We start from the raw sequence: 72,089 nt of genomic DNA, 5'->3' as shown, positions 1-72,089 counted from the left end.
TCTTTTATTTCCTAGCCCACTCGAGCAATTCTGAATGGTAACAGTGGCAGCAGCTATGAAAACCCCAAAAGCCAAAACTCTGAGGAAGAGGACCACTCCTTTCCATTTGGTGGAGCTGTTGTTCCAAGACAGTGGGACAAACCCCTGTTGATTCCCTGCCTCTGTTCTTCTGCTTTGGCCAGGACACAGGTTTAGTCATGAAAGTGTGTGACACAGAGTGTGACACAGCAGGGTAACTAGAACTCCAAGTGTTTGTCTAGTGGACCATGTAGGGGAGGCCCAGGGAATGGGAAAGTACTGGAGAGATCTTGGGAAGGGAGGGGCTTGTGAAATCAACCCTATAAAGTTGTTCATGAGCACCAAGCTCACCTTTAAGCTGCACAAATATAGGTCTGATCCTCATTTGCATACCAAAGACTTTGAGAACTGAACTAATAGACTGTCCAGGTCTCAGACTGACCATTTGGCAGTACACACTTAGGAAAAATCCAAAAAGCATGACAGAAGCTTTGAAAATTGAACTGACTTTGGCATCACAGTCTATAGAGAGTGTACTGAAACTTGTAGCTTGTACATACTCAGTCAATTGCCTGCCAAAACCAAATATCAATATTCTCCACAGAACTTAAACAAGACCCAGAGTGCCATGATATAATATTCAAAGTGTCTAGAATGTAACCCAAAATTACTTAGTGTAGAAAGAACCACAAAAGTCTTGACTCACATGGAAAAAGACAACCAATATATGTTAATACCAAAAGTATACAGACATTAGAGTTGTCTGACAAAGACTCTAAAGCAGTTATTTCAAAAATTTTTGAAGGAACAGTCATGCTCTTGCAACAACAGTTAAATTAGAAAGCCTCAGCAAAGAAATTGATAATATAAACAAAAACAAAATGGAAATTTTAGAATTAAAAAATACAATTACCAAAAAAATTAAAAGGCTTTCTGGATAGACTTAATAACAAAATGGAGATGAAAGAAGAATCAGTGAACTTGAAGATAGATCAATAGAGATTACTGGATCTGAAAAAGATTTTTGAACAACTGGAAAAAGAATTAGTAGAGCTTCAGGGACCTGTGGAGCAATAAAAAAAATCGAATTTTCTGATCTTCAGAGTCTCATAAAGAAAGGGAAAAATGCAATGCTGAAAAACATTTGAAAAAATAATGCCCCAAATCTTGCAAGTTTGTTAAAAGACAAAAACTTACTTAAGTTTATACTTATTAAGAAGTTGGGCAAACCTCATACAGTATAAACTCAAAGAAATCCATGTGTAGAGACATTGTAATCAGACTGCTACAGTCTTAAAACAGCCAGATTAAAATAATGCATTAACATGTAGGGGAATGATGATTTGAATGACTGGATTTGTCATCAGAAAGCAAGGAGGCAGGGAGGAGGGGGCACAATATTTTTAAAGTACTGAAAGAAAAGAAGCGTCAACCTAGAATTTTGTTTCTAGCTAAAATATTCTTCAGGATTAATGGTGAAACGAAAATTTCTCAGATGAAGAAAAAAAGAGTTTATAGGGAGAAGACCTATTCTAAAAGGATTGCTAAAGGGAGCTTTTCAAACAAAAGTGAAAGGATACTGAAAGTAAATGTGGAACATTAGGAATTAAAAAGACATGGAAAACATCTTGGTAAATATAATAATAGAATATTCTTATCCTGTTGAGTTCTTAAAAATATGTTTGGCTGTTAAAAGCAAAAATTGGAATTTGCGTGATGAGGTTCTCAATGAATGTAGTTGTAATTCAAGACAACTGTAGCGTAAGTGGACAGGCTAAAGAAATATACAAAGCGGTAGGGTTTCTATGTTCCAATTGAAATGGTGATATATGGATTCTAAAAAACCTGCAAAAAATTAAATGTGTATCTCAAGTGAAATGACTACGAATACCATACAAAATAAGAATAGATACACTAAAATGAAATATTTTAAAAAGCCTTAAATAACCAAAAGAAGGCAGAAAAAACACAGGAATCAAAAAAAAAAAAAGACAAAATAAATTGAAGAATGGGAACCTAAATCCAAACATATAAATAGTTACATTAAATGTAAACGATCTAATTGCACCAATTAAAAGACAGATATAATCAGAATAGATTTAAAAACATGACCTAACTTACATATTGTGTACAAGAAACTCACTTCAGTTTGATACATAAGTAGGTTAAAAGTAAAAGAATGGAAAAATATGTACCATGCAAACACTACTATAAAGAAAGCTGGGGTAGCTATGTTAATTTCAAATAAAGAAGACTTTAGAGCAAAGAAAATTACTAGAAATAAAAAGTGCTATTACATACTGCTAAAAGGATTAACTCAAGAAGAATATACAAATACTAGATGTATATGCCACTAATAATAGAGCTTTAAGATATATAAAGTAAAAACAGGGATGAAAGGAGAAGTAGACACATCTATAATTATAATTAGAAGCTTCAACATTCCTCTCTCAGCAATAGATATAATGAGTAGATGGGGAATGAGCAGGAATATAGAAGAACTGCAGAATGCTTCAACCAACTGGATCTGTCACAAAACACTCTACCCAAGAGCAGCAGAATAGACATTCTTTTCAAGTGTATGGAACATTCACCAAGACAGACCATCACCTAGATCATAAAATAAGCCTTAAAAATTGAACCTCATTGAAATAGTACAAAGTATCTTCCGAGGCTACAAGAAAATTAAACCAGAAGTAATGGCAGAAAGATAATATCTCTAAATACTTGGCAATTAATCATCAAATTTTAAAATAATGGGCAAAAGAGAAAGTCTCAAAGGAATTAGAAAATAGTTTGAAGTAAATGAAAATCAAAATACAAATTGTAGGATGAAGTTAAATGTTTAGAGGGACATTTATATCACTAAATATGCATATTTTAAAGAGAAAAATGGTCTTAAAGAACTTAAGCTTCTACCATGATACACTTGAGAAAGAACAAATTAAACTCAAATCAATAAGAATGAAGGAAATTATAAAGACAAAAGCAGAAATCAATGAACTTGAAAACAAAAAATAGAGAAAAATCAAAGAAACTAAAAATTGGTTCTTTGAAAAGATCAATGCAATTTGTGAAGCTCTAGCAAGAAAACAGAGAATGCAAATGATTGATATCAGGAATGAAAGAAGGGACATTACTATCAACTCTAACATTAGAAGGAAAATAAGAAATACGACAAACAATTCTACTCACATAAATTCAACAAATTAGATGAAATGAATTAGTCCTTTTAAAACCACAAACTCCCAAAACTCACCTCAGATGAATAGGTAGCCTCAATAGTTCTATAACCATTGAAGTAATTGAATTTGTAGTTAAAAACATTCTGAAAGAGAAATCTCTAAGCCCTGTTGGTTTCACTGGCAGTAAGAGGATTTTGAACGTTCACAACACAAAGAAATCATGTGTTTGAGGTGATAGATATGCTAATTACCTGATTTTATCATTACATGTTGTATACATGTATTGAAATATCACTTTTTCCCATAAATATGCACAATTATTACATCAACTAAAAGGGAAAATATCTTTACATGAATCCCAGGTGCTCTTAAAAATACTTATTTGAGCATTAGGAGATATACCTAATGTGAATGACGAGTTAATGGGTGCAGCACACCAACATGGCACATGTATACATACGTAACAAACCTGCATGTTGTGCACAAGTACCCTAGAACTTGAAGTATAATACAAAAAAAGAAAACTTAAAAACATCTTATTTGATAAACCATAAAATGCTCAAACATTACAATGGGCTTTAAAATAAATTCAAAGGAAAATACAAAAAGAAAATTAGGGATGATGAAAACAGGTGAATATAATTATTTTGAGAAGTTTTTTTTGTTTTTGAGACAAGGTCTCGCTGTGTTGCCCAAGCTGGAGTGCAGTGATGTGATTATGGCTCGCTGCAGCCTTGATCAACCCGAGCTCAAGCAGTCCTCCCACCTCAGCCTCTTGAGTAGCCCTGACTACAGGCGTGTGCCACCACGCCTGGCTAATTATTTGTATTTCTTGTAGAGAAGGGGGTTTTGCCATGTTGTCCAGGTTGGTCTCTAACTGCTGGTCTCAAAGTGATCCACCCATCTCGACCTCCCAAAGTGCTGGGATTACAGATGTGAGCCACCGTGCCCGGCCAAGAACACTTTAAAAACGATAGTCATTGTAACAAACAGAACTCAACAGATGGGATACATTTTTTACTAAACCCAAAGAAAGTAAATTGAAAAGTGATGCTGAGAAACTAGTCCCAAACATAAGACAGATAAGGGGATAAAAAATATGAAATAAAAATGAAGAAACATAGTATATAGGTTGAGGGACTCCAGTACATGTCTAGTGAGAAGCCCAGACATAAAGAATGGAGTGAAAGGTGGAGAGGCCATAGCTAAAGAGAAAATAGCTGATAATTTTCAGAATTGAAGAAGGACATTAGTATTCACAATGAAAGTACACATTGAGTGCTGAGCAAAGTAAATATATGTTGAAGGGTGACAACAAGAAAAACTACCTCATAATTAGATACAAATGTACATAAGAATTTATACCAACCAATCTCTGACACTTGCACATATTACATTTTATTAGAGTAAGTTTTGTAAATGGAATTAGAATTGTTATTATTTTCATTTATGTAGCCTCCAAAGCCCCTAGAAAAGGGCTTTGCTTATTGTAGATACGCAGTATATTTGTTGAATAAATGAAAGAAAACTTAGGGAAGAAAAATAACTTCCCTCTATCTTGCTTTCCCGTATCTGTGGTAATTAACCAGGGTATAACTGCCTCATACTGACTTTTTCAAGTGTGAATGGGAAGGAGTGGGTGTCTGAACTTGTATCTTTCTAAATCATTTTTCATGGCTTTTGTACTCCTAAGGGAGGAATTTTTTTAGGGATCTGAGGTTAGGATGCTTTCTCTGGCTTTGTTTTGAATTCAGATCATAGCAGGTAAGAGTCTATAACTTAGTCTCACCTTCCTGAAATGACAGGCTTGGCTTTAGTGCAACTTTGTTTTTAACTGCCTGTGTCCATCCATCCAACTACTGAAGTCAAGGCACTAGGGTAGTTTGGTCTGAGGAAGATCTGAATGGAAAAACCATTTGCATTCTAAGCTTTCATCAGTGAAAAGCAATGTGGTTTCCTCATGTGTTGTGAAATAAAAATATGCTTTTAAGGGGACATAGTTTGTCTGCCATGACTGAGTTCCTGGACCTGCCACCCTCATGCTATTTCAAGGCCTCTCCAATCCTGTCTTCTGTCTTGGGCTCAGCTCCCAGTGAAAACCTTTTCCATATTATTTTTTATGCTGCATTTTTGCTTAAAATGCAATATTCACATAATTTAGGTGATAACGTAGGCATAGTTTTCCCAATATTTCCCTCATCTTTCTTCCTGATAATGAATATTTAGACTAAATCCTAATCATCTACTTTTTAAAAAATCCACTGGAATCACGATTAAAAAACTAAATTGCAGATTTCCATGAATTTCCATCTCCCACTCTCTTCCCGTGAATTTCCCACCTGTGGATTCCAAGGTCATTGACAGAATATTGAGCTAATCAAAAGCAAAATGTTTCAGTAGCTTTCAAACACTGATTTCAAGGGGTTGTTTGGATTTTCTCTATATGAGTATTATGATATTTCAGGATTTCCAGTTAGATGTATGGGAAAAAATAATTTTAAATTAGTGTCTAATTAGAAACAATTAGAAACTCATTCCAATCTGTAAAATTCAACAGGGATCTTTATTCAAAAAGCCATTAAAATCAATGTGTTATTGACAAAAAGACTTTATATTTCTTGTCACTTACACAAAACTTTGGAATTTTCTTTCTTTGATCTTGACAGTCAGTAGCTTTATCTTGTTAATCATAAAACATTTTCTTAATAGAAAGATTTATCTAAATTATGGGAAAATCAATAGTTACCTGAGTATGAATCTTTTTTTTCTCTCACTGAGGAAAAAATATGAGAAATAGAAGTGTTAGTGGCATATAGTTTACACATTTTTCTTAATAACTTGAAATAAATGTCACATTATTTTTGTCTATGTAGAATGCTAAATACTGTGATGTCATGGAGTGTTTTGTAGGCATAGCCCTTGATCAACAAGGTAATTTGTATGTTTGTGTGCGAGCTATACCCAGATATGATATTACACCTTAGTCCCTATCTTTGTGGTTGCTAAAGTTATGGGTTCAAATTAGAAAAAGATGGTGGTTGGGAAGAGAGGTCTTTAAAGATTGCTCACTCCTGTAATGTGTAGATAAAGACTAAATATTTTAAATCATAATCCTAATTACAAGTATCATTAATAAAATGTAACCCTCAATCAGCAATATCATATTTTATTATAGCATTGAAATAAAAAAGAAACATGGGGAAGTTGTAGCATTTCCCACTATTAGTTTATAAATAACAATATTTAAGCATAAAATATTAAACCAACATAATTAAGGCTCTTATACCTCAAGAGTCAGTTAGCAATAATACTGAAAGTATCTAAATTACTAAATGGTAGAGGAACAGACTCCCATGTAGTCTGGCTGCACTAAAATAGAAATGTCTCACTTAAAGTCGGTGCCATGTTTTCTAAGGAACCAATCAGGCTTATGCAGTTAGTTAGAATAAGATGCCTGAAGTGTGAATGTATAAAGTTGACTGTCATACACCGTGACCTCTGCAGCTCTCCAGTGCTCAGTTCATGCTTCTCTTATAAATGTAGCTTCTTGAAGGCTTGTGTGAGAGCTGTTGAGAGTGAGGGTAAATTTCCTAATATTTCTCCTGCTTCAGGTAGAGAGTTTAAAAAAGGGGGGGGGGGTAGGTGGGGTGGGGAGGGGCTTAAAACATTTCTTTTTTTGCAGATATTTTTGGAAGGTTCAAAAGTGGAGAGGTGAAAGTCAAATATGTCACATTTCATAGTACTTGAGCAGCTGCAAATTTCCTACTGTAGAAAAAAATGATGGTCTTGTGGATGGTTCAGATGTACACCTCAAGATAATTGAAACTTTCACCAGGGGTTTTGGACTTTCTATAAGAAAAAAAAACAATAATTGGAAATTGTTCATTGTGAATACATTAGATTTCTACAGACAAAACATTCATGAAGTGCAATTATAGCTAGTATTGCTATATTAGTATGAATGTTAATAGCATGTTTGTTTTTGAAATGGGTTATGCATTCTGATAAATGTCTGCTTTAATCTAGTCATCTGTGTATCACTTGTCTAAGTACTCTCATTTAAGATGCCATATCCCTTCTTGTAGCAATAAAGGGGTAAAGCAACATTAATATTAAATAATTAGAAAAACAAAAGGGGAATGATTAAACATATTTACATAATTGAAATAACACTGTGTCACAGTGGGAAATCGGGACAATGTTGTCTCCTTTCAAAGTAATTCATAATTCAGATTTTTAATTATGGCATATTCATTCATTTAAAGATGATTCTGGATGAGAGGGCCACTAATGAAATACAATCATTAGCATCTAAACAAAGTAATTTACAAAGTCTCCTTTAGGGGAAAAGATTTCTAGAACATCATCAATCACACAAGATATGCAAAAACAAGCAATTAAACCACACACAAGAACTACAACAGCCTTATATATCAGTAATGTACACATGAAAACATAACTGATTACAATGATTAGACTAGGGTAGTGTGGTTAATTTGTATTTTATGTAGTGATTCCATGGAAGAATGCACCCGGACAGACACATTACACACAAGAGGAACTTCGTTTCATTCATACATACTTGAAACACATTACCAAAACTCCCCAAAAAATCCCACCTTGAAATTTGAGTCACTTCCTGGACATCCATGTGGGACCAAAATTCTGCCCAGTTTAATAAAACATCTTCCTTTCTCTTGCCCCTCTTTTTGCCTGCCGCCTGCTTTTATAAACTGGCAAAATGTGGAATTAGGAGAGTATTTTGTGAGAGGCAGGTGTTACATTGGTTTCTCATTATTTGCTCAAATCCTGCTTTAGGCTTCCAGTGACAAAGTGCTTCCTGCCCTCACGGGGTCAGTGATTTACTGGCTCTTCCTCCACATACACAAGTATGGATCATTAAGCATGCAGCAGGCCTAACTGGGTAGTATGATTCTCTGACTTTTAATGCCCGTATACAGTATCTTGTTAACTGTACCCACAAAGGGGCTGGTTTCAAACACTGCTCCTATGGGCCGAATTCTAATCTTGTTGAAAACCTACACTACTTCCTTCTGCCGGCTGTTTTTTCTTTGTGAAGGTAGAAGGAAGGCTTTGGTGTCAAAGGAGAAGAAATTAGAAGAGTGCCGTTGTGTGGGGAGGGGGTAATCTACTGAGGAGCTGGCACCCCGGTGTAGGCTGAGCTGCCTTTGATAACCACCAGCTACAGAAGCCAAAATATGCTCTATTTAGTACTCGAAAGATAAAAATGCTGGTTAATTTTCAACAGTGCTCCTTCATTTGACTTTACAATTCACAACAGTGAACATTAATGCAGGAATGGCTTGGTTGAGGAGGAGTTTAAAATTAGAGCCCCTCTTCTCATTAGCCCCAACAGCCTGACCCAGGGTGACTGAGAAGCAATTTGTCGCCAGATTCTCATTTTTCTCCTGTTATGGCTCCTTGTAAATGAAGCGCGGCAATTTATTGTAGCACCTCTAGGAGTCAAGAACATAATGTGTAAGACACATACAAAAAAATCTTTCTTCACATTCATTAACACCCAGCACATAGAGGCTGTTCACTTTTCCCTCTAATGAAGGAGGGGGATCTTAAATCTGAAGCTTTCCATCAAGTGAAGAAGTCCTCTTCAGGCCATTAGACAGAGGCTGAGTTGGATTGAAGAAAGGTCATTGACAAAAACCGAGAATGGCAATACGAGGAAAAATAGAAAATGGATAAAAGGAGAGACTTTACAAGCCTCAAAGAATGGAGAGTACATTTTTGGCATCAATGATCAACCCTTCTCGTTTCCCAGTGTGTTTTCTGTTGTCAGTGAAGAAAAGAATATCTGGCTTTTTATTTAGCTGGAAATTGCTCTAGTGTTTGGTCAATTCTCATTTCTTCACCCTTGATCTGACCTTGCAAGAGGCATTAAGTTCGGTTCATTTGAAGAGTGTATTGTCTGTGATCTTTAAAACATGTCTGCTTCTTGCCCCTACCCCCGGGCTTTAAAAAAATTGTAGTGTCCATGGTTTTAATGCATTCTGATCATGTAATAGGCTGCTCTCGCCCAGGGCTGGCCATGTGCTTTTATCTTACTTGCGTGATTAATTCTGATTAATGATTTTGTTGTGTGGGGGTTCCACAAATTGTGCCTCCAGATGAACCTAATAACAAATTACTATACTGAGAAAATTGCAACAGAGTCCGGGAGTCCTCATCTGGATAAGATGCTGAACGTTGGTGTCTAGTGTACTCAGATGCTCTTCCCTACTTTATAATGTACTGATAGGCACTCAATATTTCTGGTAATAATGGTGGTCTTTTAAAATTCATTTCAGAAAAGTAAAACTTTGAGTTTGTAGAACCAGATGAAAATGTCAGTAAAATCTGACAGATTTTCTTTTGAGAGTTTCTTGAGTGTCTATATTAAGTGCCAGCCAGGTACCGTGCCAGGCAGATAGCATGAACTAAGTTGCTCCTCACAACACCATATGAGCATATGAAAATAGAAAGAGGAGATTACATATAGTAATATGGAGTCCAGATATTATTATCTTCCTTCCTCCTCACTATGCAGATGAGGAAATTGAGGCACAGGGAGGTTAAATTACATGCTGAAACTAATAGTTAGAAAGGGGCTGAGCCAGGATTCCCGCCCAGGTTGTATTTTGCCAAAGCCTGCACACATCCTCTTGGCCTTAGGAGCTACCACTGAGGGCACTTTTTGTTCTAAACTCCAATAACACCTGCCTCTTCTTGTTTCAATTAAACTTAACAAACATCTTTTTTTTGTGCTACACATTAAAATTTTCTCTTTAAACTATTGAGGTTTACAGTACTAAGGTTCTTAAAATTCTATTTTACTGAATGTATCAAATTTATTTTAGGGAATTTAATAATACCGTCTCTTTTCTGCTTAACCCAAATAGTCAACTTTCATTTTTATGTTGCTTTATTCTTCTATTGTTTATCCTTCTTTTTTTTTTTTTTTTTTCTTTTTTTGAGACGGAGTCTCGCTCTGTCACCCAGGCTGGAGTGCAGTGGCGCGATCTCGGCTCAGTGCAAGCTCCGCCTCCCGGGTTCACGCCATTCTCCTGCTTCAGCCTCCCAAGTAGCTGGGACTACAGGCGCCCGCCACCACGCCTGGCTAATTTTTTGTATTTTTTAGTAGAGACGGGGTTTCACTGTGTTAGCCAGGATGGTCTCGATCTCCTGACCTCGTGATCCGCCCGCCTCGGCCTCCCAAAGTGCTGGGATTACAGGCGTGAGCCACCGCGCCCGGCTATTGTTTATCCTTCTTAATCTTACTCTTAGTATATCTGATACTTGGTTTGAACTTGCTATATAGTTGATTGATCTTCGGTTTTTAGTATTTTATTTGTCCTTATTTATAAAAGTAATGTCTACTGACCAAATATGGTTAATATTTGAAGGACAAAATTTGACAGTTAAAAAAGGTGAAATTAAAGAAAATTTGAGAAGAATTCAACCATATTGTTCTGGCTTTTGGGTCTTCAGTCAGCACCCAAGTAGAACAGGCTGGTGGCACTGTCTGGTATTCATAGCTCATTCCTAGATGGGATCTCAGATTTTACCTGGGCATCTACTGCCACCTGAAAACTCCATGAGATACAGACCTCAGCAACTTAACAGTGAAAGAACATTAGATGGTTCAAATGGCACAGCTGAATGTCAGTGCCACCTCGTGATTGTGATTGCACGCATCTTTCAAAGTTCAGCTGGACTGTAAGTTCCACATGGAAGGGAGGGTGTCAGTCTTACTGTGTTCCTAAGGGCAGAGCATAGTACCTACCAACCAGTAGACACATAAGTTATTATCGACGGCAAAATTCTTCTTTAACTAAAGGAGGCCTGGAGTGTCTGCTCTCTATAGGCTTTAGATAAACTTGAGCACATGTGCATTAGCCAGAAACTGATGGTCAACATTTTCTGATTGTTTATTATTTTACTTAGAACCATTCAATTACTTTTGAATTACTGTCACGTGCTCCCATAATTCTTATTTTCTTCAATGGCATGTGATTCCTTGGGGGACAAGAAGTTTTTCCGTATAATGCTTTGTGTATAGTAAGCACTAAATAAAAATTATGGATTGATACTCTAAACATTTATTCATCCTTTGATTGACTCAGAAAACATATATTTGGAACTACTGTATGCTGCCAGGCTCTGAGCTAGGTGTTGGAGATAAAAAGGTGAAAAACTCATCTTCTTAATAAGCTCAAGAATAGTGGGGAGAGACAAATACATAAACAGATGCAAAAATGGAGTTTCTTCACTGATGGTATTCCATGCTGAGGAGCCACAAGCTCTGTTTACACATCCAGTATTCAGGACTGTGGAGTTGCTATAGTCAATTGAGCTTTGGTTTTTGGATAATTGACTGGATTTATTTCTCACCTTCCAAAAATCTGCTTTAGTGTGAAGACCCCAGGATACAGATTATGAAGTCAATCATGCTGAGAGTTTGAAACAAATACATTCAATATCTTCAGAATTGTTCCACTCAGTTAAATCTTTATTCAATTTCTATATGATGTCACTTGGGTATTTGAAGGCTGTTTTCAGGTCCCCATAAGGTCTTCTCTCTTCTAGTTCATTCGGCTTTATTTCATATTTCCCACTACTGTAAAACATGAAGACCATAAGAGGCAAATTTATAGTGAAGCTAAATTTTAAGGTACCTCACTCACATAGGGCCCTAGAGATGTGCTCACATGGACATATATCTTTGTAAAAGTGCTTTCCCTTTCCACTTGGAGTTCTCATTGGTCACACTTCCCCTCAGGTAGAGTATTGTCATGATGGCCTTGAACATTTCTGGGGTGCGACTAAGGGAAAATGGATTTGGACATGCATATTGTCTGGATTCAGTGGGATCCGTTTATGTGGCTTGAAGTCACTTCTGCTTATACTTAAGTTATTCCAGCTACTGTAATCCTGATTTGAAATTTGAAATGAAACATGAAATTCCAAGGAATCCTTAGCCAAAACAGTCTTGATAAAGAAGAAAGTTGGAAGACTTACATTTCTTGATTTCAAAACTTATTACAAAGCTACAGTAGTCAAACAGTGTAGCAATGGCGTAAGGAGAGACATAAACCAATGAAATAGAATTGAGAACTCAGAAACAAACCCTCATATATGTGGTAATTGGTTTCCAACAGGAGCAACAAGACCATTCAATGGTTTCTTCAACAGATAGTTCTAGGAAAACTGAGCACCCATATGCCAAAGTGCCACTAAAGTATTCTTCAGGCAGTAAATAGGTGGAAAAGTATTGTAGAGATGTATTGAGCCCTTATGTAATATAAATATTATGTTATTATAATGGATTTTGTGGTACCTTGGTAACTTTTCCAAATTTAATATTTCTTATTCTAAATAAACATCTACTTTCATATCTAATTTTCTCCTTATAAGTATTTTTCTTAAAGAAATCCCTTTTCTCTACACCAATTGTATAAGCTCCCTAAAATCTGGATTTGCATCTAGAGATCAGGCAGGATCTCCACTAATCCACATAGCACATGGCATGACACATGAACTAGTTGAATTTCAGCTGCACTCCCTCCCTGGGCTGGGTGACCTCACGCAAAGTCCATATTATAAATTCTACACAGCAGCCCTGTCACCTGCTATATATGATGTTTTGAGTGGGTTTGATCTCAGTAAAAAGTAAAACTATCTTCCTCTAGACACCACAGTTCTAATATGAATCTTCAAAAGAGTTAATGACTGTCGTTTGGGCATTGAGGCAATTAAGCACTCTGTGATTTCATAAATTTAAAAAAATGTATTGAGTACCTGCTCTGTTCAATGTCCTGTGAGGACCAAAAAGATGAGTGAGACCAAATTTCTCCCTCAAGTCATAGTTTAGCAGGGCAGCTAAGACATATTTATAACTTAGTACTATATCATAAACAGTGACACATCCCAGAGAGGCTCCGAGGAAGCATGATGGGTAGAGTGATACTATCAAGTATTGTCTAAACTGGCACACTTAGAGAGTGAAAGAAGATGCTTTTAATAATTATGCTAAGACCACAGACATAAAGTGGGGCAGCCCTGGGCACACCAGGACCAAGCAGTCGTCTGGTTATGGAGAATAGTAGTTGAGGAAAAATCACAGTGGAAAGAGGAATCCATGTTAGATATAGAAACTGAGGCCAGAGAACCAGCGAGTTACAGACATGTGGAGTAACAGATCATAGACTTCTGATCATGACTTGTCTCAAGGTTGACAAGACCATGGTGCTCCCGATGCCTCAGAGAAATGTTCATTGTACGTTATGACAGTGAAAAAACTCAGACAGACACTAATAAGATTACATATCTCTGAGTAGTCTCTATTCTGAAGTCACACATCAAAAAATATTTTTCAGCAGTGGTCAAAAGCATTTTCTTAAGAGAGAATGTTTTCTGATCAAATTCGGTTTTAAAATTGTAACATTATACTGTCTGTCCTACCTTTATCAGGTTGTCTGCAACCTGATTAGTTGCTTAAAATATTATTATTTCCCTGTGTTCAACCCACATGTCTCAAAGGACAGGGCTGAGAGCAACCAATCAAAACCCAGGGTTTGGAAATGGCCAAGTATCATGAGGAATAATCCATGGACTATTTTAGATACGAAAATTCTGACAGCTTGTTCTTGTGACAAAGATGTTAACAAGGAAAGAAAATGGCACTAATTTAATCTATTCTTATAGTTCATTCTAAAATGAGACTAGCATGACACCAAGTTATAATAATAAATACTATAGTAATTTCACAATTCTTCCTACGTGCTGTTCACAGTCCTTTCACATGCAAATATGCCATCCATTGCCTCATGACAGCAATTTTAAGTGCATGAAAGAGTTCTGAATCTTCTTCTTCTTCTTTTTTTTTGTACTTTAAGTTCTAGGGTACATGTGCACAATGTGCAGGTTTGTTACATATGTATACATGTGCTGTGTTGGTGTGCTACACCCAGTAACTCGTCATTTACATTAGGTATATCTCCTAATGCTATCCCTCCCCCCTCCCCCCACCCCACGACAGGCCCCGGTGTGTGATGTTCCCCTTCCTGTGTCCAAGTGTTCTCATTGTTCAGTTCCCACCTAGGAGTGAGAACATGTGGTGTTTGGTTTTCTGTCCTTACGATAGTTTGCTCAGAATGATGGTTTCCCACTTCATCCATGTCCCTACAAAGGACGTGAACTCATCCTCTTTTATGGCTGTATAGTATTCCATGGTGTATATGTGCCACATTTTCTTAATCTAGTCTATCATGGATGGACATTTGCGTTGGTTCCAAGTCTTTGCTATTGTGAATAGTGCCACAGTAAACATACGTGTGCATGTGTCTTTATAGCAGCATGATTTATAATCTTTTGGGTATATACCCAGGAATGGGATGGCTGGGTCTAATGGTATTTCTAGTTCTAGATCCCTGAGGAATCGCCACACTGTCTTCCAAAATGGTTGAACTAGTTTATAGTCCCACCAACAGTGTAAAAGTGTTCCTATTTCTCCACATCCTCTCCAGCACCTGTTGTTTCCTGACTTTTTAATGATCACCATTCTAACTGGTGTAAGATGGTATCTCATTGTGGTTTTGATTTGCATTTCTCTAATGGCCAGTGATGATGAGCATTTTTTCATGTGTCTGTTGGCTGCATCAATGTCTTCTTTTGAGAAGTGTCTGTTTATATCCTTTGCCCACTTTTTGATGGGGTTGTTTTTTTCTTGCAGATTTGTTGGAGTTCATTGTAGATTCTGGATATTAGCCCTTTGTCAGATGAGTAGATTGCAAAAATTTTCTCCCATTCTGTAGGTTGCCTGTTCACTCTGATGGTAGTTTCTTTTGCTGTGCAGAAGCTCTTTAGTTTAATTAGATCCCATTTGTCAGTTTTGGCTTTTGTTGCCATTGCTTTTGGTGTTTTAGACATGAAGTCCTTGCCCATGCCTATGTCCTGAATGGTATTGCCTAGGTTTTCTTCTAGGGTTTTTATGGTTTTAGGTCTAACATTTAAGTCTTTAATCCATCTTGAATTAATTTTTGTATAAGGTGTAAGGAAGGGATCCAGTTTCAGCTTTCTACATATGGCTAGCCTGTTTTCCCAGCACCATTTATTAAATAGGGAATCCTTTCCTCATTTCTTGTTTTTGTCAAGTTTGTCAAAGATCAGATGGGTGTAGATGTGTGGTATTATTTCTGAGGGCTCTGTTTTGTTCCATTGGTCTATATCTCTGTTTTGGTACCAGTACCATGCTGTTTTGGTTACTGTAGCCTTGTAGTATAGTTTGAAGTCAGGTAGTGTGATGCCTCCAGCTTTGTTCTTTTGGCTGAGGATTGACTTGACAATGTGGGCTCTTTTTTGGTTCCATATGAACTTTAAAGTAGTTTTTTCCAGTTCCGTGAAGAAAGTCATTGGTAGCTTGATGGAGATGGCATTGAATCTATAAATATTGATTCTTCCTATCCACGAGCATGGAATTTTCTTCCATTTGTTTGTGTCCTCTTTTATTTCCTTGAGCAGTGGTTTGTAGTTCTCCTTGAAGAGGTCGTTCATATCCCTTGTAAGTTGGATTCCTAGGTATTTTATTCTCTTTGAAGCAATTGTGAATGGGAGTTCATTCATGATTTGGCTCTCTGTTTGTCTGTTATTGGTGTATAAGAATGCTTGTGATTTTTGTACATTGATTTTGTATCCTGAGACTTTGCTGAAGTTGCTTATCAGCTTAAGGAGATTTTGGGCTGAGACAGTGGGGTTTTCTAAATATGCAATCATGTCATCTGCAAACAGGGACAATTTGACTTCCTCTTTTCCTAATCGAATACCCTTTATTTCTTTCTCCTTCTTGATTGCCCTGGCCAGAACTTCCAACACTATGTTGAATGGGAGCGGTGAGAGAGGGCATCCCTGTCTTGTGCCAGTTTTCAAAGGGAATGCTTCCAGTTTTTGCCCATTCAGTATGATATTAGCTGTGGGTTTCTCATAAATAGCTCTTATTATTTTGAGATACGTCCCATCAATACCTAATTTATTGAGAGTGTTTAGCATGAAGAGCTGTTGAATTTTGTCAAAGGCCTTTTCTGCATCTATTGAGATAATCATGTGGTTTTTGTCTTTGGTTCTGTTTATATGCTGGATTACATTTATTGATTTGTGTATGTTGAACCACCCTTGCATGCGAGGGATGAAGCCAAATTGATCATGGTAGAAAAGCTTTTTGATGTGCTGCTGGATTTGGTTTGCCAGTATTTTATTGAAGATTTTTGCATTGATGTTCATCAGGGATATTGGTCTAAAATTCTCTTTTTTTGTTGTGTCTCTGCCAGGCTTTGGTATCAGGATGATGCTGACCTCATAAAATGAGTTAGGGAGGATTCCCTCTTTTTCTATTCATTGGAATAGTTTCAGAAGGAATGGTACTAGCTCCTCCTTGTACCTCTGGTAGAATTCGGCTGTGAATCCATCTGGTCCTGGACTTTTTTTGGTTGGTAGGCTATTAATTATTGCCTCAATTTCAGAGCCTGTTATTGGTCTATTCAGGGATTCAAGTTCTTCCTGGTTTAGTCTTGGGAGGGTGTATGTGTCCCGGAATGTATCCATTTCTTCTAGATTTTCTAGTTTATTTGTGTGTAGAGGTGTTTATAGTATTCTCTGATGGTAGTTTGTATTTTTGTGGGATTGGTGGTGGTATCCCCTTTATCATTTTTTGTTGCGTCTATTTGATTCTTCTCTCTTTTCTTCTTTATTAATCTTGCTAGTGGTCTATCAATTTTGTTGACCTTTTCAAGAAACCAGCTCCTGGATTCATTGATTTTTTTTTTTTTTGTCTCTTTGTCTCTTTTTTGCCTTCTCTGTCTCTTTTGATCTTTGTTGGTTTAAAGTCTGTTTTATCAGAGACTGGGATTGGAACTCCTGCTTTTTTTTTGTTTTACATTTGCTTGGTAGATCTTCCTTCATCCCTTTATTTTGAGCCTATGTGTGTCTCTGCATGTGAGATGGGTCTCCTGAATACAGCACACTGATGGCTCTTGACTCTTTATCCAATTTGCCTGTCTGTGTCTTTTAATTGGAGCATTGAGCCCATTTACATTTAAGGTTAATATTGTTATGTTTGAATTTGATCCTGTCATTATGATGTTAGCTGGTTATTTTGCTCATTAGTTGATGCAGTTTCTTCCTAGCCTCGATGGTCTTTACAATTTGGTGTGTTTTTGCAGTGGCTGGTACCGGTTGTTCCTTTCCATGTTTAGTGCTTCCTTCAGGACCTCTGTAGGGCAGTCCTGGTGGTGACAAAATCTCTCAGCATTTGCTTGTCTGTAAAGGATTTTATTTCTCCTTCACTTATGAAGCTTAGATTGGTTGGATATGAAATTCTGGGTTGAAAATTCTTTTCTTTAAGAATGTTGAATATTGGCCCCCACTCTCTTCTGGCTTGTGGAGTTTCTGCTGAGAGATCCGCTGTTAGTCTGATGAGCTTCCCTTTGTGGGTAACCCAATCTTTCTCTCTGGCTGCCTTTAACATTTTTTCCTTCATTTCAACTTTGGTGAATCTGACAATTATGTGTCTTGGAGTTGCTCTTCTTGAGGAGTACTTTGTGGCGTTCTCTGTATTTCCTGAATTTGAATGGTGGCCTGCCTTGCTAGGTTGGGGAAGTTCTCCTGGATAATATCCTGCAGTGTTTTCCAACTTGGTTCCATTCTCCCCCTCACTTTCAGGTACACCAGTGAGGTGTAGATTTGGTCTTTTCACATAGTCCCATATTTCTTGGAGGCTTTGTTCATTTCTTTTTACTCTTTTTTCTCTAAACTTCTCATCTCGCTTCATTTCATTCATTTGATCTTCAATCACTGATACCGTTTCTTCCAGTTGATCGAATCGGTTACTGAAGCTTGCGCATTCGTCATGTAGTTCTCGTGCCATGGTTTTCAGCTCCGTCAGGTCATTTAAGGACTCCTCTACACTGGTTATTCTGGTTAGCCATTCGTCTAATCTTTTCTCAAGGTTTTTAGCTTCTTTGTGATGGGTTCCAACTTCCTCCTGTAGCTTGGAGTAGTTTGATCATCTGAAGCCTTCTTCTCTCAACTTGTCAGAGTCATTCTCCATCCAGCTTTGTTCCATTGCTGGCAAGGAGCTGCATTCCTTTGGAGGGGGAGAGGCACTCTGATTTTTAGAATTTTCAGCTTTTCCGTTCTGTTTTTTCTCCATCTTTGTGGTTTTGTCTACCTTTGGTCTTTGATGATGGTGACATACAGATGGGGTTTTGGTCTGGATGTCCTTCTTGTTTGTTAGTTTTCCTTCTAACAGTCAGGACCCTCAGCTGCAGGTCTGTTGGAGTTTGCTGGAGGTCCACTCCAGACCTTGTTTGCCTGGGTATCAGCAGTGGAGGCTGCAGAACAGGAAATATTGCTGAACAGCAAATGTTGCTGCCTGATCCTTCCTCTGGAAGCTTCATCTCAGAGGGGTACCCAGCCATGTGCGGTGTCAGTCTGCCCCTACTGGGGGGTGTCTCCCAATTAGGCTACTCGGGGGTCAGGGACCCACTTGAGGAGGCAGTCTCTCCATTCTCAGATCTTAAATTCCGCACTGAGAGAACCACTACTGTCTTCAATGCTGTCAGACAGGGACATTTAAATCTGCAGAGGTTTCTGCTGCCTTTTGCTTGGCTATGTCCTGCCCCCAGAGGTGGAGTCTACAGAGGCAGGCAGGCCTCCTTGAGCTGAGGTGGGCTCCACCCAGTTTGAGCTTCCCTGCTGCTTTGTTTACCTACTCAAGCCTCGGCAATGGTGGGTGCCCCTCTCCCAGACTCGCTGCCACCTTGCAGTTCAATCTCAGACTGCTGTGCTAGCAATGAGCGAGGCTCCATGGGCGTAGGACCCTCCAAGCCAGGCATGGGATATAATCTCCTGGTGTGCCGTTTGCTAAGACCATTGGAAAAGTGCAGTATTAGGGTGGGAGTGACCCAATTTTCCAGGTGCTGTCTGTCACGGCTTCCCTTGGCTAGGAAAGGGAATTCCCTGACCCCTTGAGCTTCTGGGGTGAGGCAATGCCTTGCCCTGCTTTGGCTCTTGCTCGGTGGGCTGCACCCACTGTCCTGCACCCACTGTCTGACACACCCCAGTGAGATGAACCCGGTACCTCAGTTGGAAATGCAGAAATCACCCTTCTTCTGTGTCGCTCATGCTGGGAGCTGTAGACTGGAGCTGTTCCTATTCGGCCATCTTGGAACTGCCCTCAGAGTTCTGAATCTTCTTATACTTAGCTCCTAATTACATTGCAGGAACATACACAGAATAGTACCGTATACTGGCACTTGGTTGATAGCATTTCTCTCTACAGTGGGTTCCTCTCTTCTCTTGACAGAGCATCTGTGTTCAGGAACATAGGTTGCACCAGTAAGATAATCACTAGGAGTAGTGAAAGAGGGAAGTAAAATTTGCCAGAAATGAAGTCATTGTGAAATACCCAATACACCTTTGTTTTGCAATAGAAATCTGCATTTATATAAAGTTTCTTTTAAAATGGAGAATTTTAAAAGATATGTTTAAAGATTTTTAAGAAAGTTTCTGAGGACATGCTTGAAAAAGACCACATTATGACTATGAAGAAAAGATATTCAAGATCATTGCTCTTGGGTATCCCTTCCTTGCCTTTGGGGCGGTCAACCGGCCACAGGTGCATTGGGTGCAAAGCACAGTATTGGTACTGGGTGAAATTCCAAAGAAAGTAGAAGTGTTATGATTTTTTTTAGGACCTTAAAACCCACACCAATTGAGATTTTCTCTTATGTGTTAGTGGTTGCTAGTGGCTGACTCACAGAATGCTTAGATCTAGTGGGCTGGATGAATATGGTGTTTTTTGGTGGCTTCAAAGAGAATGAAAAGTCTGGAGAAAGCATCTTTCCCAGATTTAATATAGTTTATGACCCATGGTACTATCTAATGAAAGCTTGTTTAACCTGCAGCCTGTGGGCCACATGCTTCCCAGGCAGCTTTGAATGTGGCTCAACACAAATCCGTAAACTTTCTTAAAACGTTAGGATTTTTTTTTAAGCTCATCAGCTATCATTAGTATTAGTATGTTTTATGTGTGGCCCAAGACAATTCTTCTTCAAATGTGACCCAGGGAAGCCAAAAGATTGGACACCCCTGGTGTAAAGGTAGCCCAAAGTAAGTATATTGGAAAATCCTTCACTTCAATGAAATTATTGGAAGTGGTGGTCAATTTCATTACCTGCTTTTGTTTTTAAATACTTTCTCACATTTGGTGGTTTAATGGCAAGTGGTTGTGAAGGACTGAATGAAAATGTCTACTTTCTGGGAAATGACTTTGGATTGGGTCCCTCCCACACCTTCTATTCAAATTTCTATGAATCCAAAATTGTTAATGAAGGAACATTGCAGGTAACAATGCTTCTCACCCATTTCTTCAGCATCTTTCCCACCAGGAGCATGAAGACCAGGCTCTGACCCTGTCAGTAACTTCTCTGTGTGCTTGTTTAATTAATTAAAGACTGTAGGTATATCACAGCCTCTGAATTTGGCTTAATAGCCTTAATTATGCAGGAATACACTGTGTAAATTAGTACACACCAGACATGACATAATTACCAGGGCAGGGTGGACAGCATTTTGTTGAAGTGCTGCTTTAAATGACTCATTTCAATGCCGAAAATGTATTTTTTTTGTATTTGAGAGCTAATGTACTGAATTGTTCTTTCAGAAATCTGGCTCCAATTGCTTTAAAAAGCCAGGTAGGAGGAAAATAATAAATTCTGTGTCTTCTGGGATAAAAACCACATTTTGTATTATACTGCTGGGCAGCACAATCACTGTAATTCTGGAAGGTTGCTATTACTGTATGAGCAAACTTTTTTTTGTATTACTACTGTTTATTTTAATGCAGGGGCATGTTCTCTAGTAGACACATAATGAAAATGGCCTTGTATTAAAATTGTTTACCTGCTGTTTGCTGAGAGGAGTTGTAAAATTGGAAATAGAAAAGACTTCTTATGTCACCTAGCCCATCCCAGGAAGGGCAAAGAAAAAGATTATATCCTAATGCAGCTTTTCTTGGGGAGTCCAAAATAGGCCACCGTCTTCACATGCCTCACGGAGTAATTTATCGGAGGCAGGATGAGATTGTTTGTGTCAACGCAGGAGGAAAAACAGTATTTCTACAGATGTTGAAAAAGAGGGGTAGCAATTTATTGACAAATTTATTGACTGAGGTCCCATGTTTGAGGACTTTAAGATCAAAAGAAATTTGTAACATTCCCTAAATTGATTGTGCTGAATTATGCAATCAAATCAAGTAGGGTTTTCCTACTAATGTATCCAGTTATGTGGGTCAGAACATAAGCATTGAGAGGAAAATGATATTCTCTCTGGAGATAAAATGTAATATAACAATGGCTTCTTGAATTTTACTTGAATTTTACTACTTCTCCTTTCCTTCCTAAATTTTCCAGAGGCGATGAGAAGAAGCAAGAAATAGCAAAAATGTACATAAAATCAGGAAGAAGCTGATGAGACATAAGAGGCCTAGATAATTTACATCAGAAATGAACCCCTTATCCCTCAAAGGTTGAAGTGACATTGTAGTAATAAAGCTGCATTCGCCCTTGGCAAAATTGTGGAGCAGTCCTTGCTGTCGCTTCTCCTGGTTTTGAAGACATTTCCATCCTTTTCTCCACCCTTTGTCTCTCCTGTTAGTCCCCACCTACCCCCTGCTTTTCCACCCTGGGACCCAAGAACCCCGGAACCCCACCTAGTCAGCCAGAATATTCACCAAACTAAATTGGAAAGAAACTGATGTTGGCTGTTTGCTCATTTACTTTATAATTTCAGCTTCTCATTTTGGCACACCCCTTCTGTCAGACAGACCTCCATTGTGATTAGAGAAGCTCTTACTTAGCAAGTCTTTGTCACTTGAGAATTTCAAGGGCCTTCATACTGTGACTGTGGTCGGCAGCTGCTAATATGGCCCCCAGTGATCCCTACTTCCTGGTGTTTGTCCCTGTGTGTCATTCCTTCTGCTTGAGTGTGGCTGGAACTAGTGACTTGCTTCTAACAAATAGAATATGACAAATATGATGAGATACCACTTCTGAGATTAGGTTGCAAAAAGACCATGGCTTCTTTTTTAGGCTCTCTCACTCTCTCACTGGCTTGCTCTGTCTGAGGGAGACTGGCTGTCATTTTGAGTTGTCCTATGGAAGGGAACAGAAGGAAGCCTTTGACCAACAGCCAGTGAGGAGCCAAAGCATGCTAATGACATGACTAAGCTTAGAAGCTGATCCTCCTCTGTTAAACCTTCAGATGAGAACACAGACCTAAATGACAGCTTCCCTGGAATTTCATGAGAGACCTTGAGCCAGAGACATCCAGCTAAGCTATGCCCAGGTTCCTGACCCACAGAAAATGTGAGATAATAAATTTTCACTGTTTTCAGCTTCTAAATATGGGGTTATCTGTTACACAATGAATGATAAACAGTGAACTACCTCATTTATAACATAAATTTAAGTTAAAACGATAATTAAACTGAACTCAGACTAATGAGTCCTGGTGGTTGGAACACAGGGCTAATGAGGCTAAGTTTATAATTTTTGACCCACTTATGAACCCAAGTAGTTGCTTAGCTTTTGTCCTGATCACAGGTTACACCACGTTAGGCTACATTATAAAGTTTGCCTTTCATTCCAAGGGTATTTACACGTTTAGTTGACTGTGGAACACTTTTTCAAGCAGAATTTCATGAAACTAGTGCTCTAAGGAACACAGTTGGGGAAACATTGGCAAGCTATTGTCTTTTGTTGGACATACAAATTGTTTGCAGTTTTTAGCCTTTATAAATAATTCTCATTGGAGAATTCCAATGATTCTCTTGGAGAATGTCTTGAATCATTTCCTAGAATACATCCCTTAAAGTAAAATGGCTGGATAAAATAGCGTAAATTTTTTATATAAATTCTCGAATTACTCTTCAGAAACATGACACCAATTTTTTATTTCAATCTTAGTGTGTTTTCCTCAAACCCTAACATTGGAAATTATTTTAAAATATTTGTCAATTTGATGGGTGAAAACTATATCATGTATTTTATAATATATTTTATGTTTTTGACTACAAATGTAATTAAACATTACACTTTTCTTTGGCAAATTGCTTATTTTTGTTCATCTTTGCTCATCTTTCTATTCATGTGCTTGGCTTTCTTCGTTATTGTGTGGAAGTTTTTAATATCATTTCATGTGAATATAGTGCTTTGAAGCCAAATAGCAGGGTAAGAGTTTGGAGAACCAACAAAGGATAGAGGTTGGGGGCACATTATTTTAGACAGCATGGTTGGTAAGACTGCTCAGAAGAGGTGACATTTGTTTGTCGGAAATACCTTTTATTTGCCTCCGTGCAGGAGATTGTGCATTTGCCCCTCTAGGTTCACTCTCTGCCCTTCCCACAGAGCTCCTCTCTGGGAGGCTGGCCCATAGACACTGCGACAAACACTTCCTCTGGCTTCTCATTGGGCTTAGCAAATGAGGAGCCCAGCAGGAGACCAGAGGGTGGAGGGAGAGTGAGACTGGGATATTTCTTTCTCTGCTCCACTCTCCTCAATGGTCACCTTGGCTGATTGTAGTCCTTGACTGAAGGTCATTTCTTCTCCCAAGGTAGCTCTTTCTACATGAGCCTCTCATTCTTGGTTCCGGCAGCCACGCTATCCCTTCATCCCCCAGCTCTAGAAATAGTAACAGTTCCATCTCTTGTAGTTTACCCAACCCCAAGCACGCCTTTATCACTAGTCCTTTGCAAATATACTATCTTTAAATTATCCTAATTTGAGTGTGCCATCTGTTTTCCTTTTGGATCCTGTACTGGAAGCTGTTGGCACCCCACCCAGATCCCTTCTACCAGGCCAGTGTACCTGTCTTCCTGCTACTGTGACTGTTGGCTGCTTATGGCTTACAGTTGCACTCTTCTCCGGAGAATTGTCTTTGGCCCCTGGGAGCCACCTTGTTCAGAAATGCCTGGGAAGTTAGGCCCTCCTACCCTGGGGTCAGCCTGCAGTCAATGCTGACGGATTGGAGGGACAGGGATACAAAAGCCTAATCCCTTAGCCAAGGTAACTTGAGAAAAGAACAAAATGTGATGAATCATTTTACCAGATTCTCGGCAGTAATACGAAACCTCATTTAAAACTGTGAGATACTTTCCCAGCTAGACAAATTGACTGATAAAGAAGAGACAGAAGACAGACCAATGTATACTTGGGAGTTTTTTATATGAGAAAGGGGATAAAATCATCAATAAATGATGCTGAGGAACTTGGCCATTATATAGTACAAGATAAAATTAGATCGCTATATCACATCATTCACAAAAATACATTCCAGATAGCTTAAAGACCTAAATGTGATCAGCAAAGCTCTAAAACTTTCAACCAAAAAATGGGAGAATATTTTTATGCCTTTAGTAAAATATATTTTTAATTGACCAATAGAAATTGCATATATTTATATATTTATTGTGTACAACATTGTTTTGAAATACATATACATTGTGGAATGGCTCAATTGAGCTAATTAACACATACATTACATCATGTACTTATCATTTTTTGTGGTAAAAACAATTTAGTCAGTGATTTTCAAAATGTTATTAACCATACAACCATGTTGTGCAATAGCTCTCTTGAACTTACTCCTAAGATATAATTGTTAGAGAAAGCACAAAAGGAAAAATCAATACATTCTGATACACTGAAACATAAAACTTCTGTATAAAAGGGGACAGAGATGAAAATAAAAGTCATACACTGAGAAAAGATACTTGCAACTCATATTACCAATGAAATATTAATATGCAGAATATATAAAATGCTCTTAGAAATCAATAATATCAGATATAAATATTGTTAAAATATATAATGGTAAACTGACAGAGGAAGATAGATGGCTGATATGGTTTGGCTTTGTGTCCCCACCCAAATCTCACCTTGAATTCTAATAATCCCCATGTGTCATGGGAGGGAGCCTGTGGGAGGTAATTGAATCATGGGATGGGTTTTTCCCATGCTGTTCCCTTGATAGTGAATAAGTCTCATGAAATCTGATGATTTTATAAACAGCAGTTCCCCTCACATGCTCTCTCTTGCCTGCTGCCATGTAAGACATGCCTTTCTCCTCATTCACCTTCTGCCATGATTGTGAGACCTCCCCAGCCATGTGGAACTATGAGTCCATTAAATTTCTTTTTCTTTATAAATTACTCAGGCTCAGGTGTGTCTTTATTAGCAGTGTGAAAATGAACTAATACAATGGCCAATAAATATATGTAAAGATGTCCAACTTCTTTAGTACTTAGGAAATGTAAATTAAAACAAGGACAAAACATTTTATATTTACAAATTTATTAAGTTGGATAATATTCACTGTTGGTGATAATGCAGACAAAACAAGAACTCCAAGGTGTGGTTGCAGGGACGGAAAATAAGTATAAACACTTTGGAAAGCTATGTTGGAACTACCAAGTAAGGTTGACAATGCATATTCTCCATAGCCCAACAGTTCTACTTCTGGGAGCTTCTCAGGGAGAAACTCTTGTTCAAGGAGACATATACAAAGATGTATATTTCTGAGTTGTTAATTGTTACAAGGCTAAGAAAATCTTATTGTCAAACAGCAGGGGGATGAAAAAAATACACTGTTGTTTGTTGGTCCAGCAGAATGCCTAAAATGAAAATGAATGAATTGGATTTGAATGTATCAACATAGCAAGTCTCAGAGATATAATGTTGTGGCTAAAAAAAAAAAAAGTTGAATATAGAGTATCAAACATTTAGGAAGTTTATCCAAAGGAAAGAAATAAACATATATGAGTATGATAATACTTATTTCAGAAAAAGGGTTACTTCTGAGTAGACAGGAATGAGGAAGAGATGGAAGGTGGGACTGTAACTGTATTTGTAATGTGTTGTTTCTTTGAAAATAATGACAATCTAAAGGGAATGTAGCAAAATATTAGCACAGACAATCTCAGTGGTGAATATATTAATATCATGTGCCTTGAGTGTAAATATAACATAACTTTAAAAGACTACATATTAAGGCCATGATATATAAAAAATTTAAATGAACAATGAAAATAGTAAAGCTTATAAGTAATGCCTAAGTTATTTGTCTTAACTTGGCTCTAAAACACCAGTTAAAGTCTTTATGGAGAAGATACTTGATGTGAGGAATTAATAAAGAACACCTGGGTCTTTGAAAGACACCTAAGCCTTTTGCCTCAAGGTGGGACAACCACGTGGTGATAATCATACTCCAGAACTCCCTTGGGGTCAGGCTGAGGCTAGACTATTGCTGAAACCACATCTTGAGTTTCTTCCCCTGCCTTATCCTGTTCCCCTTACATCATTATAATTTACTCAGGAGAGAAGTCTGTCAGTTAATCACTTGTATAGAGATTCCTGTTTCAAGCTGTATTTCTGGAGACCCTGATCTAAGATAAAGTTTGATTGACACAGCCTTAATTCTTGAAACAACATTTTCACTTGGTATATAATTCTAGGTCATAACTATCTAATCTTGAAGTTGTTATTCCATTTACTTCTAGCCTCACTGCTGCTTTTGAGATGAGAAGTCAGGCATCAGTCTAATTGATATTACTTTGTTGCTGGTTTGCCTTTTTACTGTCTAATTTAAAAATATTTTTATCTTTGGTATTCTGCAGGTTCATTACAATATCTCTACATGTGTGTTTCTTTTCATTTACCCTTCTAGCATTTGTTTGGCTTCTGGAACCTGGGAACTTATGACTTTCATAATTTGGGAAAATCCTTAGCCATTTACCCTCCAAATATTGTCTATTTCTATTACCTTATTTCCAAACTTCAATTATATTTATTACTGTAGCCCCCTATCAATCACTTTGTTATCTTAGGCTATAATCTGTGTAATTTCTTCAGAGTTATTTTCCAATTACTAACTTTCTCTTCAATCATTTCAAATCTGTTCAAAAATATTATTTACTATATTTTAAATTTCTAGACTTTTTTTTAAAAAACCTAATCATTTTTGTAGTGTCTTATTTGTATTTTTATTGATATATCATAATTGTACATGTTTTTTGGGATACATGTGATAATTTGACAGATGCACACAGTATATAATCAAATCAGAGTAATTGGGATATCCATCACCTCGAACATTTTTTTTTATGTTGGGAACATTATAATTCTTCTTTTTTAGCTATTTTGAAATATATAATAAATTATTGTTAACTATAATTTCCATACTATACCATCAAATAATAGAACTTATTCCTTCTAACAATATTTTCGTACCCTTTAACCAACTCCTCTTCATTCCCCTTCCCCACTTCCTTTCCCAGCCTCTTGTAACCATCATTCTGTTCTCTACCTCCATGAGATTCAGTTTTTTAGCTTCCACATATAAGTGAGAACATGTGATGTTTGTCTTTCCGTGACTGGCTCATTTCACTAACATGATGACCTCCCATTCCATCCATGTTGCTGCAAATGACAGAATTTCATTCTTTTTTATGGCTGAATACTACTTCATTGTTATATATACCACATTAAAAAAATCTACTCATCTATTGATGGACACTCAGGTTGATTCCATATTTTGGCTATTGTGAATAGTGCTACAATAACCATGGTAGTACAGATATCTCATCGACATACTGATTTCCTTTCTTTTGGACATATGCCCAGCAGTGGGATTGCTGGGTCATATGGCAGTTCTGTTTTTAGTTTTTTGAGGAAGCTCTGTATTGTTTTCCATAATGGCTGTATGTAGTGAATCATTTATTAAATGTAGTATTGACACTCTTATTTTAAGGGTATTTATTACATAACCATTATATTCTATATACAATAATTCTAATATCTACAGTATTTGAGAGTTTTACTCTTCTTTCAGTGGTTTCTGCTCACTCTTAGTATCTTATTTACTTTTGTATTTTATTTTTGTGAGCATATATATGTTTATACATTTTGCAGGGATTTTGTTGAAGCCTGGGATTTAGGGTAGGTTCATTAATAGATGGTTTACATTTACTTCTGTTGGGAACATGGTGACACTCCCATTCCAGCATTAGTTTAAAGAAATTTCTCAGCTTCAAATTAATTGGATCATAGAGGTAGAGAAAATTCTGGCTCCAAACATACGTGAAGAACAGATTGTTATGTATTCTAGAAGAACATTTTTTTCTTCAATTTGGGGTCAAGTCTTAGACATGCATTGTTTTTCCTGTTTTACTTTGGGAGGAAAGATTTTCTTTTTAGCTCGGATGTTCCTTGTAGGTGTAGTGTTTTTTTCTTTAGGGGGATCTGTGTACCTGAAATAGGAGGAGGTCTCCAATCTAACTTTCTCTTTCAATGGGCTCTAGGTTTTGTTTAAAAATTGAGATCAGAGCATCCAATTCAACTTTCTATATGATGGAAACGTTCTGTATTTGTGTTGTCCAACATGGTATCCATCAGCCACTGTGATTATTGAACACTTGAAATGTGGCTTATGTAATTGAGAAATTAAATTTATAATTTTTAAAAAAATTTAAATAGTCACAGGTGGCAAGTGGCTACTGTATCGAACAGTGCAGCTCTGGACTATCAGCGATCAGCCGTTGTCCCAGGACAGGCATCGTTTTCAGTATTCTCTTACCTTTTGAGATTAATGTTTTTGCTTTAACTTTTTGGTTTCTACGATTTTTTTTAAAACTTCTCAATTAAACAATTAAAGTATCTAAAAATGTATTTTTAAAGCAATTTTAGCTGTTCTCCGCTGGGAAAGTTTTTTTTTTCAAGGTATGTAGTTTGCTGTGTTGCTGGGAATAGAAGTTGTAGATGATATATAAGCAGATTCTTGAATGTGATGAGGAAGCAATTGCAATTCATGCAAAAATGAGATATAGTGGAGAAAAAAACCGCAAGGTCCCTGGGGGAAGGAATATCTTTGAATATTTAAGAACTATCAATACCGCAAGTGTAACTAGTGTGGAGTAGCAAGGGGGAAAGAATAGTAGAAGATAATGTCAGAGAGGCAGGCTAGAGATAGGTCTTTTTACAGTCTTATAGAGCATGGAAAGCATTTTGGATTTTTATTTCAACTATGGTGGGAAACCATTAGTAGTTTGAGTTGGGGGTGGGTGATGTGATGTGATTTATGTTTTCCAAAGATTACTAGGATAGTTCCATGGAATATAGGTAGCAAGATCAGTTGGGTTTTGGAGTAGTTTAAGTGGGAGATGATGAACACTATATGGATTATCTCTGTTCTTAAAACACACAAAGAGCACCACATACCATGGCACATTGATATCAATAGCATGCCTTTTACTACCAACATTGTTCATGCCACAATGCCCTCATCTGTACACCTGCTCCAAGGCAGGCCACTTGGAAGATGAATTCATGCAATGACAGATTTTAATGCCATAATTTTACTAATGCAAACTCTGCTTCCATTAATTAGTTTCAACAAGTATATTTTAGTAAATTCCAAAGTCTTCTTGTTTAAGGTAATTTCTCATTCAGTTCCACAAATTACCTGGAATATATCATTGAATTAAATAGAATATCTGAGAGGAAAGGCTGTTTATGGGCAGGGCATCGTTTATTGAACATAAGTGCCATTATTCATCATTATGCTCATTACAGTACAAAGGATTTATCTGCTTTTGACATCTGGCCTTTTAAAGTAACCCAATTTTGGCTGCATGTGAAAGGTGAAGAAGAAGTACAGTCCATTTCTCTAATGACAGCTGTAGAAGCTAATGGCAGCATAAGCCATTCTAGACAACTAGGAACAACTTGAGTAGTACTTTTAATTACTTTTAGAGGAAAACCTGAAAACATATCAAGAAAGAAAAATGGAAGTTTACTTTATAATGAAAAAGCTTTTACTTCTTGTTATTACTACCATGGATAGGGGAGAGAAAAAAGGAAGCATATCTTAATATGAATGGAATTAGTTTGTGTGTGTGTGTGTGTGCGTGTGTGTGTTTTCATGGTTAATTTACCCTAAAGAGCCCCTGAGTAGTAGAAAACTTGTAGGAGTAAGAACACGAGGAATAAGAAGTTGGAGTCAAGTATGAGTTCCCATTCTGGCTGAATAATTTGTTGAGTGGCCTTAGGCAAGTCAGTTTTCCTCTTTGGCTTCATGTTCTAATATTCCACAGTTTTGCAGCCTCTTTTCCCTTAAAGAAGGTTGTCAATTACTACTGGAGAAGTGTCTCACTTGTAAATAACTGCTTGACAGCTGTGATGTCTGCCTCTGCACCTGTGAACCACAGAGGCACTGACTTCAAAATTTTCTGTCTGCTGCTCATGCTGTATGTGTCATAAGCTTTAGTAATAATTTTGGATAATGAAGGTGGTGCTGATAATGAAATTGAAAGTGCACAAACTTGATATTTGCTGTATTTTAAATCTCTTTTATTAGGAAGTCTTTTAAAAAGTCTTAAGAGATATTGCTACTGTGAGCATAACCTACTTACAATACCCAATCAATGTCTTTTGCCCCAGTTTTTATTAGTAGTTCCATTAGTCAGGGTTCTCTAGAGGGACAGATATATATATGTGTGTGTGTGTATATATATATGTGTGTGTGTGTGTATATATATATTTATTTATTAAGTATTAACTCACATGATCATAAGGTCCCACAATAGGCTGTCTGCAAGCTGAGGAGCAAGGATAGTGAGTCTCAGTCCCAAAACTGAAGAACGTGGAGTCTGATGTTCAAGGGCAGGGAGCATCCAGCATGGGAGAAAGATGTAGGCTCAGAGGCTAGGCCAGTCTAATGTTTTCATGTTTTTCTGCCGGCTTTATCTTCTAGCTGTGCTGTCAGCTGATTAGATGGTGCCCACCTAGATTACGGCTGGGTCTACCTTTCCCAGCCCACTGACTCAAATGTTAATCTCCTTTGGCAACACCCTCACAGACACACCCAGGAACAATACTTTGCATCCTTCAATCCAATCAAGTTGACACTCAGTATTAACCATCACAGTGGTAGACTCCCTGCAGAGCACTGTCTCTGTAAAGAAAGGACAGGATGGGGATTAACCATTAGACATTTAATTTTGGTGGTGTTTTAAATTTTCTATTTATACTTTAGAAGTAAGTTTATAAGATTGCTTATCTAGGATTAATAAGAGGTAAGAGTAAGAAGATATGATTATGAGGAGGCATGGGTAAGAGAGAGGGTAGCCAGTTTCAGGGTTCAGGTGGGGATGGTTGGAAGAAGAATAAGAGTAAGAATGGAAGTATGAGGAAGGGAGATAGGGCAGGATTTATTCTATTTACCCAGTAATTATGCTTATAATACAGGCCCCTTATCAACTCATTCATTTATTTATTCAACAAATACTTGTTAATTGATGTTATGCTAGGTGCCAGGGAATAAAATGCAAATAAGATATCATCAAATAGTGAAGAGAGATCTTCATAGGCTTACAGAAGAGATACAAAACAAAATTATTTGGGAGTCTAGAGAGAAAAGAAAGTTCTTTATTATTCTTAAGTAGGTCAGGAAAGAGACATTGAATGGGTAGGAGTTTTTTCATTTGACAACAAATACTTAATGAGCACCTATTATGTGGCAGGCTTTATTCTTGCTATTGAGAATATAGCATTAAACAACACAAAGTCCTTATTCTTGAGGAGCTTTCATTCTGGAAGGGGAAGACAAGAAAGTTACATGCAGTGTTTCTTTTTTCTTTGTAAGTGTTATAGAAAAAAAAGCAGAATAACAAGGTAGAAAATGGATGGTGCTATTTTATTAGGGTGGATAAGGATGGCTTCACAAAGAAAATAACATTTGAGCAGAAACACAAAGGGAGGAAGGAGTAGGCCATGCAGATATCTAGGGTGTGAACGCTGCAGGCAGAGGCAACAACAAGCACAAAGGCCCTGAAATGGGAGCAGCTTGACATATTTTAGGTATGACAACGAGGCCAGTGTGGCTGGAACACAGCATGCAAGGGAAGAACAATAGAATATGAGATCGTGGAGATATCAAGGGGACCATATTCTGGAGGGTCTTGCAGCTTATGTAAGAACTTTAGATTATACTCTGAATGAGATGGCCAATACTGGAAAGTTTTGAGTAGATGATGATTATGGTGCTGGGTATAATTAACAGATTATGTGTGCATTGGAGAAGGGGGCAAATAAGGAAGGAAGCTGGGAGGCTCTCACAACAATCCAGTTGCAGGGTGATGATGGCTCATATCTGAGTGGTAGGAATAGCATAATGAGAAATGTTTGGATTCTGTGTGTATTTTAAATGTGGAGCCCAGGAGATTTGCTATTGGATTGGATATATTCTGTGAGAAAAAGAGAGGAGTCAAGGATAACTCCAAGGTTTCTGACATGGAGATGGAGCAACTATAAGATAGATATGTGATCTTACATAACATGGAGCAACTAACGTGGTGAAGGCTGCAAAAGGAGCAGGTATGGTGGGGGAAGTATGGGGAATTAATACTTATATCTTAATATGTGAAATTTTAGACGTTTATTGGTTAGACATGCAAGTGGAGATGATGAGTAGATTATTGGCCATATGAACCTAGAGTTCAGAGGAAGAATCAGAAATGCATTTGAGAATTATCTACGTATTGATAGCAATAAAGTCCTGGGACTGGATGAGATTTCCTAAGGAGTGAGTGAAGTAGAGAAGATGCTTAAGTGTGAACCCTGGATCACTCTGATATTTAACATCTGGGGTGATGAGGAAGAAATGGTAAAGGAGAGAACAGGAAGAAGTGGCTGCTAAATTAGAAAAACCAAGGTAATTCAAATGGAGAAAAGGACAGTTTTTCTAATAAATGGTGCTAGACAAACTGAATATCCATGTGGGGGAAAAAATGAATCTTAGCCCTTAACTCACTCTATACACAAAATTAACTCAAAAGAGACCTAAGCATCAGATCTGAAATGAGATAAAGCTTCTAGAAGAAAACAGAAGAATATGTCCTTGGTATAGGCAAAGATTTCTTGGAACACAAAGTTGTAAAAGAAAATAAATTGGACTTCAAAATTTCAAAACTTCTACTCTTCAAATACACTGTTAAGAAAATGAAAAGGCAAACTACAAACTGTCAAATTATTTGCTGTACATATAACATTTCTTTATGTATTTTGGATATAAAACCTTCGTCAGTTATAACTCAATAAGAGACAGACAACTCACTAAAAAATTTGGCAAAATTTTAGACAGTTCACAAAAGAAGATATGTGAATGACCAAGAAACATACGGAAAGATGTTCAACATCATTAATCACTAAGGATATGCAAATTAAACTACCACTACATACCCACTAGAATGGCTAAAATTTAAAAGATTGACATAACCAAGTATTGGTGAGAATATGGAATTCTTATACATTACTTATGGGAATGTAAAATTATACAACTACTTTGAAAAACAATTTGGCAGTTTAGTATAAACATCCCCTTTCTGTACAGTCTAGCAAATCCACTTGTAGATATTTACTCAAAAGAAATGCATATATGTGGCCGGGCGCGGGTGGCTCACGCCTGTAATCCTAGCACTTTGGGAGGCCGAGGCAGGCGGATCACAAGGAGTTCAAAACCATCCTGGCTAACACGGTGAAACCCCGTCTCTACTAAAAATACAAAAAATTAGCTGGGCGTGGTGGCAGGTGCCTGTAGTCCCAGCTTCTCAGGAGGCTGAGGCAGGAGAATGGCGTGAACCCAGGAGGCGGAGCTTGCACTGAGCCGAGATCGCGCTACCGCACTCCAGCCTAGGTGACAGAGCGAGACTCCATCTCAAAAAAAAAAAAAAAAAAAGAAAAAAAAGAAATGCATATATGTCCATACAAAGACTGCACATGGATGAACATAGAATCTTTATTAATAATAGCCTTGAAATGAAAACAATTGAAGGTAATTGTGGAACATCCATGCAATGTAATACTGAGCAATTAAATAAGACCAAACTGCTGATATATGAAAGAACACGGATGAGCTCCAAAAACATGTTGAAAGAACAAAGCCAGATGTAAAACAGCATATAGTGCACAACTGCATTTCTGGAAAATTGTAATACAGACTAAAATAATCTATAATAACAGAAAATAATAACTGGGCTCCAGTTTTAAAATACATACAGAATCCGTGTGTGTCTCATTATACTGTTTTACCACCCAGATCTGAGCCACCATCACCCTGCAACTGGATGATTATGAGAGCCTCCGAGCTTCCTCCATTATTCCCTACCCCCCCAATACACACACACACAACATGTGTATCTATGAATATAGATTCTGCATGCAATTATGGTCCTTAGTTTAGAACACACACAAAAATCAATTTTATGTGGGTTAAAAATTAATAGGCTATATTTTAGAGCAAAAACTTAAAACTATAGAAAAACTGAATGGATCATGAAGTGTTCCTATATATCCCCCCTTCCCCACAGTTTCCCCTGGTTTCAGCGTCTTGCATTAGTGTGGTATATTTGTTATAATTAATAAACCAGTATTGATAGATTATTATTAACTAAAGTCCATAGTTTACATTAGGGTTCTCTTTGTTCTGTATAGTTCTGTGGGTTTTGACAAATGCATAATATCAGGTATCCACCATTACAATACCATACAGAATAATTTCACTGTCCTAAAAGTCCCCTGTGCTTCACCTATCCATCCCTTCCATCACCCTCCAAGAATCCATGCAACCATGGACCTTTTTATTGCCTCTATTGTTTTACGTTTTCTAAGATGTCATGTAGTTGGAATGACAGAGTATGTAAACTTTTCAGACTGGAATCTTTCACTTTGCAATATGCATTTGTTTCCTCTGTATCTTTTAATGGCTTGGTAGCACATTTCTTTTTAGTGCTAAATAATGTTCCATTGTATGGATGTATCACAGTTTGAATTATTCATTTATCTATTGAGGGACATCTTAGTTGCTTTCCACTTGGGGCAATTATGAATAAAGCTGTTATCAACATTGTGTGCAGGTTTTTGTGTGGCCATAATACCAAAACACATTCTAATTCATCTGGGTTAAATACTTAGGAGCATATTGGTATTTGTATTAAGTCCATGTTTACCTTCATCAGAAACTGCCAGATTGTGTTCTAAAGCAGCTGTGCCATTTTGCACTTTCCATCCATAATAGATGCGAGGTCCTGTTGGTCCACATTCTTGCCAGCCTTTGATATTGTCAGGTTTTTTATTTTAGTCATTCTAATCCATGTGTGGTAGTATCTCAATTTTCAATTCCCTAATGACATGTGATGCTGAACATATTTTCATATGATCATTTGCCACATGTATATCTTCTTTGATGAAGTGTCTGTTCAGATAGTTCTTCCATTTTTTAATTGGGTTATCTTTTTGTGGCTCGTCTTTTCATTCTCTTAAGAGTTTTTTAGAGCAGAAAATTTTAATTTTAATGAAGTCCAACTTGATTTCTTTTATGGATCGTACCTTTGATGTTCTAAAAACTCATTATCAAACCTTGGATCATTTAGATTTTCTTCCCATGTTATCTTCTAGAAGTTAACATTTTGAATTTTAAATTTAGGTCTATGATTCATTTTGAGTTGATTTTCGTGAAAGGTGTAAGGTCTGTGTCTCGAGTTTTTTGGTGGGGGGGAATACAAATGTCCAGTTTTTCTAGTACCATTTGTTGAAAAGACTATCTTTTCTCCACTGGATTGCCTCTACTCCTCTGTCAGAGGTCAGTTGACTGTATTTGTGTGAGTCTATTTCTGGACTCTTTATTTTGTTCATAAGTGTAAATCAGTTTGTCTATTTTTTAAATTAATACCACATCATCTTGATAATTGTAGTTTTAAAATAAGTCTGAAATCAGGTAGTGTCAGTTTTCAGATTGTTTTTATTCTTTGATATTGTATTGGCTCTTCTGAGTGTTTTGTTTTTCCATATAAACTTTAGAATCAATTTGTTGATATTCACAAAACAGGTTGCTAGGAATTTGATTTGGATTGCATTGAATCTATAGATCAAGTTGGGGATAACTGACATCTTGACAATATTGATTTTTTTAAATGCCTGAACATGAAATCTTTCCCTTTATTTAGATCTTCTTTGATATTTTTCAGTCTTATAGTTTTCCTCATATATATTTTGTCAGATATATAGATATATATATCTATAAATATCCTAGGTAGCTGGGATTACAGGCACGTGCCACCACGCCCAGCTAATTTTTGTATTTTTAGTAGAGACGGGGTTTCACCATGTTGGCCAGGCTGGTCTCGAACTCCTAACGTCAGGTGGTCTGCCTGCCTCAGCCTCCCAAAGTGCTGGGATTACAGGCGTGAGCCACTGTGCCTGGCCAGATTTATATATTTTGTCTATATATGTATATAGTTTATCTATCTAAAAATATTTTTCTCATATATATGTATATATTTTTTCTAAGCCAGATTAATTTATATTTATATATTTTATCAGATTTACACCTAGTTATTTTGGGTGCTTTTGGTGCTAATGTAAAAGATATGCTTTGAATTTCAAATTCCAATTGTTTATTGATGGTATGTAGGAAAGTTATTGACTTTAATATATTAACATTGTGTCATGCAATCTTGCTATTTGTCATAATTGCTTATTCCAGGAATTTTTTTTTCCACATAGACAATCATGTCATATGTGAACAAAGACAGTTTTATTTGTTTCTTCCCAAACTGTATGCCTTTTGTCTTCTTTTCTGGTCTTACTGCATTGGCTAGGACTTCAGTGTAATGTTGAATAGGTGTGGTGAGAGGGACATCCTGGTTTCATTCCTTATCTTAGGCAGAAAGCAACTAGTTTCCCACCATTAAGTATGATGTTAGCTGGAGGTTTTTGGTAGATATTCTTTATCAAGCTGAAAAAGTTTTCTTAAATTTTTAATTTGCTGAGAGTTTTGATCATGAATAAATGTTGGATTTTTCAAATGCTTTTGCTGCATTTATTGATATGATTTTTCTTCTTTAACCTGATTTTATGGATTATATTAATAAATTTTTGAACATTCAATCAGCCTTGCATACCTGCTGTATGGTTGTGACGGATTGATTGATTTGCTCGTATTTTGTTGGAGATTTTAACACCTGTATTCATGAGATACATTGGTACATGATTTTTCTTTCTTGCAATATCTTCATCTGGTTTTGGTATTAAGGTGACACTGGCCTATTAGAATAAATTAGGAAGTGTTCCCTCTGCTTCTGTTTTCTGGAAGAGATTGTGAAGGATTGTTATCATTTCTTTCTTAAATGTTTGGTAGAATTCACCAGTGAGACTATCTGGGCCTGGTACTTTTTGTTTTGGAAGGTTATTAATTGCTCATTCAATTTCTTTAATAGATTCAGGCCTATTCAGATGGTCTATTTCTCATTGTATGAGTTTTTATAGATCTTTTGAGGAATTAGTCCATTTTATCTAAATATTATCACGTTGTGGGAATAGAGTTGTTTAAGATAGTCTGTATTATCCTTTTATTGGCCAAGGGGTCAGTAGTAATGTCTCCTCTTTCATTTCTGATACTAATAATTTATTTTTACATTGTTAGCCTGGCTAAGGGTTTATCAATTAGATTACTCTATTTTTGGTTTTGTTGATTTTCTTATTTCTTCCCCATTTTCAATTTTGTTAATTTCCATTCTAATTTTTATTAGCTCTTTTCTTCTGCTTGCTTTAGGGTTATATAACTCTTTCTCTAGTTATCTAATGTGTAGGCTTAGGTTGCTGATTTTAGGTCTTTCTTCTTTTCCAATATGTAAATTCAGTATTACAAATTTCCCTCTAGACATTGTTCTTGCTGCATTCTGCACATTTTGATAAATTGTATTTTTATTTTCATTTATTTTTTAATTTTCTTGAAACTTCTTCTTTGACCCATGTGTTATTTAAAAGTGTGTTGTTTAATCTCCAAATATTTGAGATCCATCTAGATATTTTTTATTGATTTCTATTTTAATTCAATTGTGGTCTAAGAGCATACTTTGTATGATTTCTATTCTTTAAATTATTACAGATTTTTTATGGCCCAGAATGTGGTCTATCTTGGTGAATGTTCCCTGTGAGTTTGATAAGAATGTTTATTCTGCTGTGGTTGGGGAAGTGTTCTAAAAATGTCAATTAAATCCAGTTGACTGACAGTGCTGTTCAGTTCAACTATATTCTTACACTGATTTTCTGCTTGCTGGATCTGTCCATTACAGATAAAATCTCCAACTATAATTGTGGATTCATCTACTTTGCCTTATACTTCTGTAAGTTTTTCATAATGTATTCTGGTTCTCGGAATACACATTAATGATTATTATGTCTTTTTGGAGAATTGACACTTTTATTAATATATAACACTCTTCTTTATCCCCTCTTCTTTATCCCTGATAAATTTCCTTGCCTTGATTCTGCTTTATCTGAAATCAACATAGCTTCTTTAGCTTTCTTTTGACTGGTGTTAACATGGTACATCTTTCTCCATCCCTTTACTTTTAATCTGCATTTCTACACAAGCTGTGTATCCCTTATCCAAAATGCTTAGGACCAAAAGTTTTTTAGATTTCAGGCTTTTTTGGACTTTGGAATATTTGTATTATATTTACAGGTTGAACATCCCTAATCTGAAAATCTGAAATGCTCCAATGAGGATTTCCTTTGATCATCATGTCAGTGCTCAAAAGATGTTGGATTTTGGCACACTTTTGTTTTGGATTTTCAAATTAGGGATGCTCAACCTGTGTCTAAAGTAGGATTATTGTTGGGTCTTGTTTTCAATCCACTCTGATAGCCTTTGTCTTTTAACTCATATATTTAGGTCATTTAGATCTACTATGGTCTGCATGTTTATGTCCCCTCAAAATTCATGTTTTGAAATACTACCCTCCAAGATGATAGTATTAGGAGTTGGGACTTTTGGAAGGTTGTTGAGTTATGAGGGTAGAGCCCTCATGAATGGTATTAGTGCCTTTATAAAGAGGCCCAAGGAAGTTTGTTCACAACTTTCACCACATGAGGACCCTGAAAGAAGGTACCATCTATAAACCAAAAGGTGTGCTCGCACCAGATATTGAATCTGCTGGTGACTTGATTGTGGACGTCCCAGACTCCAGAACAGTAAGAAATAAACTTCTGTTTTATGAAATACTCAGTTTATAGTATTTTGTTATAGCAGCCTGAAGGGACTGACATCTAAAGTGATTATTGATACAGTTGAATACCTGCCACATTTTAAATTGTTTTCTATTTGTTTCACTTTTAAAAAAATCTTCCCTTTTTCTAACTTCTTTGATTTTAATTGAGCATTTGATATGATTCCATTTTCCCTCCTTTCTTAGAAATCGATTAAAAAATTTTCAGGCCTTGACCTAGAGTTTTCAATATATATTTACAAATAATCTAAGTTCACTATCAAATAATAGTATGTAGCTTCATGGGAAGTGCAAATACACTATAACAAAATCTTCCCAATGTCTTCTCATTCCTTATAACATTGGTGCATTTATTCTATTTATTCAGAAGCTATATATGTTGTTATTATTATTTTGAACAAACAATTATATATTACATAAGATATGAATAAGAAAGGTATTTTTTTTAAAAACCTTCCTTTATACCTTCTTTAACACTCTTCCTTTCTTCATGTAAATCCAAGTTTCTCACCTATATCATTTTTCTCCTCCCTGAAGAAATTTTCACATTTCTTGCAAGGCAAATAAATCTATTGCTGACAAATTTCCTCAGTTTTTGTTTGTATGAAAAAGCCTTTATAATTTTTTCACTTTTGAAGGATATTTTCACTGGATATAGAAATCTCGGTTGGTGGTCTTTTTCTTTCAACACTTTAAATACTTCATTCCACTCTTCTCTTGCTTGCATGGTTTCTGAAGAGAGTTCCAATATAACTCTATCCTTGTTCCTCTGTAGATAAGGTATTACCCCCCCCCCCCCCGCCCCTGCCTGCTGGCTTTTTTCAAGATGTTTTGTTTTTGGTTTCCTACAGTTGGGATATCATATGCCTAAATTTTGGGTATTCGTTCCCTTGGTATTCTCTGAGCTTTCTCGATCTTTGGCTTGGTGTTTCTTATTAATTGTGGAAAATTATGATACATTATTACTTCTGATATTTCTTTTGCCTCTTCCTCTCATTCTTCTCCTAGTATTCCCATTATATGTATGTTGTACCTTTTGTCTTGTCCCACAGTTCTTGGATGTTCTGGCCTACTATCTTATGATAATCTTATATTATTTTGTGATTAAAATATCTCTCTCCTTTCTCTTCTCTTTGGTGGGCTATATTCCCTGGTTGTGACTTTTAGAAGAGTTCCTTAGCCTTTTTCTCCCCTATGCTTATGTGAGACTGAAATCGAGGCTGGAGTTAGCTAATTGACCTTCCGTCAGGTCAGATAAGGCTGTGGTAGTTTCCCTGAGAGCCAGCCTTTGTTACAGAGGACAGAATGAAGACCAGAATGCTCTGGGCATATTTCAAAATGGGTACTTTTCCCTTGAGTACATTTCAGAATTATTACTTTTTACCTGTCTTTGCTGGAAGCAAGAGGGAATTTTTCTCAGATGTTCACTGTGATAAACTGGTGGGTCTTTTGGAGGGAAAACTCATGAAAATGATTTTTCATTTCATTGTGATTTGTAACTGCAATGCTCTGATGGATCTAAGAAGAATTGTTGATTTTCAAATTTTCAGCCCTCTTGTTGTGAGGACAGGAATGATGACTTGCAAACTCTTTACATGTCAGAGTGGAAATCATAAGTCTTCTATGTGGATTTTAGATATAAATATAAAAGGTAAAATAGTAGAATTTCTACAATATTACATACAAATATATCTTCATGATTTGAGATAGACAAGTTTTTTGAAGGTAAAAAAATGCTAAAGAAAAAAATGAATAAATTGGACTTTATTAAAATAAAAAAAACTTTTTTTCATCAAAAGACATCAAGAAAAGCCAGGAATGGTGGCATACACCTGTAGTCCTAGCTACTCAGGAGGCTGAGGTGGGAGGATTGCTTGAGCCCAGGAATTTGAGTCTATAGTGTGCTACAATTGCACTTGTGAATAGCCACTGCACTCTAGCCTGGGCAACATAATGAGATCCCATCAAAAAAAGGCATCAAAATAGTGAAAATAAAACCACAGGGTAGGTAAAGATATTCACAATACAAATAAGAACTTAATATTCAGTATTTTAAGACATCTATGTCAAAGGGCTTGTATTCAGAATATGAGAACTACGACAACAACAATAAAAAAAGCGAGGCGCAGTGGCTCACACCTGTAATCTCAGCACTTTGGGAGGTCGAGGCAGGCAGATCACCTGAAGTTCAGGAGTTTGAGACCAGCTTGGCCAACATGGTGAAACCCTTTCTCTACTAAAAATAGAAAAATTAGCTAGGCATGGTGGCGGGCACCTGTAATCCCAGCTACTTGGGAGGCTGAGGCAGGAGAATTGCTTGAACCCAGGAGGTGGAGGTTGCAGTGAGCTGAGATGGCGCCACTGCACTCCAGCCTGGGCAACAGAGTGAGGCTCCATCTCAACATCTCAAAAGGAAAAAAAAAAAAAAAAAGAAAGAAAAAGAAAAAAGACAACCCAAGTTTTTAGCAGGCACTTCCAAAAGAGGACAGCTGTTTCAGTCAGCTTCGACTACTATAGCAGAATACCATAGACTAGTTGGTCAGACAACACACATTTACTTCTCACAGCTCTGTAGGCTGGAAGTCTGAGATTAGGATTCCAGCATGATTGTGTTCTTTTGATGGTCCTCTTTGATTTGCAGATGGCTGTCTCCTCATTGTATCCTCACATGACAGAGAGAGAAATAATCTCTCCCTCGTCTCTTCTTATAAAGGCACTAACCCCATTCATGACGGTTCCACTCTCCTGACCTAATTACTCCTAAAAATTCTATCTCCTAATACCATCATATTGGGGGTTAGGATTTCACATATAAATTTTGGCAGGGGCACAAATATTTAGTGTACAACAATATCCAAATAGCCATTGAGCCTATGAAAACATTAGCCGTGAGGGAATCACAAATTCAAATCCTAACTCTACGCATCCATCAGAATGGCAACTTTAGAAATCAAAACAATAAAAACCCATAGTGTTGACAAGATGTTGACACCCACAGTGTTAAGCAATGGAAACTCTCACATACTACTAATAGGAGATTATTTGTACAACCACTTTGGAACATTCTTTGGCAGTATCTGTTAAAGCTAAAACATGTATTCTTTGACCCCCAAAATTCACTCCTAGGTTTACACCCAACAGAAATGCATCTATATGTGCACCAGAAGACACATTCGAGAATGTCCATAGCAGTATAATTTATAATAGTAGAAACATTCAGATTCTAATAAGAGTGGAATGGATAAATGAATCTTGTTATATTTATACATGGAATATTACATAATAAAAATAAACAAGCCAGGCACGGTGCCTCACCTGTAATTCCAGTGCCTTGGGAGGCCAAGGTGGGAAGATTGTTCAAGCCCTGGAGTTTGAGAACAGCTTGGGCAACGTGTCGAGACTCCATCTCTACAAAAAAATACAAAAATTAGCCAGTTGTGATGGTGTATGCCTGTGGTCCCAGCTACTTGGGAAGCTGAGGTGGTATGGTCACCTGAGCCTGGGAGGTCGAGCCTGCAGTGAGTTGAGTTGGTGCCACTGCACTCCAGCCTGGGTGACATAGTGGGACCCTGTCTCGAAAAAAAAAAAACTACTGCTACAATATTAAGTGAACGGAGACAGAATCTAAAGAAAACATGTTGTATGATTCTGTTTATGTAAAATTAAAACACAGGCACAAATAGTCAATGCCATTAGAATAGTGGTTACCTTCAAGGAGATAACGAGTGGGAGGGGACACCATGAGGGCTTCTGGTGAGTGATCTGGGTTGTAGTTACATGGAGTTTACTTTGTAAAAATTAATGAAGCTGTTAACTTATGTACATTATTACTTCAATATGAAAGTTACTTTAAAAAACAGGTTATATAATATGTACCCTCCAAAATTATGCACACATTATCACAAACATGCTGAAAAGATACCAAAATGTTAATGGTGAATATCAATGAGTAGTGAGATTTTCATTTTTGTGATTTTGTTGTATTTTTCAAATTTACTTCAATGAACCAAATTACTGTTGTGATTAGAAAATATCATTAGATATTACTTACTATCACTTTAAGAACTGTGTGAAAGATGGGTTGGGGAGAGGTAAGACAGGAATGTCAGGAGGCATTGGTAACAGCCACGTGAGAGGGGATGAGGGTCTGACTGGGATTGTGTGGTTAGGGAGGTGGTGCATTATGTTGAAATCAGGAGCACAAGAGGAGTAGAGGCCTCTCTCTCTTTCCTCTTTCTCTCTCTGGGGGAGGGGCAAGGAGCTGGGGAAGTTCAGTTTTAAGCATGTTAGGATTGGGTTCCCTTTGGGGTATCCAAGTAGAGATGTCTGTAAATAATTTTAATTGTTACGTAAAATGTCTAATTTCAACATTACCATTTGATATGACCCAATCTGAATACATTGAGTCACCAAATGAAGGAATTTTTTCTGTGACATCTTCCCTTCTTGGCCCCATGCATTCACAAATTAGTTTTTTATATCATATAAATGAGAAAACAGTGCCCTGATGAGTATTATATTCTCCGCTGGAGCTTTTTCTCCTTTAAGGTGAGTTTTCATGGCACAAATTACACCTCAGGAAAAAGGCACAACTTCCTGCAAGACAATGACTAAATTTTAGAATATGAAGATTAAATGGCCAAAGAGCTATAATTACCTCATTATTAAAGATTCTAACATTCAAAAAGCAAAGAATTCACTATTGAAACTCCAAGGTAGTTAAGTGACTGATAATTATTTTTCTTTCTTATCTGTGTACCTAATGTAAATCAGGGAAAAGAAATTGAGATAGAAAAAAGTCTTAATAACAATTTTGAGGTTCCACAGTAAAAACTTTATCAAGAAAACCTAGTTAGATGATGATATACATACTACTATAGGTGTATAAGTAGCTGGTTGCTACCCCCAGGCTCCAAGAGTTCACAAGTGGTTCTTTAATACATACACTCTTTATTTTGTATTTATTAGAGTATATTTTATATATACGTATATAATAGCTTATTTTATACACTCGCGGTCTTTAAATTATAATCATTTGCAGCATAAGAGAGTCTTAGTTAGAAGGTTGTCCTTAGATGACACAAGAGTAAATGATACAGTAATAATGGAAGACCAAATTTCAACCCATCTGCGCAACTGAGTCTGCCAAATCTTGCTAAATTTGCTTGATTGAAAATTTCTTCCTCTCTTTCTCTGTGTCCTGTACAATTTCACAAAATCATCCTAAGATTTGGATGCCCATGTGCTGGCAGTATCTTTTAGTGGTTGGTTGTTAAGTTTGATCATGTAACCAAATTGGTGAAAGGGATTTATATATATATATATATATTTAATATTCATATTGAGAAAAGCACAAAGTCATTTCCATTTTCTTAACCTAATAAAATGTAGCTCTCCTTTGGGTTATTGTTCATTCAATAATATAGACTGGACTTTCCATTAGCAGAAATGTTACTGCATCCAATAGATTGTATCTTACTATTCTCTGTCCTTTCCAAAATCATGCTCTGCATGAAACTTTTGGTTTATGGGAGTTTCCCCTCATGACAGTACCAACTTGAATGTGTTCTGTAAAATGTCACATTGTCCAAAACTGGTTTTTCTAGCTTTTGTGAAGATTATATGGTCTATGGGTTCTGCCTGGTAAGTTTTTGTACATCAGCGTACGTCTCTGCTCATGGTGAGCATTGCAGACTGAGAACAGCTCTACTTTTGGTGGTTGTTTGTATGTTTCCTCAGTGACTGATTTTTATTAGTTTCAAAAGATAACAATATATGCATGCACACACGCTGATGTTTCTGAAGGGCATTGTGATGAAAGATTAGAATGCTTTTTGCCTTCCTCCTGATCAAACAGTGTGTCTTAGGGAGTATGGGTACATTTACTTTGTCACCAAAAAGAATAAAATCTGTTGACATTGTTACTTGTCACTCATCTTCATTCTTTTTCCTTTTTCAAATTATACTTTAAGTTCTGGGAGACATGTGCAGAATGTGCAGGTTTGTTGCACCCATCTGCCCATCATCTACATTAGGTATTTCTCCTAATGGTATGTCTCCCCTAGCCCCCAACCCCTTGACGGGCCCCAGTGTGTGATGTTCCCCTCCCTGTGTCCATGTGTTCTCATTTTTCAGCTCCCACTTATGTGTGGGAACATGCAGTGTTTGGTTTTCTGTTCCTGTGTTAGTTTGCTGAGAATGATGGTTTCCAGCTTCATCCATGTCCCTGCAAAGGACATGAACTCATCCTTTTTTATGGCTGCATAGTATTCCATGGTGTATATGTGCCACATTTTCTTTATCCAGTCTATCATTGATGGGCATTTGGGTTGGTTCCAAGTGTTTGCTATTGTGAACAGTGCTGCAATAAACATGCATGTACATGTGTCTTTATAGTAGAATGATTTATAATCCTTTGGGTATAAACACAGTAATAGGATTGCTGGGTCAAATGGTATTTCTGGTTCTAGCTCATTGAGGAATCGCCACACTGTCTTCCACAATGGTTGAACTAATTTACCCTCCCACCAGCAGTGTAAAAGCTTTCCTATTTCTCCACATCTTCTCCAGCATCTGTTGTTTCCTGACTTTTTCATGATCACCATTCTAACTGGCATGAGATGGTATCACATTGTGGTTTTGATTTGCATTTCTCTAATGACCAGTGATGACGAGCTCTTTTTCATGTTTTTCGGCTGCATAAATGTCTCCTTTTGAGAAGTTTTATATCCTTAACCCACTTTTTGATAGGGTTGTTTTTTCTTGTAAATGTAAGTTCTTTGTAGATTCTGAATATTAATCCTAAGTCAGATGGATAGATTGAAAAAATTTTCTCCCATTCTGTAGGTTGCCTGTTCACTCTGATAGTAGTTTCTTTTGCTGTGCAGAAGCTCTTTAGTTTAATCAGATCCCATTTGTCAATTTTGGCTTTTGTTGCCATTGCTTTTGGTGTTTTATTCATGAAGTCTTTGCCCATGCCTATGTCCTGAATGGTATTGCCTAGGTTTTTTTCTAGCATTTTTATGGTTTTAGGTCCTACGTTTACATCTTTAATTCATCTTTTTTGTATAAGGTGTAAAGAAGGGGTTCAGTTTCAGTTTTCTGCATATGGCTAGCCAGTTTTCCCAACACCATTTATTAAATAGGGAATCCTTTCCCCATTGCTTGTTTTTGTCAGGTTTGTAAAGATCAGATGGTTGTAGATGTGTGGTATTATTTCTGAGGCCTTTGTTCTCTTCCATTGGTCTATATATCTGTTTTGGTACCAGTACCATGATGTTTTGGTTACTGTAGCCTTGTAGTATAGTTTGAAGTCAGGTAGTGTGATGCCCCCAGCTTTGATCTTTTTGCTTAGGATTGTCTTGGCTATATGGGCTCTTTTTTGGTTCTGTATGAAATTTAAAGTAGTTTTTTCTAATTCTGTGAAGAATGTCAATTGTAGCCTGATGGGGATAGCATTCACTCTATAAATTACTTAGGGCTGTATGGCCATTTTCATGATATTGATTCTTCCTATCCATGAGCATGAAATGCTTTTCCATTTGTTTGTGTCCTCTCTGATTTCCTTGAGCAGTAGTTTGTAGTTCTCCTTGAAGAGGTCCTTCACATCCCTTGTAAGTTGGATTCCTAGGTGTTTTATTCTCTTTGAAGCAATTGCAAATGGGAGTTCACTCGTGATTTGGCTGTTTTTCTATTATTGGTGTATAGAAATGCTTGTAATTTTTGCACATTGATTTTGTATCCTGAGACTTTGCTGAAGTTGCTTATCAGCTTAAGGAGATTTTGGGCTGAGATGATGGGGTTTTCTAAATATACAATCATGTCATCTGCAAACAGAGACAATTTGACTTCGTCTTTTCTTAATTGAATATGCTTTATTTCTTTTTCTTGCCTGATTGCCCTGGCCAGAAGTTCCAATATTATGTTGACTAGGAGTGGCGAGAGAGGGCATCCTTGTCTTGTGCTGGTTTTCAGAGGAAATGCTTCTGGTTTTTGCCCATTCAGTAAGATATTGGCTGTGGGTTTGTCATAAATAGCTCTTATTATTTTGAGATACGTCCCATCAATACCTAGTTCATTGAGAGTTTTTAGCATGAAGGGGTGTTGAATTCTATTGAAAGTCTTTTCTGCATCTATTGAGATAATCATGTGGTTTTGTCATTGGTTCTGTTTATGTGATGGATGTTTATTGATTTGCATATGTTGAAACAGCCTTGCATCTCAGGGATGAAGCCAGCTTGATCATGGTGGAAAAGCTTTTTGATGTGCTGCTGGATTTGGTTTGCCAGTGTTTTACTGAGGATTTTCACATCAACGTTCATCAGAGATATTGGGCTGAAATTTTCGTTTTTGGTTGTGTCTCTGCCAGGTTTTGGTATCAGGATGATGCTGCCCTCATAAAATGACTTAGGGAGGAGTCCCTCTTTTTCTTTTGTTTGGAATAGTTTCAGAAGGAACAGTACAAGCACCTCCTTGTTCCTCTGGTAGAATTTGGCTGTGAATCCATCTAGTCCTTGAATTTTTTTGGTTGGTAGGCTATTAATTACTGCCTGAATTGCAGAACTTGTTATTGGTCTATTCAGGGATTCAACTTCTTCCTGGTGTAGACTTGGGAGGGTATATGTGTCCAGGAATTTATCCATTTCTTCTAGATTTTCTAGTTTATTTGCATAGAGGTCTTTAAAGTATTCTCTGATGGTAGTTTGTATTTCTGTGGGATCACTGGGGAAATCCCCTTTATCTTTTTTTATTGCATCTATTTGATTCTTCTCTCTTTTATTAGTCTGGCTAGTGGTCTATTTTGTTGATCTTTTAAGAAAACCAGCTCCTGGATTCATTGACTTTTTGAAGGGTTTTTTGTGTCTCTATCCCCTTCAGTTCTGCTCTGATCTTAGTTATTTCTTGTCTTCTGCTAGCTTTTGAATTTGTTTGCTTTTGCTTCTCTAGTTCTTTTAATTATGATGTTAGGGTGTTGATTTTAGATCTTTCCTGCTTTCCCTTGTGGGCATTTAGAGCTATAAATTTCCCTCTTAACACTGTTTTAGCTGTGTCCCAGAAATTCTGGTACATTGTTGTCTTTGTTCTCATTGGTTTCAAATAACTTATTTATTTCTGCCTTAATTTCGTTATTTACCCAGTAGTCATTCAGGAGCAGGTTGTTCAGTTTCCATGTAGCTGTGTGGTTTTGAGTTTCTTAATCCTGAGTTCTAATTTGATTGCACTGTGGTATGAGATACTGTTTGTCATGATTTCCATTCTTTTGCATTTGCTAAGGAGTGTTTTACTTCTAATTATGTGGTCACTTTTAGAATAAGTGCTATGTGGTGCTGAGAAGAATGTATATTCTGTTGATTTGGGGTGGAGAGTTCTGTAGATGTCTGTTAGTTCTGCTTGGTCCAGAGCTGAGTTAAAGTCCTGAATATCCTTGTTAATATTCCTATCTAATATTGACAGTGTTAGTCTCCCACTATTATTGTGTGGGAGTCTAAGTCTCTTTGTAGGTCTCTAAGGACTTGCTTTATGAATCTGGGTGCTTCTGTACTGGGTGCATATATATTTAGGATAGTTAGCTCTTCTTTTTTTCACATTTTTTTTATTATACTTTAAGTTTTAGGGTACATGTGCACAATGTGCAGGTTAGTTACATATGTATACATGTGCCATGCTGGTGCGCTGCACCCACTAACTCGTCATCTAGCATTAGGTATATCTCCCAATGCTATCCCTCCCCCCACCACACCACAGTCCCCAGAGTGTGATATTCCCCTTCCTGTGTCCATGTGATCTCATTGTTCAATTCCCACCTATGAGTGAGAATATGCGGTGTTTGGTTTTTTGTTCTTGCGATAGTTTACTGAGAATGATGGTTTCCAATTTCATCCATGTCCCTACAAAGGACATGAACTCATCATTTTTTATGGCTGCATAGTATTCCATGGTGTATATGTGCCACATTTTCTTAATCCAGTCTATCATTGTTGGACATTTGGGTTGCTTCCAAGTCTTTGCTATTGTGAATAATGCCGCAATAAACATACGTGTGCATGTGTCTTTATAGCAGCATGATTTATAGTCCTTTGGGTATATACCCAGTAATGGGATGGCTGGGTCAAATGGTATTTCTAGTTCTAGATCCCTGAGGAATCGCCACACTGACTTCCACAATGGTTGAACTAGTTTATAGTCCCACCAACAGTGTAAAAGTGTTCCTATTTCTCCACATCCTCTCCAGCACCTGTTGTTTCCTGACTTTTTAATGACTGCCATTCTAACTGGTGTGAGATGATATCTCATAGTGGTTTTGATTTGCATTTCTCTGATGGCCAGTGATGATGAGCATTTTTTCATGTGTTTTTTGGCTGCATAAATGTCTTCTTTTGAGAAGTGTCTGTTCATGTCCTTCGCCCACTTTTTGATGGGGTTGTTTGCTTTTTTCTTGTAAATTTGTTTGAGTTCATTGTAGATTCTGGATATTAGCCCTTTGTCAGATGAGTAGGTTGCGAAAATTTTCTCCCATGTTGTAGGTTGCCTGTTCACTCTGATGGTAGTTTCTTTTGCTGTGCAGAAGCTCTTTAGTTTAATTAGATCCCATTTGTCAATTTTGTCTTTTGTTGCCATTGCTTTTGGTGTTTTGGACAGGAAGTCCTTGCCCATGCCTATGTCCTGAATGGTAATGCCTAGGTTTTCTTCTAGGGTTTTTATGGTTTTAGGTCTAACGTTTAAATCTTTAATCCATCTTGAATTGATTTTTGTATAAGGTGTAAGGAAGGGATCCAGTTTCAGCTTTCTACATATGGCTAGCCAGTTTCCCAGCACCATTTATTAAATAGGGAATCCTTTCCCCATTGCTTGTTTTTCTCAGGTTTGTCAAAGATCAGATAGTTGTAGGTATGTGGCGTTATTTCTGAGGGCTCTGTTCTGTTCCATTGATCTATATCTCTGTTTTGGTACCAGTACCATGCTGTTTTGGTTACCGTAGCCTTGTAGTATAGTTTGAAGTCAGGTAGTGTGATGCCTCCAGCTTTGTTCTTTTGGCTTAGGATTGACTTGGCGATGCGGGCTCTTTTTTGGTTCCATATGAACTTTAAACTAGTTTTTTCCAATTCTGTGAAGAAAGTCATTGGTAGCTTGATGGGGATGGCATTCAATCTGTAAATTACCTTGGGCAGTATGGCCATTTTCACGATATTGATTCTTCCTACCCATGAGCATGGAATGTTCTTCCATTTGTTTGTATCCTCTTTTATTTCCTTGAGCAGTGGTTTGTAGTTCTCCTTGAAGAGGTCCTTCACATCCCTTGTAAGTTGGATTCCTAGGTATTTTATTCTCTTTGAAGCAATTGTGAATGGGAGTTCACTCATGATTTGGCTCTCTGTTTGTCTGTTGTTGGTGTATAAGAATGCTTGTGATTTTTGTACATTGATTTTGTATCCTGAGACTTTGCTGAAGTTGCTTATCAGCTTAAGGAGATTTTGGGCTGAGACAATGGGGTTTTCTAGATAAACAATCATGTCATCTGCAAACAGGGACAATTTGACTTCCTCTTTTCCTAATTGAATACCCTTTATTTCCTTCTCCTGCCTGATTGCCCTGGCCAGAACTTCCAACACTATGTTGAATAGGAGTGGTGAGAGAGGGCATCCCTGTCTTGTGCCAGTTTTCAAAGGGAATGCTTCCAGTTTTTGCCCATTCAGTATGATATTGGCTGTGGGTTTGTCATAGATAGCTCTTATTATTTTGAGATACGTCCCATCAATACGTAATTTATTGAGAGTTTTTAGCATGAAGGGTTGTTGAATTTTGTCAAAGGCTTTTTCTGCATCTATTGAGATAATCATGTGGTTTTTGTCTTTGGCTCTGTTTATATGCTGGATTACATTTATTGATTTGCGTATATTGAACCAGCCTTGCATCCCAGGGATGAAGCCCACTTGATCATGGTGGATAAGCTTTTTGATGTGCTGCTGGATTTGGTTTGCCAGTATTTTATTGAGGATTTTTGCATCAATGTTCATCAAGGATATTGGTCTAAAATTCTCTTTTTTGGTTGTGTCTCTGCCCGGCTTTGGTATCAGAATGATGCTGGCCTCATAAAATGAGTTGGGGAGGATTCCCTCTTTTTCTATTCATTGGAATAGTTTCAGAAGGAATGGTACCAGTTCCTCCTTGTACCTCTGGTAGAATTCGGCTGTGAATCCATCTGGTCCTGGACTCTTTTTGGTTGGTAAACTATTGATTATTGCCACAATTTCAGCTCCTGTTATTGGTCTATTCAGAGATTCAACTTCTTCCTGGTTTAGTCTTGGGAGAGTGTATGTGTCGAGGAATGTATCCATTTCTTCTAGATTTTCTAGTTTATTTGCATAGAGGTGTTTGTAGTATTCTCTGATGGTAGTTTGTATTTCTGTGGGATTGGTGGTGATATCCCCTTTATCATTTTTTATTGCGTCTATTTGATTCTTCTCTCTTTTTTTCTTTATTAGTCTTGCTAGCGGTCTATCAATTTTGTTGATCCTTTCAAAAAACCAGCTCCTGGATTCATTAATTTTTTGAAGGGTTTTTTGTGTCTCTATTTCCTTCAGTTCTGCTCTGATTTTAGTTATTTCTTGCCTTCTGCTAGCTTTTGAATGTGTTTGCTCTTGCTTTTCTAGTTCTTTTAATTGTGATGTTAGGGTGTCAATTTTGGATCTTTCCTGCTTTCTCTTGTGGGCATTTAGTGCTATAAATTTCCCTCTACACACTGCTTTGAATGCATCCCAGAGATTCTGGTATGTTGTGTCTTTGTTCTCGTTGGTTTCAAAGAACATCTTTATTTCTGCCTTCATTTCGTTATGTACCCAGTAATCATTCAGGAGCAGGTTGTTCAGTTTCCATGTAGTTGAGCGGCTTTGAGTGAGATTTTTAATCCTGAGTTCTAGTTTGATTGCACTGTGGTCTGAGAGATAGTTTGTTATAATTTCTGTTCTTTTACATTTGCTGAGGAGAGCTTTACTTCCAACTATGTGGTCAATTTTGGAATAGGTGTGGTGTGGTGCTGAAAAAGATGTGTATTCTGTTGATTTGGGGTGGAGAGTTCTGTAGATGTCTATTAGGTCCGCTTGGTGCAGAGCTGAGTTCAATTCCTGGGTATCCTTGTTGACTTTCTGTCTCGTTGATCTGTCTAATGTTGACAGTGGGGTGTTAAAGTCTCCCATTATTAATGTGTGGGAGTCTAAGTCTCTTTGTATGTCACTCAGGACTTGCTTTATGAATCTGGGTGCTCCTGTATTGGGTGCATATATATTTAGGATAGTTAGCTCCTCTTGTTGAATTGATCCCTTTACCATTATGTAATGGCCTTGTTTGTCTCTTTTGATCTTTGTTGGTTTAAAGTCTGTTTTATCAGAGACTAGGATTGCAACCCCTGCCTTTTTTTGTTTTCCATTTGGTTGGTAGATCTTCCTCCATCCTTTTATTTTGAGCCTATGTGTGTGTCTGCACATGAGATGGGTTTCCTGAATACAGCACACTGATGGGTCTTGACTCTTTATCCAACTTGCCAGTCTGTGTCTTTTAATTGGAGAATTTAGTCCATTTACATTTAAAGTTAATATTGTTATGTGTGAATTTGATCCTGTCATTATGATGTTAGCTGGTGATTTTGCTCATTAGTTGATGCAGTTTCTTCCTAGTCTCGATGGTCTTTACATTTTGGCATGATTTTGCAGTGGCTGGTACCAGTTGTTACTTTCCATGTTTAGCGCTTCCTTCAGGAGCTCTTTTAGGGCAGGCCTGGTGGTGACAAAATCTCTCAGCATTTGCTTGTCTGTAAAGTATTTTATTTCTCCTTCACTTATGAAGCTTAGTTTGGCTGGATATGAAATTCTGGGTTGAAAATTCTTTTCTTTAAGAATGTTGAATATTGGCCCCCACTCTCTTCTGGCTTGTAGGGTTTCTGCCGAGAAATCTGCTGTTAGTCTGATGGGCTTCCCTTTGAGGGTAACCCGACCTTTCTCTCTGGCTGCCCTTAACATTTTTTCCTTCATTTCAACTTTGGTGAATTTGACAATTATGTGTCTTGGAGTTGCTCTTCTCGAGGAGTATCTTTGTGGCGTTCTCAGTATTTCCTGAATCTGAACGTTGGCCTGCCTTGCTAGATTGGGGAAGTTCTCCTGGATAATATCCTGCAGAGTATTTTCCAACTTGGTTCCATTCTCCGCATCACTTTCAGGTACACCAATCAGACATAGATTTGGCCTTTTCACATAGTCCCATATTTCTTGGAGGCTTTGCTCATTTCTTTTTATTCTTTTTTCTCTAAACTTCCCTTCTGGCTTCATTTCATTCATTTCATCTTCCATTGCTGATACCCTTTCTTCCAGTTGATCGCATCAGCTCCTGAGGCTTCTGCATTCTTCACATAGTTCTTGAGGCTTGGCTTTCAGCTCCATCAGCTCCTTTAAGCACTTCTCTGTATTGGTTATTCTAGTTATACATTCTTCTAAATTTTTTTCAAAGTTTTCAACTTCTTTGCCTTTGGTTTGAATGTCCTCCCGTAGCTCAGAGTAATTTGATCGTCTGAAGCCTTCTTCTCTCAGCTCGTCAAAATCATTCTCCATCCAGCTTTGTTCGATTGCTGGTGAGGAACTGCGTTCCTTTGGAGGAGGAGAGGTGCTCTGCGTTTTAGAGTTTCCAGTTTTTCTGTTCAGTTTTTTCCCCATCTTTGTGGTTTTATCTACTTTTGGTCTTTGATGATGGTGATGTACAGATGGGTTTTCGGTGTGGATGTCCTTTCTGTTTGTTAGTTTTCCTTCTAACAGACAGGACCCTCAGCTGCAGGTCTGTTGGAATACCCTGCCGTGTGAGGTGTCAGTGGTGTCAGTGTGCCCCTGCTGGGGGGGTGCCTCCCAGTTAGGCTGCTCGGGGGTCAGGGGTCAGGGACCCACTTGAGGAGGCAGTCTGCCCGTTCTCAGATCTCCAGCTGCATGCTGGGAGAACCACTGCTCTCTTCAAAGCTGTCAGACAGGGACATTTAAGTCTGCAGAGGTTACTGCTGTCTTTTTGTTTGTCTGTGCCCTGCCCCCAGAGGTGGAGCCTACAGAGGCAGGCAAGCCTCCTTGAGCTGTGGTGGGCTCCACCCAGTTCGAGCTTCCCGGCTGCTTTGTTTACCTAAGCAAGCCTGGGCAATGGCGGGCGCCCCTCCCCCAGCCTCGCTGCCGCCTTGCAGTTTGATCTCAGACTGCTGTGCTAGCAATCAGCGAGATTCCGTGGGCGTAGGACCCTCCGAGCCAGGTGTGGGATATAGTCTCGTGGTGCGCCGTTTTTTAAGCTGGTCTGAAAAGCGCAATATTCGGGTGGGAGTGACCCAATTTTCCAGGTGGGTCCGTCACCCCTTTCTTTGACTTGGAAAGGGAACTCCCTGACCCCTTGCGCTTCCCAGGTGAGGCAATGCCTCGCCCTGCTTCGGCTCGCGCATGGTGCGCGCACCCACTGGCCTGCGCCCACTGTCTGGCACTCCCTAGTGAGATGAACCCGGTACCTTAGATGGAAATGCAGAAATCACCCGTCTTCTGCGTCGCTCACGCTGGGAGCTGTAGACCGGAGCTGTTCCTATTCGGCCATCTTGGCTCCTCCCTTAGTTAGCTCTTCTTGTTGAATTGATCCCTTTACCATTATGTAATGGCCTTCTTTGTCTCTTTTGATCTTTGTTGGTTTAAAGTCTGTTTTATCAGAGACTAGGATTGCAAGCCCTGCTTTTGTTTTTGCTTTCCATTTGCTTGGTAAATATTCCTCCATCTCTTTATTTTGAGCCTATGTGTGTCTTTGCATGTGTGATGAGTCTCCTGAATACAGCACACTGATGGGTCTTGACTCTTTATCCAATTTGCCAGTCTGTGTCTTTTAATTGGGGCATTGAGCCCATTTACATTTAAGGTTAATATTGTTATGTGTGAATTTGATCCTGTCATTATGATGCTAGCTGGTTATTTTGCCCATTAATTGATGCAGTTTCTTCATAGTGTCGATGGTCTTTACAATTTGGTATGTTTTTGCAGTGGCTGGTATCTGTTGTTCCTTATCATGTTTTGTACTTCCTTCAGGAGCTCTTGTAAGGCAGACCTGGTGGTGACAAAATATCTCAGCATTTGCTTGTCTGTAAAGGATTTTATGTCTCCTTCATTTACGAAGCTTAGTTTGGCTAGATATGAAATTCTGGGTTGAAAATTATTTTAAGAATGTTGAATATTGGCCCCCACTCTCCTCTGGTTTGTAGGGTTTCTGCGAAGACGTCCACTTTTAGTCTGATGGGCTTCCCTTTGTAGGTAACCTGACCTTTCTCTCTGGCTGCCCTTAAGATTTTTTCCTTCATTTCAACCTTGGTGAATCTGACAATTATATGTCTTGGGGGTTGCTCTTCTTGAAGAGTATCTTTGTGGTGTTCTCTGTATTTCCTGAATTTGAATGTTGGCCTGTCTTGCTAGGTTGGGGGAGTTCTCCTGGATAATATCCTGAAGAGTGTTTTCCAACTTGGTTTCATTCTCCCCATCACTTTCAGGTACACCAATCAGACATAGATTTGGTCTTTTCATATAGTCCCATATTTCTTGGAGGTTTTGTTCATTCCTTTTTATTCTTTTTTAATTTTGTCTTCATGCTTTATTTCATTAAGTTGATCTTCAATCTGTGATATCTTTCTTCCACTTGCTTCAGCTATTGATACTTGTGTATGCTTCATGAAGTTCTCGTGCTGTGTTTTTCAGCTCCATCATGTCATTTATGTTCTTCTCTAAACTGGTTATTCTAGTTAGCAATTAGTCTAATCTTTTTTCAAGGTTCTTAGCTTCCTTGCATTGGGTTAGAACATGGTCCTTTAGCTTCAAGGAGTTTGTTATTACCCACCTTCTGAAGCCTATTTCTGTCAATTTGTCAAACTCATTCTCTGTCTGCTTTTGTTCCCTTGCTGGCAAGGAGTTGTGATCCTTTGGAGGAGGTGAGGCATTCTGGTGTTAGAAATTTTCAGCCTTTTTGTGCTGGTTTTTCCTCATCTTTGTGGATTTATCTACCTTTGGTCTTTGATGCTGGTGACTTTTGGGTGGGGTTTTCTGTGTCTGGACATCCTTTTTGTTGATGTTGATGCTATTTCTTTCTGTTTGTTAGTTTTCCTTCTGACAGACCACTCTGCTGCAGGTCTGCTGGAGTTTGCTGGAGGTCCACTCCAGGCCCAGTTTGCCTGGGTATCTCCAGTAGAGGCTGCAGAACAGTAAAGATTGCTGCCTGTTCCTTCCTCTGGAAGCTTTGTCCCAGAGGGGCACCCACCAGATGCCAGCTGGAGCTCTCCTGTATGACGTGTCTGTCCACCCTGGCTGGGAGGTGTCTCTCAGTCAGGAGACATGGGGGTCAGGGACCCATTTGAGGAGGCAGTCTAACCCTTAGCAGAGCTTGAACCCTGTGCTGGAAGATCCGCTGCTTTCTTCAGAGCCATCAGGTAGGCACATTTAAGTCTGCTGAAGTTGTACCTGCAGCCACCCCTTCCCCCACGTGCTCTGTCCCAGGGTTATGAGCCCCTGATTTGGGCTGCTGCCTTTCTTTCAGAGATGCCCTGCCCAGAGAGGAGAAATCTAGAGAGGCAGTCTGGCTGCAGTGGCTTTGCGGAGCTGCGGTGGGCCTCTCCAAGTTCGAACTTGCTGGCAGCTTTGTTTACACTGTGAGGGTAAAACCGCCTACTCACACCTCAGTAATGGCGGATGCCCCTCCCCTCACCAAGCTCGAGTGTCCCAGGTCAACTTCAGACTGCTGTGCTGGTGCTGAGAATTTCAAGCCAGTGGATCTTAGCTTGCTGGACTCTGTGGGGGTGGGATCGGCTGAGCAAGACAACTTGGCTCCCTGGCTCCAGCCCCCTTTCCAGGGGAGTGAACAGTTCTGTCTCACTGGCATTCCAGGTGCTGCTGGGGTATGAAAAAAAAAACAAAAACTCCTGCCGCTAGCTCAGTGTCTGCCCAAATGGCTGCCCGGTTTTGTGCTTGAAACCCAGGTCTCTTGTGGTGTAGGCACTGGAGGGAATCTCCTGGTCTGCGGGTTGGAAAGACTATGGAAAAGCATAGTATCTGGGTCAAAGTGCACCCTTCCTCATGGCACAGTCCCTCTGGGCTTCCCTTGGCTAGGGGAGGGAGTTCCCCGACCCCGTGCGCTTCCTGGGTGAGGCGACGCCCCACCCTGCTTTGGCTCACCCTCCGTGGGCTGCACCCACTGTCTCACCAGTCCCAATGAGATTAACTGGGTACCTCAGTTGGAAATGCAGAAATCACTTACCTTTTGCATTAATCTCCCTGGGAGCTGTAGACTGGAGCTGTTCCTATTCGGCCATTTTGCCTGCAATCCGGGATTTATATTTTTAGAGAGTCAATCCATGATAGATTACCTTGTAGTTTTGTGGAGAGGATGTTATCATCGTTCCTGATTTAGGGTAAAATGCTAAGAAAATAAGTGATTTTCAAAAACCTTGCCATGATTCCATCAGTAATGGAGTTTGGACTGGTACTGGGAACCTCCAGGTATTGACTTGAGACCACATACTTATATGATGTCAGTTCTCTTTAACGGAAGTGTTTTTAAGCTTTCCAAAATTTCCATAAAAACAAAAATGGATGGTAGTCTTTTTTCTTTTTGAAGAAAATTTTAGCTATCTTTACATAATAGCTGCTTAAGAACTGAAAAATAAAGCAAGGTTAAAATCTGAAGCAAGAGTACTTGTCTCAGGTTTTGTTATATAAATTAAGTAAAAAAAAAAATAGCCATGCTAGGTGGTACACACCTACATAGAAGGCTGAGGCAGGAGGATTACTTGAGCCTAGGGGTCTGAAGCCAGCTGGGGCAATATAGCAAGAGTCCATCTCTAAAAACAGTAACAAACTTTAAAAATTTTGAAAAGAATAAATTAAGCATAAATGGGGAGAAATTAATTAAAAGGAGACACTAAAAAATATGTCACTACTCCCACATCTTCTCTGCACTCCCCCAAGGTACAATTTTTTTTACTTCTTTTCACCTTTATTTCCTATGGAATCCAGCCTTAACAGTGGAAATTGGAAAAAGCAACCAGACACCATGGAGGGAAAAAAAGAACAAAGAAATACATTAAGGAACTAAAGAAAGGAAGGAGAGAGGGAGGGAGGAAGAAAGGAAGGGAGGAAAAAAGAAAAATATAAAAGAAAATCTGAATGTAGAATATAAGTGGACTAACTTCCAGAGGTCAGGGCCACATGGGCTGAAAACATGTTTAGAACCCGATTTTACAGGAATTCTGCACTTATCTAGAAGGGCTTTTGCCAGAAAACTGTTAAGCTTAACTAACATTCTATTGTGAATGTTTTGTGATATAAGGTAATTTTAGTCCTATATTCAAGGTCAAGAAATGTTTCTTTTTAAAATAGAACGGCATGAATCCTCCTTTGTCAAGCTCATTAACAGAAAATGATATCTTTATAATTTGTCAGTGGATTTCCAATCAATTATCATCTAATGCAAAAATAATCCCAGGAGGTAAGATTAAGTATTGTTTAAATCATGGAACCAAGACCTATAGTCAGACATGACCTCAATAATGCAAATGCATTTGTGAATAGCTGGGAAGACAAATTCATTTATAACAACAGACGGTGTCAGGAGAAGATTAAAATATATATGCACCACATAGATGAAATAATTGTAATCAGGACAGCAGAATTACAACAATTGGAGAATTTCACTGAATAGCTGAATTTCATGTATAACACAATCAAATTTTCTGCCTCATTCACTCTCACCAGTGTTCATTTCCTGGATGTTCTGACTAATTTAAACTATGGTTAATTGAAGACTGAAATATTTGGGAAACTATGACAGGAACAATTTGCTATGGACAGTTTCCACCTGTACTCTCAAGACTTAGAAGCCATATGGATAGAATGAAATAGGTGAGATGAATCATATTTCACTAAATGTTTGCCACAAAATTAGAGTTTTTACTTAGGAGAATATAAAGGAAGGGGCTATAAAATACTAAGGTTAAAGCATTTGTTGAAAGAAGGTAATATAAATAGATACAAATTTCCATGTTCACTGGTAGAAAAGATTTCAAGCAATTTCAAAGTTGTAATCCTTGCATTTATGTGTTATTTTCTTATAAAGGGAATTTGCCTGTTCAACTGCACTTTAAAAACCAGTCATTCTTTTCATCATGCTAAATTAGAAAATTTTCCAGGAAAACGTCTTAAATGTATTAAAGTTAGAGCTATTTTTTTTTTATAAAACAACTATCCGTACTTGGACATTTACAGATTCTCAGTTTTCATACATAGACAGATAATTTGAAAACACTGGATACTACAACCTGTACATTTCCCCACTGACCTCTATGTCCCCATCCCTTTGCGTTGTAGTTCTGCATTGCTGCCAGAAGACATCAGAACCATTTTTACAATATAAATACACTGGAAGGAAGAGATTCCTGTAGAACATTAACAGAAAATGATATCTTTATTAATATGTCTTTGCTATATATATCTTTGTAACAATGTAATATATCTTTGTAACAGTGATATCTTTGTTAATTCCTACTACTTAATGTTAAGTTAATGTCATAGGACACTTAATTTCCCCAGGCAGTGTCATATCTTTGACCAAAAGGGATGAAAATATCAAATGTTAGACCTGGAAGTAACCTTGGGGTATCCAGGGGAATAACCTCATTATGCAAATAAAGAGCCGCAGCGGTCCATTGACTACTTCTAACAGCTGACGAGTGAATATTCTCCAGGATCCCATCATTCTCGGCCCATCTCGCCCATCTCAAGTCATTTTTAGCCTCTCCCCACGTGCAGTCAGAAGACTGGAAGTGGAGGGGTTAGCAGTAGATAGAGCAGTTTATAAGACAATGTTAAGACCATGATGAAAAGGCATTAGAGGAAGCAGTAAAAAAGAATATGCGACACTTAGAGCAGGTAAGTGTGCTTGCCCCATCAAGCCACGCACGGCTGTCCCTCCCCTAAGGTTAGGACCTGGCTATGTTTGTCCTATGTTCTTTCTACCTCTATGGCCTCTCTGGTGATTTAAAGGCACATTCTCTCTCCATCTCTGTCTGTATCTCTATGAGATTATTTTCACTTTGACCATTGCCCTCATTTATTTACCCCCAGCATAATGACAACAGATTGAGAGTTAAAAATAAATCCCTTGTTTTCAATCTATAAAAAAAAAAAGCAGTTAAATTTAAGGATGGGTCAAAAAGAGAGATGATATCGCAGGTATTTTTTTAAATTAGCGTTTTAGGTATTTTAACCAATCACCTTTCCTTTAACTCAACTGTAGTTTCAGCTAAGGAAGTTAATGAAACAGTTGGATGGGTATTTCCTGATCTATTTATTTTTCCTTTTTTTTTTTTTTTGGTAGGAATTGATGGTGTCTTGGAATATCTGCTTCAGGATGATAATGAAACTAATGATCTAGGGCAGTAGAAGAAGCCGTGGGAGGAACTTTCACATTTGGCAAGGCAAGTACAATTTTGTTAGGGCTTTTTGAAACTGCATTTGAAAACTTGCTTAGTGGTTTTGTGATTCATGGTATATATCAAATTTTATTGAAAAGTTGTCAGTGAACAGGATGAGAAGTTCTCTTTTAAATACAGTCAGAGGCACTATAAAAACTAGCAATTCTAAACTTACTGCAAAATAAAAATTACCCGAAAGAACTGTCCTTCTAGAGTGCTTACATGCTTCTCTTATCAGTCAGCCAGGATTAATGATAAGTTCAAAAGTCTTCATATTGTTTTGTCCATCCATTCACCTGTCTGTCTGTCCATCCACCCGATGGCTATTGTGTGCAGGATTTCATGCTAAGTAATATGTGAAAGTATTCTAGGCACGCTACAGCAACAGCTTGCTCACACGCTTCCTCTGTCTTCAGATAAGTCTTAAGTCCTTGATGACTTTTTAATAAAATACACTACAGAGAACATAAGGACGAAACATATTCCTAGCAGAGTGAAATATGTGTGAGTTATTAAATTAAGGCTCAACTATGTCTGAATTTTTAGTGCTATATGTTTTAAATTGTTTTAAGTGAAAACACACTAATAGATTTCCTTTATAAAAAGTTCAAATATTCCAGACAAAGCAAAAATATCCTTGCTAAGCAGGGTGTCTGATGTGTGTCCTTCCAGACTGAAACATATACATATTCTTGGTTTTTTAATCAATAGACTCACATCATATATGTTGTGCTACATCCAGCTTTTTGCACTTAATACGTCTGGGAGATATTTCCTTTATTGTTACAGTTGTCCCAGAAATCTCTCTGTGGTTGCTATGGAAAGTACCTTTATCTTTGGTTTTAACAGTCATATTCATGTGTCAGGCAGAAATAGAAGGTATGATAATATAGATCTTGCCTAATAGTGAATATCGTGAAACAACTGTGCAGGGATTGCCAATGTTTGGTGGTTTTCTTTCTAAATTTTTGCTCACTTCTATTAAAGGGTTGAAGCATTAGCAGACACAACTCTAAATATAGTTGGCCTGCACTGGAAGGTTAAAAGTGCAGTTCTCCTAATAGAGTTCTTACGATCACTAAGGAAAACACCATCTGAACTTTATAGCGACCAACAAATCAAGTAAGGACAGGCAATTCAGACACTCTAGCCATGAATTCTAAGGTGGATGATAAAGGCTATACCATAATCTTTCTCTCTCTGGGATAGAATGACTTTCATGGCTAATTAGTTCTATGGCCGAGAAGGTCAATTTCCTGGATGTTAGAGCAAGCACATTTGTAAAAGAGAAACCATTTTAAACCCAGCAATAGTGAGTGCAAACTTATTTCAATACTTTTTCTCCTCTTTGCAGATGATTAATCCTACTTCTGTTTCACCAACTTATTTTATGTTGAAATCTTAATTATTTTCTAATAAATGACTGGGAATGCAGGAAGCTAGCTGGCTCATTTCCTCTGTTAGGTTTTTTTTTTTCCTTTCTCTGCACACTGGTGAAAAGATGTTGATACATAACTTCTAGAGATGCCATGGTTATTTATGTCATTATAAACAGCTTATTCTAACTGGGACCCCACAACCACAAGGAAAAACATACAATTTTATTTACAAAGAAGACTGAACCCATTTTAACTTCTGTATCAAATGCTCTGAGTAGGTTGGCTTCGATAGTCGTGTTCAGTCCTGGGTAGAATGTGGTCTCATTATACAACTTCACCACTAAATCCTAGTTCTCGATGTTATCCAAAGCTGCCTTCTTCCTCAAAGACTTCAGTCCCCTCCCAAAGCCCAGGGGAGCATAAACAAATCCCTCTCTCTCAGGGTTACATGAAAAGCCAAGTCATCATCCAACACAATAAAATAAGCTGGTGAAGGAAAGAACCAATCAAATCTCTTTGATTCTGGACTTAGGGAAAGCACTTAGGAAACCTCATAGTCTGCCCGTCAGAGGGGAAAAAACGCTCCAATTAAATGGGAAGAGTACTCATTTTAAGCACTCTAAAATGTTAAGATTTAAAAAATACAGTGCTTAACGTTCTGTAGAGCTACAACAAAGAATATGCTAACCTTGGTATTTACACACCAAGCTTCTGCCAAGCCATTTTATAATGTACCTTAGAAAAATTTCATGCTTTCTCACAAAAAGACACCCCCTCCCTCCCCTGCTGTTGGCCTGCACGTTCCCAGGCATGTGAATTGGATCCTTTTGAAGTCCAGCGATGCTGGTAGCTTGAAGGGAAAGCTCTTGCCAATAATATTGTTGCTCCCGATGCTCAGAACTGTTGCTGCTGAATGGCTTATTTTCTATCTTGATAGTTTCTCTATATGACTTTGGCTGAATAGGCCACTTTTTCATCAAGCTAGTTTCATGTGTGTTGTCTGTGTTCTAGAAAATGGAATTAACTACCACTTTCTAGTTCCATTTCCATGATCTTTACCTAAACAAAAGAACACCCTCTCGTTAATAAAAGATTATGCGTTTGCATTCCATTAAAACCTATTATTGGGAGTTTAAACTATTGATTCTGAATATATATATATATATATATATATATATATATATTCTACTTTTTGTGTGGCTGCAGAAATACTTTGCTATTACTCTAATTATATGCTGGAGTTAGAATCCTTCCAGCTAGTTAAGGTTGGAAGGATTCTAGCTATGCTGTCTACTGTATTCTTCTTTGTAGCATAACTAGAGTACTGTCCACTGGAGTGAAATAATAGAAGCAGAAACTCAGATTTAAAAAGAAAGGAAACAGAGAAAGAAAGGTTTTTAATAAAAATTTACTTATTTAGGGATGGCGTCTTGCTCTGTCACCCAGGCTGTAGTGCAGTGGCAGGATCATAGCTCACTGCAGCCTCAAACTCCTGGGCTTAAGTAATCCTCCCACCTCAGCCTCCCAAATAGCTGGAACTGCAAGTACATGACACTATGCCTGGCTAACTTAAAAATTTTTTTTGTTTAGAAATGGTGATCTTGCTGTGTTGCCCAAGTTGGTCTCAAACTCCTGGCCTCAAGCCATCCTTTCTCCTTGGCCTCCTGAGTAGTTTGGATTACAGGGATGAACCACTGTGCCTGGCTAGAAAGATTTTAAGAATAGCTTAGAACAGCACCAAAAAATGCAATTATTAGAATTTAAAACTTCAGAGTTTAAACAGAGATCTAAGAGACTGTCTAGTTGACCCCTTTATTTTACACATTAAGAGAAATTATAGAGACATTAAAAAAAACTCTCTTAAATCCCATAACTGGGTTAGTACTAGAGGGGACCAAACCTGCTACTTGATTCAGTCAGAGATCTTCCAAATTTACACATTCAATATGGGAGGCAAAATTTTAAAACTCAGCTGTGGGACAAACATACTGCCTTAAATTTTTTTTTTAATTTTTAAATCTATGGAAAATGTGTCCTAAATATATAATTGTAATATTAAGAATAGCTCTCAAAGTTCTATTTATGTCGATTACATAAATGATACACTCTAAAAAACATTTATGAATACACATTACCATTATTTGTGGTGTCTCAGATCTCTGATGAGTATGGTTGTGTGTGTATCTGTGTAAGTACACAAATACCTTTGAGAGAGAATGGAGAAAATGGATTCAGGTACAATCCGAATCTCCCAAACTGTCTATTTCTGGCATCCACTTTGACAAGAATAGCTTTTTGAAGTTTAGTAGTGTTTGCTCTCTTTCTCTAGTTGGTGATTATATATTCAATGGCAATTTAAATGGGAAGTAGGGATGTAGGGCCGGTTAATTTATGTGTTGCAATTCATCTTTCTACCTATCAATCTGGTTGTGTTTAGGGGAACAATAAACAGTACCTCTTTGTCCTCCCAGTTTCTGTACAAAATGAGAAATGAAATAGAAGAGCTAGGAGAGGAAAAGCAGCTGGTAGAGCTCTGTGTCCATGGAAGGAAACAAGGAGTTGGGGAAGAACATTGCCGCTTTTCTTACACACATTGACCTCCTGCTGTGGTCCAGGCACTGTGCAAGGGACAGAAGATACAACAGTCCTTGCCTTTTAAGAGCTCAAAGGAAAGCGGATGAATTAGATTTACAATAAATACTTATGGTACTATGCATTAAGTGCTGTAATAGAGACATGCAAAAAAATCTAGGACCATAAGCTCTAGAACGTTGAACTGTGTCTGGAAATAACCATGTGTGCCCTGGGAAATGGGCAGTGTTCTTTGAGATGTTCAGCTTTATGTTTGTGTTTTCAAAAGGCTAGACATTTTCTGATGCTGGGAGAGGGTATCATCTATGTTTGTTTCATTTTGGAAATGTGTACCTATGTTCTTTCTTGCAAATAGAAAGTATTTTTATAATTAAAAATATTTATAAATAAATATTAATAAATATCTTCTGTAGGTTCAGAATTTCCCATGTTTGCATTATTTCTTTTTACCTTCTTTCCTGTGAAAGAGAATGAATGAGTTCAAACCGATTTCTCAGTAGCAATAAGGAAAGAATAACCTCAATTCAGTATTCTGAACAAGAACTCCAATTAGTTTAACAATTGAATCAACCAATTCCTTTAAGATTTTCATTTGCTCATTGGCATTGAAACTAAACATTGGTTTTGACATTCTTTAAATATACCCTACTCCTACTATACTATATACCATATTTTTTCACATGCTCTTTATATTACTGTAAGCATGCCAGAGCTCAAAATTAATATTTTTAGTATTCTGTTCAGCATTGTGGTGCCTGGCATGTTGTGTGTGCCCAGCATATTTTGAAAATAACCTAGAGTTTAATTCACCGGAAAGCGCCATTTGAATCAGCAACCTGTACCATACTTGAAGTGAGAAGGAGAACTTCCTCTGGGATCTTGGACTCAAAAATTTTTTTAACACCAAGTTGCCCTTTCCCAGGTTGCCAATGTCTAGTGTGGTCTAGGAAATAAAGGGGAAAGTGACCTATTTGTTGGACTTTTAGACAGTTCCTTCTGAGGATCCTGTGGTTTTGAGTGTCCCAGACCCTGGGTGGTTGGCACAGCATCAGTATTGCCAGTGTGTGAAGTACTGACTTGAGGCTATGTAGATACATTTGCCTACTAGGTTAGTTTGAAAAAAGCGATTTAACCTTGTATGTAGTTAAAATACCATATATTTCTAACTTAATAGCTTTCTGCTACTGTAATTTTTGTAGTACTTGTATTTTCAACTACATAAATAAATTGGCTGTGATGGGCTATCCTAGGAACTTAACTACCAATTATAATATTGTTTCTGTGGAAATATAGATTTTTGAGTTCTAAACAATAGCCTGATAAATGAACTTTTGGAACATAATCCTTCTGTAGGTTAAGAATTTCCAATGTTTGCATTTTTATTATTTCTTTTTACCTTCTTTCCTATTATCTCTTTCCAATGCTGAGGTCTAATGGTGATTGAGTGTGATTATAAACACACTATCTAGCTGCCCTTCTTTTGAGGTAGCAGATACTAAAATAGCATAATATAATGGGACATGGAGATAATAGCTACACATTTCCTACTTTTCAGCAGTGGCAGAAAAATAATTGAGGCGATATTTCTGAATACTAGGAAGAAATGTGCTATATTGAAATCTGAATGTCATTATTCTCCCATACGCTGTATGAGGAAGAAAAATGTAAACATCATTATTGTTCTTCTCACTCCTTTCATTTGAGACTGAGTGACCTTTCAGAGCCCTTTATTCTGAACAATCTAATTGGGCATTTCTCAAATACCTATGGATGGTAGCTTCTATAATCCCATTGCTTTCATGTGTGAAATGTGTACAGTATCACTAACCAACCCCCAATACAATTTTTATTTGTAAATTTAACAAGATAGGGAAAAAATCAGTTTCAACCCCGGGGGAAAATAACTATCAAAGGCAAGCAAGATGCATTCCTGGACAAGAAGCTTGTAAAAGCAGAAGGTCTGTTTAAGAAATGTTTTGCCACATGAAGAGGCTGGCTAGGTGGTGGGAGGGGATACTTAGAGATCTACTGACCTTCTCCCTCAATAAGCTCTTGACATAGATGACCATACCCAGGGAATATTAGCAAATGTGGGGTGTATTTAGCATGTTCTGCAAACATGGGTTATTCAACCCTTCCCATCTGCCTTGTTCTTTCTCTCCAACTAGAAGCAATAGCAAAGCTCTGGCGAAGGCTAGCAAGGAGAAAAATAAAAGCTGAAAGTTCTAATCAAACCTCTAATCAGAAAGATGACAACTAGTGAAGATTATTAAATTTTCTTTGCTTCCTTGATGAATTTAATAAAGAACTAATCAAAGATCATTAGAAGGCTTTTGTGCCTGGCTTGCATTGTAGCTGGATTGCAATCTGAATTTGTGTTTTAGTGGGCTTCCAGGGGTTGGGTTGGACATGTAAATATATTAAAAACTATAGATGGTTAGACAGTTTTTAGAATTTTTAGTTAATGTAAAAGCCCATGAAAATGTATTAGCTATTTATTGTGCTCATCTACTCTGCCAACTAAAAATATAGGATTTTAATTTTGATCTTTAGTAATTAGAAGTTAAAAATTTGTATCAGTGTCTAGCTCAAAAATTTTCTAATGATCTTTGATTAGTTCTTTTCTTAAATTAACAGGAAAATAAAAAATGGTATCATTTAATTTCTAGAGCATAAAAATATGTAAATAACTCTGTAACTACCAGAGCCACTAGAAATTTATAGAAAATTATAGAAATATCTGAAGAGGTTTCTTATCCTCCCTCCCCAATTCTGAACATTTGCCTAATGGTCCTTGTTTTCAAATGATCTCCCCATAGCCTTCCAACTTTAAGTACTACATTTTAAATACTGCATTTATAGTGTCTCAAACTATGCATTTTGATTTCCTGATTTATGACCCATGTATCCCATCCATTTCCAGTGCTCAGTTTTTCAAGCCTCATTGTCTGGTTGGTCTGATGCAGTCTCCTCCTCACTCTCCCCAAGCACAGATTCCCAGTAACTTAGGATTTCTGTCAATTATTACATTCTCCCATCTCAAAAAGCCTCCCAGCCCTCTGAATTTATGACATTTGGTTTTGATTTGTTTTAGCTGCAAAATACCTCTGTGATCATAAAGTAATTGGCTCTTGTTAACATAAAAACTTAAAACTTAATTTGTTTTTTTTTTAAGTATTGGTTATATACTTAATAAAGTAGTTCTTAGGTTCTCACCTGTCTTTTTCTGCCAAAATAGAAAAAATTATTCCGGAATTACCAGAACAAAGGTAACAAAAGAAATAGTAGGCCCTTTTATCAGATTCCGCAGATAAACTTTAATTAGTCTTGTGCTATCTATTTATAGCAAAATTAGGTATTTAAAGGCAGTAACTCAAATCTGAATACATATTACAGGAAATGTTTTTCTGTAGTAGTTCCTACATTTCTTTTTTATGAGTTAAAACATTTCATGACTATTTAAAGTATATAGAAGAATTTTAAAAAATGTACAGAGATGGGTAGTGTAAAACTCTACACGTATTAGATGAGTCAGACCCTTTCACTAAGTACTGGTAGAGGCAATCAACACTGTAACTCTGAATCATAGCCCTCTTCTGTTGGACAAAGGAAAAGTAGCTCGGAGCTCTGAGACTAGACTCTGAGCTGTTCACATTCAATGCTGAATTAAATGTCAAATTTCCAGACAACCTTGGAAAAGAATGCTTTAATTTAGAAAACTTTTAGCTAACTCTCAGCACCATTCTGCTTACAAGGGCCAAATATTAAGACAGTTAACTCTAGGTAGAAGTGACTTGAAATTAAGTCTATAGGAACTTCAGTTCTATAATGATATCTATCTTCAGCACGGGCCTGAAGACGTTTGTCTAAAACTGTTCATGTTTCTGATGAAAATGCTGCCTATCTTCTCTTATTTAACATTCCTTGTGCCCTTTGATCTTGGAGATTTAAATTTCTCTTTCACCTGAAAGACATCTTTCAGGCAGTGCAGGCAGGCTGGAAACTAATTCTCTCAGCTGTTATTCTTCAGCAAATGTCTTTATTTAACTCTTGTTTACGGAGGCTCTTTCTGCTGGATATAAAACTGAGATGACAGTTTTTTCTTTCAGTACTTTAAGAAAGTCATTTCATTGTCTTCTGGACTCCATTGTTTCTGATGAGAAGTAAGTGATCATTCTTGTTTTTGTCCCATTGTATATAAAGTACCTTTTTTTTCTCTTTGGCTGTTTTTAAGAGTTTTTTTTCTTTATCTTTGGTTTTCAGCAGTTTAGCTCTAACGTGCCTAGGTGCAGATTTCCTTGTATGTGTCCCGTGTGGGTTCGTTGAAATTCTTGTATGTGTAAGTCAGTGTTTCTCTTCAAATGTGGGGAGTTCGGGGCCATGATTTCTTCCAATCATTTTTGCCTCAAATTATTTTCTTCTACTAGGACTCAATTACCTGTATGCTAGGCTGCTTGATATTATCTCCTCGAAACTCTGCTTATTTTTCTTCTCTCTACTCTCCAGATTCAGGCATGTCTATTGGTTTGTATCTAAGTTCATTGACTCTCTATGTTAAGTCTGATCTGCTGTTAAGCTCAATTTTTATTTCAGTTACTATACTTTTCAGTTCTAGAATGTTCATATAGTTGTATTTGTAGTTTCCATTTATCTGCTGTTTTCCATTTGATTACTCATTAAGATCATATTTTTGAGTCTTTTAATGTGATTTTTATTTGTATGTCTAGTGATTAAATAGTGAACACTGTGGACAACACACTGTAGATAGTCTAGATTCTGTAGTCTTCCTCTAAAAATGGTTGATTCATATTTGAGGTGGCAGTTCATTTAATGGCTTATTACTTTAACTTGTGTAGACTTAGTGTTTTGCATTGCTAGTATAGATCTGTGGACAGTCCAAGGTGTTTTCAAGATCTTCTAACCTTTCAGTAGTCACTTTCCAAACTGTGTCTGCTGTATAAATCTTGTCGGGGTTTGGTTTTAGGCTTTGTTAGGGTGAGTCTAGAGTTGGCCTTTCTCAAGGGGCATATTCCTTAATCCTAATATGTGCACTTTGTGGTGTCTCAGAGCTGGATGTCAGGAGTTTTAACAAGATGTTAATAAATCTCTCCTCTCTGGCAGGGCCGGAACTCTGACATCTCTGCCACTGCTTTTCCCCAAGTGCTGCTCAACCTCTAGAATCTTGGTTCCACTTTCAACTGCATAGCATCTGACATCTAGTAAAGCTTGGGTCGCCTCACACTGCACATGTACAATCCAACTCTCAGTCACTGATTTGCAGGAGATCCCTGCTGGATTCTGGGGTCCTCTCTCTCTACATAGCTCCCTCCATTCAGGCTTCATAGTTTCTACTTGTTTCAGTTACCCTGAACCCTGATGTCTGCCTCCCCAGCTCAACAGGACTGCCATGCTCTGCTCAGACTCCAGGTCTCTGTACCATGGTCAGGAAATTGTCTCCAGGCACAGAGCTGAGGCAATCATGTAGCTTACCTCATGCACTTCCCTTCTTTCAAGCACAGCCTTACATTGCTTGTTACCCACTGCCTGAAATCGGATGCTTCACATATTCTGTCCAGTTTTAGAGTAGTTTTGGGCTAGTACAGTATCAGTCATCCCATTATGGTTAGAGATGGAAGTTCAGGAGTCAGTATCTTGATTTCAACCCTACCTGAAATCACATTTCCACATTGGAAAGAACATAAGAACCACAGCACTTTCTATGAAATGTCATAAAATAGGTCCCAGCCAGTTGCAAAAACTCAAAAGTTCATGTGGCTTAAAATCATATAGGCTGTGCCCGATTTGCCCGATATGCCCGACATATGCCCAACAAATGTCGGGCAAAATGCCCGATATGCCCGACAGAAGCATGTAGTTTTATAAATTATTAAGTCATTTGCTGGATACAGAAAGAAAGGAGGAAGAACCCACTCCTTAGAGTTATGACTTATCTACCAATTAACTCTATGATCTTGGGCCTACAGCTATATTTAACTTGTCTTTGGGATCACTGGAGTAACTTCATTGAACACTAAGAAAACCTAGTTAGAAATTTGTATTTGTAATTTGCTTTGATTATGTCCTCTGAAAGATACTTTCCAAAATGAGACATGATTGTTATGGTTGTCTTCCAGAATTAAACAGGTTTCCAAGTTGGCAACTGGGATGACAACTTGGGAGGGCTTCTCCCAATTTCAGAAAGAGCTTTATTCCCATAAGTGTATTAAATTCATGTAGAAAGAAAAGAACCAACAACAGAAGAAAAACGTGGGTAGCAAATAGCAGTTTGGGAGTGTCAAGGAGGTGGGAGAAGGACTTTCAGTTAAGAAAACAATACAAATACACACATATGTACATAATGTCATGTGAGTGATTAAACTGTCCTTTCTCCAGAGGGCAATATTAAGGTTTCCAGGGGCCAAAACGGTATACTGATGCAATATAATTATACCTTTGGGTGAAACATCAAAGATGCAATGAATGAGAGCTAAGGAGGCTACAACCCAGCTGAAATGCCATTATTTAATGAAAGACCAACAGATGCAACAAGAACACTTACCACCATGGTCTAGTGTTCCCTCTCAGTGCAGTCTTAAGCCTAATTCCTCTTCTGCTTGGCCTTTGACCTGGTCTCTCCAGTTGACTTTTCCACAACAGTCTTCACTCACAGGCAGAGTAGAAATAGGATGCAAGAAAAACAACAGGTCCCAGATCACTTTTTTCCCCTTTCTCTATTCCTCTTTCAGTTATGAATTCTGTTTTGCTTTGGAGAAGAAAAATGCGATCCCCCTGGATATTTTTTCTGGGCCATCACCAATTTATCCTGTTCCCCCTACCCACCCCTGCCAGTATTTTATACTTTACTCTTCAAAAACTTGAGATGTCTTGAGTACTGAGAAGTCTGAAGGAGTTTGTATTGGGAGCCTGGCCTCCGATATTTCTGCTGGATAAGCTATTCCTTCATGCCTGACGGTGAATGCGCATTATGGACTTGCCCAAGGAATTTCTGGCACTGGGCCTGCAAGTCTGTTTTAGATTAATGCAAATGGGATTTGGGGTAGCTGTGCCTACAAATATCCTGCAAAGATATTTTGTATCAAAATGACAATATTAAGATGAATCAACTCAATGAAGTCTTTGGGTACTGCAAAAATGTTGAATGTTGCATAATCACTTTCTGTTGATCTTTTTCTTATTGCTATTATATGTGAATATACACGAGGCTT

General features: G+C 37.6%; 1 long non-coding RNA gene across 2 annotated transcripts; it reads right to left on the bottom strand.

Moving 5' to 3' along the window:
- Positions 1-29,833: 29,833 nt before the first annotated feature.
- On the bottom strand, positions 29,834-71,848 carry LOC101130948 (uncharacterized). Of its 2 annotated transcripts, XR_010130720.1 has the most exons (4): positions 71,423-71,848; positions 57,679-57,738; positions 42,706-42,796; positions 29,834-31,277 (listed from the first exon to the last, which is right to left on the bottom strand). It is a non-coding gene; the product is annotated as an uncharacterized lncRNA (long non-coding RNA). The 2 variants fall into 2 exon arrangements; XR_008671288.2 differs by lacking the exons at positions 29,834-31,277; positions 57,679-57,738 and having other exon boundaries at positions 42,712-42,798; positions 71,423-71,512.
- Positions 71,849-72,089: the final 241 nt, after the last annotated feature.

The sequence above is a fragment of the Gorilla gorilla genome, chromosome 15 (genome assembly GCF_029281585.2).
Source record: "Gorilla gorilla gorilla isolate KB3781 chromosome 15, NHGRI_mGorGor1-v2.1_pri, whole genome shotgun sequence".
Taxonomy (NCBI): Eukaryota; Metazoa; Chordata; class Mammalia; order Primates; family Hominidae; genus Gorilla; species Gorilla gorilla.
Note: the sequence above shows the minus strand (reverse complement) of the source record. Positions and strands in the feature narration are given on the sequence as shown.